A 60948-nucleotide genomic window follows, 5' to 3' on the forward strand; every position below is an offset into this window, starting at 1 on the left:
ACCCTAAGCCAGGCTTTTGGGTACAAATGGAATGATGATAATAAAGAAGTATGTAGTGTGACTTTTCATAAAACTACACTGCATTCTGCATGTTTGCTATACTTATTTTTTTTTTATTAACTACTTTCAGGACAATGGTACCCTTGATCGAGATGATGAGGTGAGTGACTATGATTTCTTTTAATTAATTGAATTCTTTTTTGAGATTTTTGTTAAGGCAATAGGTTCTTTTCCCCCATATTCTTCGAACTCTTCATTTTTATTGAAGTGCTCGTGTACAACACATGGATATGGCGATACGACCTTCAAAGATCCTCCAAATACATGGGAAAACAAGGAAAAATCTAACCATACCCGTGTTGGATGCATACCCATATCCGACACTCAACACTTGTGTCTGAGTAACATAACTTTTCCTAGACATTGATGGTAACATAACCTTGGCCTATGTGTTAAAATGGAGGAACCAAAGACTTCTTATCCCTATTTTTCTAATGTCAAACTTTATAGTAGATATATGTTTCCCGTTTGCAGGATGTATACTTTGATGATGAATCTGCTGAGGTCGTTGTATCATCCTTGAGGCTCGGTGATGACCAAGGAAGGTAAGTTTCTTGTTGTTGCTCATGGTGATGGAGTAATTGGCTGATGGGTTCATGATGGACGCTTGGGATGGGTGAATGTGTTTCAAAAAGTTTATATTTTTTTTGTTAGAGTAGCCATAACCCTATTGTTTTCTAATGCAGCAGCCTGTTCACGAATTCGGACTGGTTTGCATTCCAAGATGACAGAACCGGTAATGCACCTGCAGCCACATCTCAGACGGAGGTGATGGATGAGATTAACTTGAATGGTACTACTAATGGTGGTAACGGTGGTAGTGATGATGAGGTGGTACTTGGAGGGGAGAACGAGTTGAATGAAAGCAAACAGTCCGTGACTGGCACATCTACTTCCTATGCTATGAATGGATTTGACAATTCCATGACCAGTGGAGACCTGAATCCACAAGGGGAGAAATCAAATGCTTCATATGATATGAGATTCTTTGGGTTTGACGCAAGCGAAAACGAAGACTTATTTGGAGATGGGCCTTTGCCTGAGTGGGTGGGGTGGGGAGAATCATCAGATTTGAAACTAGGTGGTTCAAGCAAAAACCCATTTCTAGACGATGACAGCTCAGATGTCAACCAACCGAGTCATATCGAGACGGTGGTCACTGATGTCGTTCCCCTGTCGAATGGAGACCCCATACTTCCAAATGTTTCCCTAGACTCCATGGATCTGAGTGATGGATCAGTGAGCAGTGATACAAGTCAGAAATCTCCACCAGCAGTTCCCTCTTTGTTCGAAGAGGATGTCGAATTCGTAGGGGTGGAATTAGAAGGTACAGAGAAGGCAATGGAACAAGCTTTAAAAGAAGGAATAGTTGGGGAAGCTGGACCGTTAAAGAGGAACATTATTCCAAAGGTACCACTGAAGGAGAATTCGGACGACGGTGGGGCTGGAATGAAGGAGTTCAATGATGCAAACTATTGGAAGGTCGATCAAGAGGTCGCCATTTTGGAGTAATGGTGGTTGAGTCGGAAGTAAGATCGACATCACAGTTTGATCTGAGGGCTGAAGCAGCAAAACTGACATGTATATTATAATTGTTTTTTTCTCTTTCCACTGTTATTTACTGTTTGATGTTTCTTTAATTGTTAGCGTTAACTCCTTTTTATTGTTGTTCTAATGTTTTCATTATTTGAAGGTATTTGGTTCTTCTCGTTGCCCTGATTTAAGGTGAGGGCTTCTCAATATTTCATGTTAGTCTTTATGGAATTTTAATGCAATCATATTTGGTTGTATTTTCAATCTTTATATTAAATTGGTAATAATAATCTCTGACATATATATATATGCAACTGACTTGGGCCTCGAAATTGAAGCCAATGTTATTACAATTTCGCGACTTGGAATTGTGGTTACATTAGGCATATCAGCTGAAGATTTGATACTAAACCTTTTTCCATTTTACTGGTGTATGAGTTGAGTAATTACTAATTAGGTAAAGTAGCCTTTGGTGGGTTTGGTTATTCTGGGGGGTTATTTCAATTAATTGGATTGAGGGGCCATGGGATTAGTGGGTATTTGTAATTGGTTAAATTTGATAATGGTTTATTATAGTTTAGAATAAAATCCAGCATTTTGTCTTTCAACTTAACCATTTTTCCTATTTTAGCTTTTACTTTTGTTTTATGTTAGTCTTGAAATATTTTAACTTTTATGAATTTGGTCTTTAAATTTGGATTTTGTTAAAGATATCATAATGCAATGCGACACTCTGAAATTGTTCTTGAATATCTAGAAATTTTATATAAAATGTAATAATTAGATATTACAAATATATATATATTATATTTCTTTTTAAACAAAAATTTAGGTGATGTGAAAAAAATCTCAGTCTCATAGTCATAGTGCTTCATCATCATATTTTAATGGAATCTAAATTGAGAAAAACTGTCAAATTCCAAAATTGATCTGCATCAAGAGAACTTTAAGGACCAAGGTGGAAAAAGTTACCAAATTCAGAGATTAAATGTTACTTTATTCCTTATATTGTTTAAGTAAAGGAGGGATTTAATTAGGTAATTAGATCATTGAATTGGATTTAGATAAAATTATTATTATTGAACTTCTCATTTGAAATTATTGATTTAATCTACTTAAATAAAATTAAATTTAATCTATTATATAAATTGAATTTCGGAATTTAATATATTGTTAATTAAAAAAATTGATTTATATACACTCCCATCAATGTGACTTGAATATCAAAAGACTTCACACAATCTATAGCTTTTGAGTGTGTACAAGGTTAAAAGGTTGATTTCATTGCATGTTTGAATATAATTTGTTGGTTGGTTGATTGATTGAGAAAAGCCCACATTCTATTTTTCTTTTTCTTCACATCTCATCATCTCCTATTTTGACTATCCCCATCTCCCCTCGAATATTTTAACAATATTCGCATATTTTCTAATATTTAATTTTTTTTATTACACTCTAAATAAAACATGTATCACCTTTTAAATTACTCATTAAATCGATTACAACAAGTTTTTAAGTGCGTTAACTGTGGTTAGACGTGTTTAATGAGAATGTCGAAACTTCAAAGTATAATCGGCGCAATAAGAACACTAAAATACCATATGCTCGTAAGGAATCATATATCGAAATTACAATTGAATCAAAAATCGAAATATACCTAAAAAAGAAATGATATTATATGAGTCTACTAATAAGTATTAGGTATAGTGATAATGTATATTGTATTCGTAAGAAGAGAACTCAACTTCAAATCCTCGAGATGATATTGTTGAGAGAAGTAATCACGAACCTTAAAAAGATTAGTCTTTTTGAATTGTAAAACGGGCATGAAGTATACCTTTATGATACCAAAATTACCAAAATTATTAAATATACTTTTTCATACCCATGTTTGACTTCCATTACAAGAAATTATTTTTTTTGGTTTACTGTATATGTATAGATGGTTTATTTATGATTTTATCTTTATTACGATGAAATTTTAGATTTAATCTCTTCACTTTAATTTAACATAATTTGATCCACTTACTTTTATAACGTTATAAGCAAGTTCAAATTGATAACACCATTAGTTGTTACCATCAAATACTAGTTTGATTTAACACATATCATTTTTAGAACACATGAATCAAATTGTGAGCATGTGTATTCCTATCGCATGGTTGCACCAAGTTTAGTTCAGTTAGATTGAGTCTTTTTTTGAACCATCTATAATAATTTGATTCTCTTATATATATATATATTGGGTTTGGAGGTTTTTGGACTTTATTTTGACAAAATGAATTTTGTTTTATAGTTTTAGAATATTTTTACTAAGTGTCAAAGTTTTTTCATAAATATTTCTAGAAAAATTAATTTCTCAAGTAAATAGAAAATAATCAACAACTCTTATTTTGTATTTTTTTGAAAAAAATAATACTTTTAAGTTATATTCACTATTTTTAAATATATAATATTTAATTTTACACTGCAAAAATTAAAAAAATTATAATTAAATAAAAAATAAAACTCAATTTAGTTTGAGTAATGGTGCTTTTTAACTTGTGAACTAAAAACCATCCAAACACTACAGTTTAGATTGGTTCTTAGTTTCTCGATTTTTTTTTGTTTAATCCTGTCACATGGATATATTGGATTTGACATATTAAAAAAATAATTTGAAAAAAAATTACGAAGGTTATTATATATATTTATGAAATGACTATATATATTTGGTTTACTTTAGGTTTTAATTCTTTTATTATGATGAAATTTGAAATTTAATCCCTTTTATTTTAATTTGGCATAATTTGGTCATTATATTTTTATAATACTATTAGTATGTCCAAATTGATAACAATGTTAGTTACTATTTTTGTAACACTCTATACCCAACCTGTTCGAGTTACAAGGTGTCATATTCGTTGCCGAAACAACTACAATCAATATACAATTCACTTTATAACATAAAAATTCCAATATAAGTTGAACAGGTATATAAAATTATTCATATTCATTTTCGGGTCTTTACAAGCTTACGAAAACTCTAATGCTAACCCGAGGTAAAAAAAGGACTACACTGTAATATTTTTAAAATTTTAGGTTGACGCCGCGACAACAAAGGGTTCCTTGTCGCGATGCAACATACTGTTTAGGTTTCGTCTCAATGACCCATGCTCAACATCACGTCGTGGCATGGTGGCCTAATCTCGTTGTGATGACATGCACCCGACCTTGCGACATGATATCCTATTTTTGTAATTTCCAAACAAAACTTCAACTTGCACTTTTCAAACAAATACATATGGCAAATCAAACCACATTTACAGCCAAAACAGAGGATCTCTATGTCTTAAACATAACAAAACACCTTTAACAATGGTGTACCAATACTATATTACCTATAAGTTAACTAATTAGTATAATTCATTCCAAACCTTCAAAACACATACTGTAACACCCCTAACCCGAATCTTTCGCCGGAATAGGGTTATGGAGCATTACCAAAATTTGCAAATTAATTTTCAGACATTTCATTTCATCTAGCATTCATATTTGAAACCAACCAAAATCAAAACATTAATGAGCCAACGTTGGCCAAATTAACTTATACATGCCATTATAACCAGAATCAAATCATCCAAAATTACCGATAGAACAAATGGATAGTGTGATATATCTCTGACAAGCTTCCAACCCAATCAAGCTTTCGATAATCTATAGGGTAAATAAAAAAAATACGTAAGCAATGGATGCTTAGTAAGCTCGTGTAATCTTTAATCATATTAGTTCATTTAAAATATGAAATCTACACATATCAAGAATAATCCAATATTAATACCATAGTACTCATGAAGCTATATTCATCAACTCACAAGGTGAATAAATTCACAGTATCACTTACATATTATCCCAAGCTTAGTAGGACTTTATATAACTTTAACTCTTCATAATTTCTTTATTTTCATTTGCATTTCTTTACTTTCCACACTTATTCCATATGCGTGACACACAAGTCATAAACATATCATTCAATCACAGTCACAAGCTACTGCATTTAACTAAAGCCTTTACCGAATTGATCACATGATAAGTCATTTCATAAGAAATTGCATAATTTAAATCATACCACTTTTTCATGAACACTTGCATATTTTCCTTCAAATACTTATCAATTCAATTCTTCCATTAAATAATCATATTACTATTCAACCAATAGCTTGGCACTTGCCTAAGCATCACATTACATATAAACTCACTATGCATAATTTTCTTGTATCAACATATTAAAGATAATCATACATTTACATGTCATGATACATATCATTCTCTTATCGTTTCTTCATAGGTATATATCATTCATTTTATTATTTCGATATTTCATGTACCATCATTTTCATGAATTTCGCGTACATACCGGTAATAGTTCATTTCAAACTCATGTTATCTCACTTCAGAACTTTACCCATTATATCATTTAAATATCAATGGTTATATTTATTTTAGATCAATACTAATAATAATCTATAAATCTTTCAATTCAACCACATAAGTCTTTTACCGTTTCTTTCTGTATCGAAGAACGACTTACGGATATGATTACATCATTTTCAGAGGCCCAAAGGCTGAACTTAAGCTCATGAGAGCTAAACAGATAGTAAACACGAAAGTCCGCAACAAATGCTGAACCTCGGTTACTTGGGTAATTTGCCGTCAATTCATCCTTTACATTTGTAATGCAATAACCCAGTTATGGTCTTATCCGTCAATTCATCCTTTGGCACAGAACGATTGTACTCAATCCCGCGTTCAATCCAAACTGGGTATTAAATTCGATAATATATTTCCAATAATAATTCAATTCCATGTTTTCTATTACCCTTATTATTTTCCATATTTATCCCGTTGAATTTTTGGAAATTCAATGGATTTTCAAAGGTACACTTTTAGTGTACAAATCTGGGTCCGTCAATTCATATTCATGTGCGCACATTTCCATTTCAGAGAGCACACTCCCGTGAACCTTATCCTTACAGCGGGATTACCAGTCCAGGCTAAATCCCCTGCAATGACAATTACTCTAATGAGCTTGAATCTGAATTACCAGTCCAAGCTAAATTCAGACCCTAATTCAGATTACCCGTCCAGGCTAAATCCATTTTTCACATATTCTTCGGGAGTGCTATATTAGGATAGGATCACCCGTCTAGGCTAAATCCTTTTTAACGTCAATTCCTTTTCAGAGATCCATCGAATTTTCCTTCCATTCAACCAGGATTTCTCCCCCTTTTATCAAATATGTCAATGTTTCATCAATTTTCATATAATTAACATTCAAATAATATTCACATCAATAACAAACATTTCAAGCATTTAAGAATATAATTCAAGTTACACAAACTTACCGAGCTAAATTGCAGAAATATCAAAATTCAGGGATATTTTGGCAATTTTCCATTTTTCTCGAATTTCCATCCAATCTTGATCTAAATTAATATTTAATTCAATTTATAATAAAACAATTCATTTCATGCAATTTGGTCATTTTTGACATTTTTACAAAATTACCCTTAAAATTTCACTTTTATTCAATTTAGTCCCCGAATCTAAAACATGTAAATTAGCTATTTTAAAACAAACTCATATTAGCTGAATATTCACATATATTTTCCTCCTCCTCCACTCCATTCCACATCCTTGATATATACATAATACCATTATTTACTTGTTTACTCATAACAAGCTCTTCACTTGAGTCATAGTCACTAAATTAATTATATCTTAAGCTACAAAACTCCGAATTGATATCCGCAAGTTTTTTCTGAAACTAGACTCACATATTCTTACCATAAAATTTTTAGAATTTTTGGTTTATCCAATAAGTACATTTTATTCTTTAAAGTTTCCTCTGTTTCACTATTTAACAGTTCCGACCCCTCTTCACTAAAAATTAATTATCTCTTTGTACAGAATTCAGATGATGTTCCCGTTTGTTTCTATTGAAATAGACTCATTAAGGATTTTAAACATATAAATTATAACCTATAATTATTTTTTACAATTTTTAATGATTTTTAAAAGTCAGAACAGGGGAACCCGAATTCATTCTGACCTTGTCTCACAAAATTTATTATATCTCATAATTTACAATTCCATTACTTACACTGTTTCTTCTATGATAAACTAGACTCAATAATATTTAATTCCATATTCTTTTCATCCTCTAATTCATTTCCACGATTTATAGTGATTTTTCAAAGTTAACCTACTGCTGCTGTCCAAAACTGTTTTAGTGCAAGATGTTGATTACTAAGTTTATAACTCCCTTATTCCCTTTCTCTATAATATTTCTCATCACTTTCACTTATTTTCCTTCACTAATATATCAAGAACACAAGACCTTATATAAGAAAACTCTACTATAACATTAATTTCCTACTTTTTCAATAATATCAAACTAAAAAATATATCGAAATCTTGATGTTCTTACCTTGCTCTATTGATTTCAATCTTTAACTTGATTTTCTCTCTCCTACAGCCTTTATTTCTTGAATCTAATTTGATATTCTAGCTCCCCATGGTCTCCTTATCAAATTTCTCTCTTGGTGGCTATGGAAATTTCTTTGATTTCTAAGTGAATTTTTGTGAAAGGACCAAATTGTAAAGAAAGCAAAACTTTCTTTCTTCTCTTCTCTTCTAACGTTGGTTGCATGGAAAGATGATGATTTTTCATCATCTTTCTTCTCTTTTATATTAATCATTTAATAATAAAATAATACTAAAAATCTTAATAAAATATTAATTAAATAACATTTATCTAATTAATTAATTTAAAATATCACAAACATCATCATTACCTTCTAGAATTCTCTCTCTCTCTATTTGATCATTTTGCCCTTCATAATCTTTTGAAATTCCATCCTTGAGTCATCACTTAATTTGGTAAAATTGTAATTTAGTCCCTAAAAATTCTTCACATTTTCAATTTGGTCCTAATTCATCCATTTTCCTTAGTTTCTAGATTATTCCACCCTTAAAATATTTACACTATTGGTCCTTCAAATTTTTCGTATTTACACTTTAACCCCTCAAATTTTGAGTATTTACTCTTAGGCAACAAAACTTTTCTCACTTTTGCAATTTAATCCTTTCTTGAATTAATATGTCATAATATACTTCCCAATGTTGACATAACTCAATATTACCCTTTTTATCACTTTATTTCCTTATTTTACTATATCAGAGATATTATTTTACTTTTCTTACTGTAGAAATTTTCGGGGTATTACACATACATATTTACCAAGGCCATTGACAATTACAACATTCCATTCCATTTCAAACCATATTTGAATCCATTTACAATTTGTGTTCTATTAATCAAGATCATACATTAACATCCTAAACCAAAAGTGTATATAAACATAGTTTTATACCAAATTTGACTCAACCTAGGTACATGCCATATTTGACACAAAAACGAAACATAAACAAAATTTTTTAAGTCGGGGATTGCTTCCGAGATGCTAGATCAATTGCTCTTGCAATTGGGAATCTACTATACTTGTGCACGGAGAAAACAAACCGTATGCCAAGCAAATACGCTCAATGGTAAATCCATGATTCAAGCCAAAAATGCAATCTTATACATATGCACACATACCATTTAAACCTAATCTCATGCTAATCATGTCAAGTTCTTTCATTTCTATATAGCTATGAATTAAGCCAATTTTGCACCTACTCATGTCTTAGCTATCATTACTACTTAACTCGATTAAGTTCATTACATGCTTCAATCACCAATACAATACCAGTTATGCTATTCAACAATAAATGTACCATTTCTTTCTTAATATCATACCAATTAATAGCATAACATCAACACTAAATAGACATATTCAAATTTATACATGATTTTTAACTAGTTTGGAGCCCGTCGGCTCTCTCACTCTCATTCGGGCCCTAGGGCTTGTTTTCAATTTATTACATATATTGTCATATATTGTATCTCAATTTCATTTACCATTCCTAATATTATTTAATCGATTCATATGTTTATAACCCTATTAACTAGATACGGATTCGAAACAGATAGGTGGATCTATCACCCCGGGTTGCTTCGTAACGATGATGCTAACCTGTACATACTACCACCCCAGGTTGCCCTGCAATGATTATTTTCACAATCCGATTATTCTATCACCCGGAGTTGCCTAGAAACAATGGCTCTATATGTACAATCTGCCACCTCGATTTGCCCAGTAATGATGGTTTTCAATCAATAATCTGACCTTATAACATACCAACTATATCCAACTCGGTTCGAATAACTAATAGGGTAACTAAATTTCTGATTCATTATATACATCGTTTAAATCATATTTAATCATATCCAAATAATCCATCAAGTCATCAAATCATCATATAAACAACATATTTAAACTCAATTTTACACCAATTATAACATATCAATCAATTCATACAATTTTCTATTCCATTCAATTTAGTCCCTATCTTGATATTCAATCTAAACCGTACCAATTCAATTCAATAATCCAATAACAACTCACCTCAATAGTATATTATGCAAAATAATATGAATATGCAATAATTAAATTGGTCCTGAATCATAGAAATACAAACCAAAATTTTGAGCTATTCGCCGACAATTTTCAATTTTCCTTTCCTTCTCGACAGTTTCATGTCAACACTAGTTGAATTAAAGACTAAAAGCTTGAAACCCTAAGAAATGGTGTCCTCCTCTCTTCTTCTTTCCTTTGGCGGTTGGAAAAGATGATATTTCCTCTCTCGTTCCACTTACATTTCTATTTATACTTGGATTAATTTGCTAATAACTTAATTAACTATATTTTAATTAAACAAATCTTAATTTACTTAAGTTAATGGCCATATAAACATACCGTCCACTACCACTCACTTTAGCATGGTCTAATTGTTGTTTTGAACCTTTGGTTAATTGAAATTAAGTTCCCAAGTCATTTTCTAATTAAAAATCTATAGCGATTGGATTTTACAATTTAGTCTTTGGACCCTAATTAACCACTATTTCGGCTAAATTGACTATCCAAATTTCAATTCATCTATATAATAACTTTGCAAATATATTTATTTAATATTTACGGAAATGAGATCCCAAAACCTAAATTTTCGAAACCATTAAAACTGGGTCTTTACAATTTTTAAATATTGATTCATATTTGACATGAAGTATATTTAAAACACGTGAATCAAATTGTAATTTCATGTATATCTATCGCATGGACAACAAGGATACAAGTTTATGACGAGTTAAAATAAATATCATTTTAATAAAACAAAGAATGCTATTTTTTTAGTATGTTAAATCCAAGTTGTTCATGCACACATATTTATAATTTAATCAACTTGCTTTAAATGGTAAAATTGTAGGGAAGGTTCCTATGCTATTTATTTTCAATATATTTAGACCCTTGACTTTTTGGAATGTGTAATTTTTAGTCTTGAGTTCAATTTCTTCGGTGAATTTTATTAAATACTTTCACGTAGCTTATCTTTTCTAAACATATGATGATGTGACATATATATGCTACTATTTTTCTTACGAGTATTATAATTTTTTGCTTTCTTTTTTACATGCAAAAAATTTATCCAACTCTACAAAAAATGCAAGGAAATATATTCAAAGGTATTTAATTATCTGGCAAAATTAACGAAAAATAATTGACAATAAGACTAAAAATACAGATTTCGAAAATAAATGAGACTATAAACAACGAAATTATAGTAGAAGGATTAAATCTATTAAAATACATAGTATAAAGACTTTATATAGAACATAACCGTTTTAAATATGCACTCACGTTATATTTGAATTAACATTTAGTGTCCAGGTTAATACGCGATATAAATATTTTGAAAAATAAATAAAAAATTTTAGAGTTTGAAAATCAATTTAAAATTTGAGTTATAATTTGAAGATTAACTCTTTTAATTTTTATAATAGAGCAGGAAAAAAAAAGAGAAATGATAATATGAGTTGAAAATATCACGATAAGTCAAAATCTCGATTTTTTGCGTATTGTACTTTTTCTCATATCGTCCTTCAAAATATAAAGACGACAGCGGTAAAAAGGGTTTAAATCTTGATTGTACATCAGATACAGATGAAATGAATGTCAACTGTTCAGATTGTGGAAATTTTACCAAAGTCGAACCCAAAGTCTTTAGTGTTTCACCTTAAAAACAAAAAGAAAAACATTAAAATTGAATCTGGGTCCACCGCACGAATGGATGCCCTTCACGCCACGTCATCATATCTCTGTCGTTTACAGTGAAGTACAAGACTTTTTTGGTCCAATAATGGTTTTGGTTCTTCTACTGTACTCAAATTTGTGATTTAGTCTCCTATTTTATAATTTGGCATAATTTGATCCTAAAATTTTATAATTAATCCAAATAGTTATCATCTCAGCAGTCTTGGTTAAATGAAGTTTTTTTTTTATTTAAGCTTTTTAGTCCATAAATTGACTTTTTTTTCTTCTTAATTTCAAGTATGACTATAGTAAAAAAAATATTTTTAGTTTGGGTTAACATGAATTTTAACAATTAAACTTGAAAATTAGATCCATTAAAAGTTAAAGATTTTATACTTTGAAATTATACCACGTCGTCAAACTTTTACAGTTTTTAACTTCATAGACCAAAATGACTTGATTATCAAATCCAAGTATCAAAGTGAATATAATTATTAAATTTAGAGATGAAAAATTATATTAACCCATCTATTTTATCAATAACCACGTAGTCAAGGGGTCAACATCTAATAATTAAATTGAAGTTTATGTTTGGAAGTTTGAAATTTTGTCATCAAAATTAATGAAGTGTTATTATTATTAATTGTACAAAGTGGATGAAAGCTCAAACTAAGTCTTTACAACATTTAAGACATTCTCGGATTCAGTGTTCTATGCTTAATTTTGCCTTCAATCCCCAAAATCGAGTTTGGGGTTATTACTACTACTTTCCTCCATCAATTGTTAAAATATAATAAATATATAGTAATTTACTTTCTGAATTCAGAAAAATTAATCCATTCAATAAAAATAAACAGGATAAGGTTTTTTTTTCTTCTATTTTTGGGATTTGCATCAAAAATTAAAATCTCCCCTTTATTTTTTTTATAAGATTTTTAGTGTTGGGATTTAAAAAAAATTAAAATAGTAATTTTGCTTTGGTCTAGTGATTACAAAATTCAGTGAATTTTCAAACCTAAAACAGACCAGACCAGCTTGGCCGTCAAACTGTTGGAACACTCAAAAGTCTTTCATGTTTTGTGTGTTTATAATCCCAACATTTCTCATTTTAATGTTTCATGAAAGATCCCAATGTTTTTGCTCCTTGAATCATAATGGTCATAATTTAATCCGATATTATTAACTCGAATCCAAATAATTTAAAACGATCTCGATCAAGCATCCAAATCCGTGACCAAATTGTCTTAACTCGTCCAATTGACAAGTTCTGATTAGAACATGCAAACTTATTTACAAGTTTGGTTTTAGAAGCTTACAATAAACTTCTCTAAGATTGACAATGTTTGCTTTAAGACAAGTCAGAGCTAGCACTGCACTTTATTATGAAAGCATGCATAAAAACAGAAATTCCTTACAAATGGGAAGTGTTATTGCATCAAACGTAAACTTTAAAACACATTAACATCAATGTTTTTTAGGACACTAACAGACAAGATAATCCCTAAGAGGAGCTTAGCAAATCCCTTTAAATTTTGTTCAGTTAAGTTCTTCAATGACCTATGCTTGCTTTTCCCACAACGGTCCCCCGAATCACGCAACTATGCTTAAGGGACCTCTTTTGCTCGGCCCTCCTAGCCCGTTTTCGGCTGTTCGAATCCCGGTAAGCCAAGACCTGGAAAACCCATAACCATGAGAACCGAGGTTTAGAAATTGGGGAAATGAAGAAAAATTGTGTGTGACTCACCTTGCAACAGTTTCATTGCTTGAATCCATCCTTATTGTCAATCTTTTTGCTGTTTTCATAAATGCACTACAATATAGCATGGGAAGATTGTGTAAATATAAACCCAAAGCTAGATCGAAAGAACGAAAAGGATGAATCGGTTTTTTGAATTGATACCTGAATGGTTCTTCTCCAGTTTGTTTGACAGCACCTGTTGCATCTCGATACAACACATGGCCCAACATCTTGGATCTTTCTATTCCAAACATGTTGGCCAATCTCCTGTACAGCTCTTCATAAGAGCCAAGAACTGAGAGGTCAAGGGTTCGTCCGACATCCTCCGAGTCCAAGAATACCTTGCAATGGCCAATATCGTGGCCAGTTTCCGCGCTTCTATAATCCTGGTGCCACAAAAATCCAGCAGTAGATGACTTCTCAAGAGAAGATCGAGAACCATCAGAAGTATCTTTTGTTTTTTCGGCACTGCCATCTAACGAACTATTTCCGTTAATAACTTGTGAGACAACTTCACTTGAACAGCTACGAGAGAGCTGCTGCTCAGTAAGTATCGGCTGACCAAAGAGTAAAAACTGGTGTCTTTTTGTGTTGCCAGATTTCTCATTCACATTAGAATTCCCGATTGTTAACAAGCAAGAAAGATTATCAGTACCATTAGGGCGCCTTGCCATCATGATGCCATCGGAAATTCTAGAGTGGGGATCGAACCGCTGGAAACTGGGCAGAAAAAGTCCGGATTGCAGTTTATTATTAAGATGGAGATCGGATAAAGATAACCCAAATTGAGCATGCCTGGCTCCCTGTATGCCTGCAGGAGCATTATCAGATAAAACTAACGGACAGCCGGTCCCATGGGGATTGCCATTGCTTGAAAATGCCGACATAGGAAATTGTCCGTCGAGAGGAAAATCGAGATGTTGGGGAAACCTAGACTTCTTTCTCGGTGGGGAGAACGGCGACAAGTGGACGGCAGGCACATTCGATACCAATTCAACCAACCAGGGACTAACACGTTTAACGTTTTGAAGCAAATCCGGTTCATCCCATGTTACCTACAACATTAGTTATCAAAGTCAGGCGCCCAAAAGAACCAACAATCTGGCATAACTTTTGAAGTCGAAAGCAGCACTAAACAGATAAAATTGCATTGGCTCCAAAAAGTTTATAATTCAATTATGACCTCCGAAAAAAAGTTTCTGGCTTAGCCCCGGTTAAATGTTAACTGGAGCAGCCAAAATGTTTTACCGGTTTAGCATTACTTCTGCCATGAAAACCTTACTGTGCCAACAACAATGCTAAACAAACCTGAAAACATATATAGTTTTAAAGCTAAATAATTCACCTAAAAGAACCGCCACATGTTGTAACCATTTCTTAATGTATCAAACAATAATCCGCAAACCTGAAGAAGTCGCCATGGGGAATTAGGCCACCGAATGGGATCGACAACTTGAACAGAAGACACAGTCCCCATGAACCAACTAATCCTTGAAGAATCTTCTGTCTCGAAAGCCATCTTAAACCTCATCCCACAACACCAAGGAACCCTCATTGCCGCCTTCACCGACGACGCCTTAACGCAAAACTCCGGTGTTGTCGCTCTTGGGTAATAAACAACCTCGAACGGCTGACCGCTGGCCGCCAACGTAGCCGCCTGTAAAACAGCTTCCGCCTTCAGTTTCCCCTTTCCTCTCCAATCCCCATTTCGGTTCATCATCATCATCTTACTCTCGTCCTCCCTTAAGAAAGACAAAAATGGAGACCCAGCTTCGGGTCCGTTTCCAGTCCCGCGCTTGGCTCGTCGGATCCCGACGCACAGGCCGCCGTTTTCGGACCTTAAGAACACGATGGAATCGCCGGCAACGAGCTTCTTATGGTTCACGAAAGTGCTCCATCCCGTAGTCAATAAATGCCTCCTCGGGGTCCCTCTATAAATATGCCTGAACTTCCACGTTTCGCCGTGGACATCCACGGCGACGACGGTTTGAACCGGAGGGTCCTCCGTGTAATCCAACGGCGGGAAAATGGTTTCGGCGCAGTACCTCGGGACCGAAAACCCACCGCCGTTGTTGGCGTCGGATTGGGTCAATGTCTTAGCGAAAGAAGCAGGCTTCTCCGCGTTATCGGAGCCGAAAACGGCGACGTTTTCTAGGTCGAGCTCTGTGTTGGGTAACGGCATGAGGAGGATCTTGGCGTATACCTCGTCGGTTTCGGTATCCGCCATGAATTTGAGCGAAGCCACTCGGCAAAGAACTAGAGCCGGGACCGGCGGAGACGAGGGGAAATCGACGGCTGCGAGTGAGTGCTCGGCGTGGCCTTGAGGGAAGTAAAAGACCTTGGAGTTTAATGGTGGGATTTGAACCATGGGGCCAGCACATGCATGCCATAACTGTGGATCTAAGCTCTTCTCTGATTCCTTCATCGATTTTCCGATTCAGCCTTTGAAAACAAAGAAGAAAAAAGAAAACCCAGAAATTAGTTATGAATTTAAGCTTGAAAAAACCTGAAACCAGTTCATTAAAATTTCCTCACCTTTTCAGACTCTCTGCTGTACCTTTATTTTCTTTCACTTTCTCGCGTGAGGATTAAACAGTTTGAAGAAACAGACTAATATAATAAATGAACACAGAAAATAGCTTCAAATTAAGAAGGAAAAAAGAAAAAAACAGGACCCCACTGATTTAACTCTAAAAAACAAAAATGATACTGTAAAAGATGGGTTTTTGCAGGTTAATGAGGACTGGGTTTGGTTTAAATTAGAGAGAAATAAAATGGAAGAACATTTAATCTCTCACTACACAAACAGGAACAGAACAAACGAAGAGATCCCAAATCAAACAAAAGAGTTCACTTTTTTTAATAAAAAAAGTATAATAATTTATTAGCACATGATTATGACGTTAAAATCTCATGTGACGATATGGAAGGGGAAAGTAAAACTCATATCGCCACTCAAAAGATGAACTCTTAATTTTCATACCAATCCACAACTTTTTACTTTATTCAATTCAATCTAATATGATAATTCACATCATTAAAACTTGAGTGCCAAGAGTAAGGTTACAATTTTCTTTCAAGGACTAAAATTAAAATTTTAGAATTCAGAATACCAAAATAAAAATTATGACAAACTTGAATGTCACCTGTGCCCAGTATAAAACTAAAATAATCCAATTTGAAAAACACGAATGATGAACTTGAATAATTCGAATCCAAAAGGACCTAAAAACAAAATAACCCAAATTTTACACGGAGGAAACTTTTATTAATCTAATCCAAAACACAATTTATTTGTTTTTATCGAATTATATAAAAACTTAAATATTTTTTATGAATAGATAAAATGAGAGCATTGTCTAAATTTGACTAAGATGTTAAGAAAGACTTCATTTAAGGTTCAATAACTAATTATTTTAATCGAAATTAATAATTTCCTATTTTAATATTTTCTCATTTAATATCATTATCCGCTTAAACTATTCATATTTTCTCCCAGCAGGATAACTGCGCTTTAGTAAGCTCGAACTAACATCCTCCTATATCGACAACAATGCCAATGCTAATACCAATACCAAGAGGCTTGACTGAGACCTCAATCTTCCCTAAAATGAAAATTTTTACCTTTAGAAATTATACTTTTAACTTTCTTTTATATTAGTCATGAATTAGATAATTTATAATTATATAAAAATGGTGATTTTTAAAATATTAATTGGTCTAAATAATTGAAAATGATTGTTTCTTTTGTTTTTTTGTGCATAATATTTGAGGATGGTGAGTGAGCAACAGATGGGTTGATTAAGTTTACTTATTTTAGAGCCTCTTCTTTAAATCATTTCGACTTAGTCCCATGATTTTATTTTGGGATTCACTAATTATATGATTATAATAAGTGAAATATCCATTAGTTACAACCTACGACAACAACAAATTTGTATATATATTTATTTAAGAAAATATGAAAATAAATTGGTAAGATAACCGTCTTTCGAATTTCGAGAATAAAAAAATGAGTTCTATTTTATGTAAATCATCTCGTTTAAATACATTTTAGTTGATAATTTTAATTGTTAAAAGTGAATAAAACTTGATTCGACATGAAAAAGATTATTTTTATTTATATTTTTTAGTTAATCGAATTGAGTTATTCAAATTTTCAAATGTAGTTTGGTTTTTAGAGTTCGAATTGAGTTAAACTTTACAATTTAAATAATAAATTTGTGTAAATATCTATTGAGTCCTTGTTAGTTTTGAAAATAAACAAATTAATCATTCTAAAAAATACTAAAATCTCAAAATAAGCTTCAAATTACAAACTATTTATAAAAAAGATATTTAAATTCTAAAAAATGGAAATATTAAATTTAAAAGAGTTCTAAAAAAACCCATATCAGTTTGAAGCTTTGAAAAAGTTTTCAAATATATATGGTTTCAATTTATGCGCTCTAGCTTGAAATTTAGTCATATTACCAATAACGTTTTAATTTGTCAAGTTTAATTTTTTTTAAATTTAACTCGAACAAATTTATTTGACTTGGACTCAAATTTCATTTTACTTAACTTGATTAAAAAAATCAAATGAAATTATAATGATAAAATAAGAATTATTGACTAACTTGAAATCTTTTCATTCACTCTACCAATTTTTATCAATCTAATTTTGCTTCGTAATGCTTTAGAAGAATTGAATTAATAATAATTAAAATAAATTTGAAGAAAAATCTACACATTTATCATCGAACTAACTGTTAAGGCAAGACTCAAATTTAAGACCTAAAAATTTCCAAAACCTCAACCTTACTATTCAACTAAACTTCATTAACTTTCTCAATGTTTCTTATTTAGGCAAATAAATGAACCATTTTGATGGAAATGCAAATGGGAGGGCACCATTAACACAAATTCCTTTGGCAAAACAAATTTAATTGGAAGATTAGAAAAGTGATTTATTTAGGCAAATAAATGAACCATTTTTGCATGTCACCATTAACATGAACTTTCTTTTGGCAAACAAAATATTTATTTTTAGCATACATAATTAATTTCTAATAATTAGTTGGATCTTTCATTCAACAAACTTAAATCCACCAACATTTCAAGTAGCTAGCTTGCAAATTCAATTTCTTTTAATGTTCTTTCTTTTATTACTACCTTTTCAATGTGCCACTTCTTTCTATTTATTTATAAATATGCCACCGATATTTTCATATAAGTTAATTCAATCATTAACATTATTCGTAATTTTTCAAGAATTATATTTAGGGACTCAAGAAAGGTAAAAAAAATTCAGATATAGAAATCTTTGAAATGCAAAGTTGATAGGTAGTCTTTGATTTCCTTGTCATATTATGGTATTTGTCATTGCTTTAAGGTAACTACTTTCAATTCTATAAGGCTTCAATTGAAAGCTATGAAGTTTTGGTTACAATCCTTGGAAATCAAACAAAATAAAAATTGGGAAAATAATGTTTGCATGGGTCGGGTTTGAGTTTTAAAAAATTTGATTTCGAATTTATTTGGTCCAAATCAATTTTAAATTAAATAAGTTTAAAGTTATTTATAAATATTAATATAATTTTTTTAAAAAAATTAAACTTCGACTTATTGTTATTTTTTTGTCATCATTTTTCTAGAATAACTCTAAAGAGTAGGAAGAATCTTTAACCTAAGTCAGACAAAAGATTGAAAGAAAATAAAGAAAATGGAAGAAAATGCCCTAAAAGCAATGCATTTTAGACAAATGGGAAACCCCCATGAAAAAAAACAACAAATTGAAAGCTGTTGGTTATGAAACAACATCAAAACCGACAATGGAACATGAATATATCTTTTAAGTACAGACAAATCCCAATTAATAACATGGAATTGTTAGAAAGCAAGAAGAAGACATGGTCTGAGTAATTGGTGAACAATCAAACTACACTTGTCAAGATGAATATGGAGGGAGTCTATTTGAGTTTTTTTTTGTCTTTTTGATTTGGATTGTGTTTCACATTGTGTTTCTTTTTTAGGATCGAGTCATTCATATTGAGGTTGCATTTTTTAGATCGGTAATTATAGATCCAAATCAATCCGAATTATAATCAATTTAAATTATTGGTTCAAGACATTTTTAGTTCGGTCATATTAGAGTCCAGAATAATTAAAATACGATTTGTTGATTTTCTATCATCAAATCAAGTTATATTCCGATTAATTCGTCTATTTTCAAATTCTTATAGAAAGTGACAAATATAAAAAATCATTATTGCTATAACAACATATTTCTTAACTCATCTTTCTGATCACATTTTTTTAACAACTTTCTATGTTTATTATCTGATAGGTAAATAAACCCCCTGATTAAATTTAGAATCAAACTGAGTCGAACCCTAAACAAAAAGATGCAGGTTTTTTACTCACAAGACTCGAGTCTAATATTTAAAATATACCCAAATTTTTACCACTTAACCCAACTAAGATAAGTACAAAAATAAATAGAGAATTTGATTGCAGAAAGCTTAATGCCCAATTGTCTTGTATGTAAAAAAAGGCAAAATTGGTGGCCAATAAGCATGGTTAGGCCAACCATTATTTTATGACCTAACCCTAAAAACAGAGTGACATGAAAAACAGTCCAACGAGCAAAGCAAGGTTCGCAAATTAGCTAAAAATACCATTTTTGTTCTTATACTTAAACCCTTTTAACTCCCTTTTTAGGATGTCCCTTCACTCTTTTCTTTTTCCTTCTATTTCTCTTTTGTTTTCTCGAGAAGAAAATTTCAAAATCTCACTATCTAATTTAAAAGACTCTTTAATGATCATGTAAGTAAAATTGTTAAATCTACTAATCAAATCACTTAATTGTTGAATTTTGTCGATTGAAAAACTCATTTTAGCATAAAAGCCGGATCACCGGTTAAATAAATTGGATTAAGAATCTAAAAATATATTAGTTTAGATATAATGGTTAAATTAATTTTCGAATGAACAATAATTGAGCCGATTTTCTAAATAAATTTTTATTATTTATTTAATTATCGTGAGACCATTGTGAAATCGAAAATCAATGATGTAACCGGGGTTTTTTGCTAGATTACGCAGTGTGCGCATTTTAGCGTTAAACCACATTCTTCCGAGTTCTGACAGCTAAAAACCAACCAGAAGTTGTACAAAGTTGGCCCACGGGTGACGTAGGGGAGCTTGTTGGTATACACGTGTCATGATCAGAATGGTTTGGGCCCATCAATGATGGAAAACATTGGGCTTATCGAGGACTGACAAGATGATGATGTTGATGATAATAGGGGACACAACACTAGGAAGGGAAAGTGGGATCAGTGGGGGCTGAGATGAGACAGATAGCACAGGAATCTTTGCCCTTATGTTTGATTTTTCAACTCAATCGAACAACAACAGGCAGTAAAAAACTAAAAAAAAATTTATGACACGTGTACAGATAGAAAAAGAGTTAATTTTGTTATATTTATATTTTGCTAAATTACTTTTTAGTCACTCAACTATTGTGAAATTTATGATTCAATCCCTCAATTTAATTTGATCTCCCCTATTTCTTTTTGATGTTATTTGTGGATCTAAATTAATAATACCGTTTTGTTGTTTTTCTTGAAGTGGCGTTGATTTTTTTATTGTTATTTGTTTACACAATTAAATAAGACAGAAAATTAGTTAAATACGTTAAGTAAATAATAAATTTACATGTTAGTAGAGTGTTTAAGATTATTATTATTATTATTAATTTCGATCGTGTTTATATATATAATAAATATTTAAAATAAAAAATGTAAGTCATTTACTAAACATAATGCTGAAGTTTTTAATCCTACTTATGTAATTTATTAGTTTTGAAAATTGATTTTTGTATTTTTATTTCATGGATTAAATTGTAATTTTCAACTATTTTGAAAATAAAAATGCATATGGCATGTTTCATTAGGTAATTCATGTATGTGTAGGATCATTGAATATTGATGAACACAATTTTATAAGTGGGTTTAAAGTGGATTGATAGCAGGTCGAATATTTGTAATGTTTGAATTATTTGAATTTAAATTTATAAATTTGTTTAAAATTTTAAATCCGCAAATTACTTGGGTGTTTCTATCTAAAATTTAATCTGAGTTAAATATTATTATATGCTAGATATCCAAATTCGTAAAAAAATGGAATCCAAACCACAAAATAATATAAAATCAAACAAAAAAATTAAATTTATTTATAATTAACAATAAATAAAAGCAAATTAGAAAAAAAAAGTTAAATAAAAATTCAAACAAATTAAATATAATAATTTCGCATCAATTTAAATATACCTAATAACTTAAACATAAGACTTTCAAACAAATTAAAAGTTTCATAGCAAGCTGGATAAAATTCTGAGCTTAATATTTTCAATCATATTTCAAATATTTGAATCCGCAATAATTTGAATTTGAATCCATGAAATAATATAAAATCAAACAAAAAAATATTTATAATTAAAAATAAATAAAAATATATTAAAAAAGTAGTTAAATAACAATTCAAACAAATTAAACATAATAATTTCGCAACAATTTAAATATACATAATAACTTAAACATAAGAATTTCAAACAAATTAAATGTTACATTACAATTGCAAAAAAAATAAAAATAAAAAATCCAAACTCAATATTTTTAATCATATGCCAAATATTTGAATCCACAATAATTGAATCCGTGAAATAATATAAAATCAAACAAAATTTTAGTTTTAAATATTTTTTTATTCATAATTAATAATAAATAAATGCAAATTAACTAAAGTAAATAACAAATTAAACACAACAATTTAAAGTTAAGAATTCCAAACAATTTAAAATTCCATAACAATCTGAAATAACTTAATTACTTAACTCATTTAATTTGTACATATTATAATTTACCATAAAGTCAGTTACACATTTAAGGTTTAAGGTTATGTATCATTAATATAAAAAAATGTACATTATAATGTCATAATTGTAGATAAGGTGACATATAATTAATAATCTATCTTAACTATATAATGGTAACTGTATGTATTATAATTTGACATAAAGTTAATTGCATGTTTAGGGTTTAAGCTTACATATCATTAATATAAAAATATACATTATAATAACATAGTTGTATAGAGTGATACATATCATTAATTATCTACCTAAATTATATAATGTCAATTGTATATATATTTTATAAACATAACAAGCATATGAATATACACATTAGTTATTGATCTGCCATAAAGTGATATGGCAAATTAAGCCATTTTTTACACTTAATGAGCTTATACTTAAGCATTTTATGACTTTATTTCATGTTTTTTTTAGCATTTATTAGATTTTACTTTTGAATTTAGTTTTATGTGTTTTTAGCGTGTTTCGGGACCAAAATGGCAACATCTTGTCTTTAGGAGTTTAACAATTAATTTGAGCTTATGCAGGAGGTGACCAAGACGAGAACTTGAAGAAGTCTCGATATTGTGCCCAAGGTCGCGACACCAGATCTTCAATGTCACGACATTAAAGCATTCCATCACCGTAAGGACTTGAATTTCAACAACAAAACACTGTAGATGAATTGGCGATGGAGTTGCGACATCGAGTTTTATGGTCATGACATGGAGCTTCATGATATTGAGGGTAATCACCAAGGTTGAGAAATCCTAGCCACCCAAGGGGCTAGAGTTGCAACACGATGGACTAGGGTTGCGACACGGAGGTTGCCAAATGTCCATGGGAGTAAGCTATTAGGGATGTCAAGATACCAAGGTTTAGGTGTCGCGACAACGAGGTTTGACGAGACAAATTCTGTAAGGGCATTTCTTAGTCAAAACAAGCTAAATCAAATGTTAAGTAGGGACTTTTTGTCCATCTTAGGTTAAACTTGTCAAAACTATATAAATTACTTTTAGAACATTTTTTGGGACAACTTTTTCATTAGGTTAATGGTTAGATTAGTGGCTGATAGCAGGGACGAAGCCAAAAATCTTTTTTAGGGGAATCGAAATTAAATTTTATATTTTTACGATAGTAAAAATACAATTTTACCATTTTAATATCTATATTTTTATAATTTTTAAAAGATTAAATCAAATTTTTATCATTTTTAGGGGCCAAATTGCAAATTTACCTTTACTAATTTAAATTTTATAAACTTTAAAGGGGCCTAAATGTAAATTTTTCCATTTTAGGGGGGTCGGGGCCCCTGCTAGCCCCCTCTGGCTACGCCCTAGCGAGTATATATTTGATTATCCTCATTTAGTCTAAGTGAGATCGAGAGATTAATTAGAGTAAATCGAATTGGGTAAATTTTTGACTGAGAGGTATAAATTAAGCCAATTAGAAAATTATTTAATTTATTTTCCTAATCCGAGAATTAATTACTAACACGATATTAATTAACTACTGCATTTGTCGTTGATTATTTCTATAATAATTTGGATTTTTTACAATTCAATCCTTTAGATATTATAGTAGTTTAATTCTTTAATTTTATGAATTGTCGTGCTATACCTTTTAAACATTAGCTAACTAGACTCACTATTTTGTATGCTTATTACTGTTAATTCATTTTATTAACCAATCTCCTTTGGGTTTGATCCTTAAAATACTCTAGAAGCGTTTCATTGTACACTTAGAAATATTATAACGAGACCTGTGACACTTGTAGAACACCGCACATTATATTATTTGTTTGCAATTTCTTTACTTAGTATATGTATGTACACCAAGATACGATCAAGTTATTGACGTCATTGCCGAGGATATTTTGTGTTTGGTAGTTGAAGTATTTTGTGATAATCTGCATGCCTGTTAGAGAGATAATTAATGATATCTGAAATTATAGATACGACATTTTACTTTTTATACATTGCCCTTTATTTTCTGTTGTTAAATTTCAATTTACTTAATCGTTTAATTTTGTTTAGTTTCTTATGGTTTTATCATCCATTGTATGACTTGGAGCAGTAATGAGTTCATTTCGTTTGATTCCGAGCCAAAAAGAATGCTACACAACATGAGAAGGGGGTTATTGTTGGATCTAGTGCCCTAAGTGTAGTAAATTTGTCTTGTATACTTGTATTTTTTTGAACAAATTGGTTTAATAACAACACTCATTAATTACATTAATACTCTTGTATATTGCCCTCAATGGTTTATGTATGCAAAGCAAAATGAAAGCAAATATTGATTCACTAATTATCTAACATTTAACTAATACTAAGTGGTATTACGTGGTCAGATTGTAATACGAGAAGACAACTTATATTAGTAAATGAACCTAAATATGTCCTTAGTCTAATCATAAATGAGCAAATCGATTGAAAGACTAATATATTGTCTACCAAATTCAATTGGGGAGATGTTTTGTCTTGAGCATCGGAGCAGATGACTCCTTAAAGATAGATACATAGATGTGATCGACTAGATTGACAGTACACCGAATAGGATCCAAATAGAATAGATATTAAATCTGCTTATATATTTATTCACTTGTAACATTCATAGTGTGACATATATTAATCTTGAGTAGATGATGGACTATGTATGTATGACTTGTATACTTTGATGTAAGTAAAAGCCTAAGTTCAAATAGATAAGGAATCGGATGTTGGTGCATTGGGCATATGACTTCAGCAGTATGTAGCATCATTCACAATAGTGGAATTCATAGCCCAACTAATGGGTAAATGATATTTTCTCATCGACATTACATGATAGATGAAATGTAAACGTGGTCAGGGTCATTTTTCTTTGTGATAAATGACTTGATTAATATTTGATAGTTGTTGACTTTTCATGAAGGAAGATGTAATGGTAAAATAGGACCACATTGGAAGAACGAATTTATCCCAAAGAGATTAAGGATATCCTTCGAAGGTAACACACTTGTGACACGGTCATTGGACTAGCACTAGTTGAGTAGCTTTCGTAATGGTATGTAATTAAGGAGAATTGTTGATATTAATGTATCAAATATCATTAGAATTCCTGAAAAATTTCCAAGAGCAATAATTATTCAGTAGATACATTCATAATGAAAGTATATCTAAAAATGAAATTTTGTCTCGACCTAAAGATCGAGTGTTCAATAAGGACAAATGGCCATGCAATAACATTATAAAGAATTATCCAATAGTGTTTATATAATCAAAATCAACCAGGATCATTTTTCATGTAGATTGGAGATATTAAAAAAGAATACAAATGGTCATACAATTATGCTATAAAATGATGGTCCTGAAGTGTCGTTTCTTTATGTGCCCAATACATTCACTGTGTTAATAATAGTGAATGATACAAAACATCATACTTTATAAAGTTATTGGTGACATCTAAAGCATGAGAATGCAATTAAATTTTATTTTTATATTGATACGCATCAACAAAATTTATTATATATGTTGATGATTTACTATTGATGAATAATATTGAACATCTCACTATTGAGTTATAGAATGATCAAATAAGAGGAGTAAAATACACATTGTACTCTTTTTTCCTTGACGAAGTTTTATCCTATTGGGTTTTACTCACAAGGTTTTTAATGAGGCAAGTTTGTCAATGCATATAAACACGAGTATTGTACTCTCTCTTTTTTTCACTAGGATTTTTTCCAGAAATTTTTTCCTAGTAAAGTTTTAACAAAGTATATTCACTCTATGTTAATGGACATCCAATGACGAGTATTATAAATAATTTTTATTATGGATGTCCATAACTTTCAAAGTAGTAACCTCCAATGGAATTACGATGTTTTATATTATTATTAAGTCTATTTATTCTTTGTAACTTAAGGAATTCTATTATGTTAAAAGCCCTATAAATAGAGACATGTACAAGACTTGTACAGACACATGAGAAAAGAAATAAAAAGTTTTTTCATTTATCTTTATATTGTATTGTCCCTTCCTATTGATTTTTTTCTTTAATTTATTCTTTCATTTCATTATTTTATAATAAAGTGGATAAGTCTAAAGATATATATACCCTCACATTTTTTTATATTTTATTTTTGTCAACTCAATGATTGAAATGATGTCACAAGTTAAATACTTAAAATTAATGTGTTTCAATTTTGACTCAAATTAAAAAATTAAACATAATTCACCTGAATATGAACTCGATCAAATTCAATACAATCTAGATTTGAAAATAATTTGGACAATAAATAACTCAAAACTAAAATAATTCAAATTTAAAATGGCCTAAATCCAGAACCCGTAATGTCCGAACTCAATTGTTCAAACATAAATGATAAAAACTCGATATGATTTCATCTAAAAACTCAACTAGCAAATTTAAATGACTTGAACTCAAAATTAACTCAAATTCAAAATGATTCAAAGTTAAAATGACCCAACATTTTTTAAACTTGAAATAATCCGACCCATTTGATTCAAAACCAACCTGACATGTATAAGCCAACTATAAATACATACATTCCACAATAGGAAAATATGAGGATGGATAAAAAGATACAAAAAATCTGTTGAATGATTTTTTTTAAGGTTAGTATGAGAAATATTTTAATTCCCTAAGTAGGTTACATGTCCTTTTTTAATATATTTTTTCATTATACATTAAATGGGACATATGTCACTTTTTGAACTCTACTTAATAGAGTTTAATTCCCCGTTTGTTGGCATGATAATTAAAGTGTTTACCTTTTCAGGTGTGACTTAAGTTTGAGTCGTGCTAGTCGCATTAGTGTTAATGGCTTTGCCCTTCTCTTATAATTCACCAAAAAGAAAAATTCAGTATCAAATAATTATTCAATTTTTTAAAATATGATTACTTGTATTCTCTCAAAGTTGCGAATTTGAATAAAAATAGAAAGAGATAAAACAACATTTAATGCATGAACTCAGCAATTTTTTTCAACTTGGCCCTTAAAATTTTTTCGTCCACATTGGTCTCAGTAAACATCTTTATATTTTTCGTATAAAATCAATAAATAAAAAACTCACCTATAATAAGATTTGAACCTAAGACACCATGATTTTTAAACCTTTAATTTTACCATTTGTCATAATGACAAATTCAACCATTTACAGCGCCATCTTTTGTCAATTTTACACTTATTCTTTTTTTTAGTTAAATTTAGCCATTGACCCTTTAAAAAGAGTCAACACCGACTATTAACCTTTAGAAAAGTTGAATTGCTATTTTCTAATGGAAATATTAACTAAAACATTACAATTTTAAACATAGCAGTACGCATGGCAATTCACATGTAATTATGTTTTTTATTTTATTTTTATGAACTTTTAATATTTTTGTGAAAATTTTTTATAATTTTTAAATTATTTGTTAATGTGACATATAAGAAAAATAGTGTCATGTTAACATAAAATGCATATGGACTATGGGTTATCACGTCAACATCATTAAAAAGTTAAAATACATATGGGTTTTCAGTCACCATTTTTATTAAAAAAAATTATTTAACTTTTTTTTTTACAAAGTTAATGAGTAAATTTAGCTAAAAAAATAAAAAATAAATTGAAAAAAGATGTAAACATTCCAAACTGAATTAACATTATTTTTTACCACTTCAACCAAAATTTCAATTATTGTTTAAATAAATTTTTAATAAATATATTTTTACATAATTTTTTCCCCAAGTGTCACATAATATTGTTGTGAATAGGTATGGTGGTAAGTTGAATTTTACTTGCATTTCAAGTATAAATCATTTGTAATGATGAGTTGGGTTAAATGAAATTCTTTCCTTTCCCTCTATATATACCTCATTTATACTATATTTAATTGTCTTATCATAAATTAATTATATATCAATTTTGTTAAAAAATAATTAAAATTATATTTTTTATAAAATAAAAAGAAATTATTATGAGGATATTTTTATTTTAAATATCTATATAAAAATATATTTGAAACTATAATAAATTTTAAAAAATAGTTGGAGACTTGAATTTCAAACAGAGTAATTTTTTTTTGAATAATTCAATTATAGGTTCTCCTCTTTTTGACACAATGCCTAGAACTACCTATAGCTCCTCCCAACCCTTAAATAGGAAGATAATACGCTTCAGCGCACTTGAGCTCACGTCCTCCTGCATTGACAATAATACACATACTAATCGAGTTAAAACTCAATCGAACTAATTTTTAAAACTTCATTCAAAATATTATTTATAACTATAAAAGATTAAAAGGGTTTATTGTTGTTTTGCGTTGCTAGGAAATAGGGTTAAAACGTGACATTCAATTTCAATCAAATAAAAAGCTTAAAAAAGAAGAAAATAGATAACTTGCTTAGACTTTGATGAATAGCTCTGTTTTACCTCCACTCTATGAATGATGTTCCACTGCTTTGAAGTGAAGCAATTTTAGTTTGGTCTCTTTTTTAAGTATATATAATTGCTGTGGTTTGATTTTTTGGGTTTTGGATGATTTAGGTTTGGATTTATTTTGGGCTCAAGTAATTCTAATTTATAAGTTGAATTTTTTAGTCGATTATATTGAATTTAGGTCCTTTTTGATTTTGGGCTAATCGAGTCAATGAATTTTAAAATATATGGATCATTTCGAATTTGAATAATTTTATATCCGAGTTAAGGTCATTTTGGGTTTGAATTGTTTTGAGTTAGTATCATTTCAAGCTTGTTCCACTTTGAGTTTAAATCATTTGAGTAGTTGAGTCTTGCAAGTCAAATGATCTTGGATTTAGATCTTTTGAGGTTATTTTGAATTCCTATAATTTAAATGACACCCAAATTGATTTTTTATTGAAATCGAGTCATTTTGGGTTCAAAAGTCGTTTAAGTTTGCAAGTCAAATGAGATATAAGATTTAGGTTTTTATGATTTTAGACAAACCGAGTTGGTTGAGTGGGTTAATTTAGATTTGTATCATTGTGGAGTTTTTATAATCAAATTAGAGGTTGAATTAAAGAAGAATAAATGAATAGGGTGACAGAACTGATACATAAATGTCTTTAACAAGAGCTATAAGCATCACTAAAATTAACCCTAATTTGAAAATTCACCCTCCAAACATCTCATCTAAAGTTCCTACTTATTCCATCAATGTACACACTGAACCAAAAACAAAAATGTAAGACACAATGACAATGAAGCTCCCTATGTGAAGCTTTCTCTCAACTACATACTAATTGGTGCCTGTGGGATTGACAGCATGGGTGGTGTTCCGGTCATCGGCAAGTTGGCCTGTTTTCTCATCTCAACCACCTTCTTATGAGAGTTGGAGTGCAATGCTGGAACAAATGTAGGACTTGCAGCAGGGCGATACTCAGGGAGGAGACGGCCGGACCTGAAACGAACGCCGCATGCGTTACAAAGGGTTTTTGGGCCCATTGGTCCTTCTCGCCATTGTGGGGTTTTCGTAACTTCGCAGTGCAAGCATTTCCTAACTTCAATAGGTTGTCGGGAGGGGGATTTCTTCATCTCGCTGAAATCCGAAAGCCATGTCAGGTTCATTTTCTTCTTCAATCTCTTTTTGGCAGGTTCCTCGGTGAGATGGCTTTCTGATTCAGATTCAGAACCAACTGATGAATTAGATCCTCGGGAGGTAGAGGAGGTGGAGGACGTGAAAGGCAATTTGAAGTGCACATTAAAGGCAGATGCTCGTCTGCGCTTGCTTCGACCTCGTTTCACCAGGAAACCGAGTTTAGGGTTAATAGGTACCGGGTTTGCAGCAGAGCAAGTACTACTGCTTTCAAGCACAGATACAGGACTGGAGGTCTGGAACCGGATTGAACCTTTGACACCGGTGGACTCACTGTGTAGGGTAACACTTCTGCCGGAGGATGCTTCTGTAACGCTCGACCACTGGTTTAGCTGAGAAGATCCATCACACTAGACACGAAATGGAAGACAAATTCAGCATAAAGTCAGAATTCAATTGAAAATGATAACAGAGAAGAAACCATTCAATTTAGAATGATTTATCAGCTATAGAGAAGATTCAATATGAACCATGATCTTATTGTATCTGCATCATAAAATACAATGCAGTCTGGTGGATTTCGCAAAGTACATCGGACATCCTAAATAACCCATTTTCACCGGTGGTCAAGAGCACCCTTCATAGAAGAATTCAGACAATAAAGAACCGATTATGCAAATATTCTAGGGATAGAGAAAAACTGCATATCTTAGACACAAAGTCACTTCGATAAACATTGCTTCTTAACAAAGTAAAGAATGAAGGATCACCATATTGATGTAATGGTTGCTTTCCACAAATCACACTGTGAATGTGCAAATGCAGTCATTTATTCAACAAAGCACTCAGGCATGACAACATGCAAATGCAATCATTTAGTAGACACCCTCGGAGAACTAATCCGATAGACACTAAATTTTAAGGCTGAAAGCATTGTTAGGCAACACATAGTTTTAGTTCGATGTCGTGAATGCCAAGTCATATGTCTCCTACCAAGTTAGCCCTACAACAAGAGCTTGAATATCCGGTTTTCGATTGATATTTCATACTAAAGTTCGATAAACGAATCGATGCTCTATTACTTACATTGACTCTTTAACTATTTAAAAAACGAGTTCAGGACAAATATTTCCATCGATAACACACGGCAATCGCTCATTCCAAGTAATACTAAATTCATAAATACATATATCAGTCATCACTAGAGGGAGGGAAACAAGGTTAACTCACAGAACCCGTAAGGCATTTCGGCGAACTATCATTGAAAAAATCACCAGAAAATCCGGAAGACATGCCGGCGAGAACATTAGCAGGCGGCGGTTCCAAGTTCTGAAAGTTACAATCCCACTCTTCGCCGCCACCGGAGTTGTTTTGTTCTACGTCATCATCAAGAGGCAAATGAAAATCTATGACACCTTCTCCACTACTACCATCACCACCATCAGTGCCTTCAACATCTTCCAATGGGAAATCCAAATACTTTATTACATCATCAAAGAAATCATCATTCACCCCATCAAACCCTTTGTCAAACCAAGAATTATTCATAATTTTATTTTCTTCTGTTCACAAAAAAAAAACTAATTAGTAAGCATTTGATTTAAGTACTTATAACATTAAACCCAAGTGAAAAATTAATTAAAAAACGCCTACGGGTTTGCAAAGACTTAAAAATCCCATTTGGAAATTACCTTCTGTAGCTAAAATTACCTTTTTAAAAAATATATATTTGAGCAATAACTTTTTTATCATAAAAAAAATTAAGCAATTAATCATGAAGTTTCCTATTAAGTTGAATTTTATAAATGGAAAAAATTGTCTCTTTCTAGGTTTGGAGAATTAGTTAACTTGTCATTTCAGCATGTAAATTAACCAAACAAAGTACTAAAAATTTTAAAAATATATATATAAAAACAAATTGTAATACTAATACCAGCTAAAAAACACTGTAAAGAAAAAAAAGAGCGAAAATTTCAAGAACTTGATTTTTTTTTCAAAGAGCTTGTTTGGGTACATTGAAAATTAAAAAATACTGATAAATTACAAAGAAAAGAGTTGGTACTAGGTACCCTTTTTCTTCATTTTCTGAGAACCAAACAGCAAAACCCAGAATGCAGAAAGAGAAATGGAAAACCCCGCTCAAAATAAAATAAAATAAAAACCCAAAAAGAAAAGCAAAATGCAAAGAGAGAAAGAGGGAAATGGGACCTGGGTTTCAAGCAGAAGAGTGAAGGAGAGGCATTGTTTGGATGAAAGGAAAATGAGAGAAAAGGGAATCCCTTTTGGTCGTGATTTTTAGGGATATTTTTGTTTTCTCTTCTCGAGTGAAAGAGAAAATTAAGTTTTAATGTAAAAGAAGGAAGGTTAGCACATGGAAGGTGGGTTGTGTGTTTTCCTTTCAATCACCGCTCATCTGTCATCAATTTTTAAATTCCTTTTTTTTTTTTTTTGAAATTGAAACATTTTATACCCAAAAAAATTGAAAAAAAAAATCTGGGGAGATGGATTTTGAAAAGGAAAGCCAAAAGGAAAGAGGAGTAAACGTAGATCTAAAAAAGGTTTTCTTAGGTCAAATTTGATTGAAGATCCTTGTATTATGTATTTGTTTCTGATTTAGTCCTTCTATTGCAATATTTTCAATCCTGAAACATAATTTTTCTCGTTAATAGTTTTTCGTGATTTATTTTCAATTTTAAGTAATGTTGTACAAACCAAACTAGCAGTGGAGTGAGTCCGATCATGAATTTTTCAATTCAAACATTTCTAATAAACTTTATACCCAATTTGATCAGTTTTTTTTGGTGATACCAGCCAATCCAACCACGGTTTAAGATCAATTTTTTCCATTCGTTTTGTTAAATTATTTGATAGGATTAACAAAAGATTAACCTCGCAACTGAAAATATACATTATTTATTATAAAGTAACGGGACTCAATTCATCTAAAACCTATAATATAAGGACCATTTATAGAATTATACAAGGAGAAACAAAAAAAGAGATCACCGACGAAAGATTGAAGAAATGGGAAAAATCACCGACGAGATTGGAATGGAGAAAAAAGAAATATGAAAGTGTTGTCCAAATTGGGTCCCAATTTTTTAGTTGCAGCTTACCACTCACATGCTGTGGTCCCTTTCTTCTCTTATTTTCCTTTCCATTTTTTATGGTTTTTAATTGATTTTCATTTTCAACTTTACATTTCTCTCCTCTTTTTTTTCCTAAAATAAATTTTTTTTTTTTGGATTTTTCAAGTTTTCGATTTAATCTCTAGATTCTTAATTAAAATTTAAGTTTTCATCACTATCCACGAGCGAGCTCAGTTGATATTATTATTATTATTATTTATAACCACAATACAAATGAGTAGGCTTTAGAATTTTAGATTTTGATTTTCTTTTCCTTTCATAATGCTGTTGAATATAAATATAATGGAGTTGGGCACAATTTTAGGTGCATTCTCTTTTTCTTGTGTGCTTCTTTTGACTATTAAGACAAAAGAAAAAAAAAAAAAGGAAAAATGATTTCAGCAAATGGCCAATGCTTGTTTGTTTGTACATATATAAAGAAAAGCATGTGCCTTTCGTAAATTATATATATTATTATTTATGCAGGCAAGGGATTCAGTTATACATTTTGGTAATTTTTATATAATTAATATTTTAATAATATAAATACATTTTTCATGCATGTAAATTTTAGAATCAATCTAATATTTATTTAAAATATTATTTATATTAACATATATGAAAGGGTTACATAAAACAAATTTATACAAAATTTAACATACATATAATATAAAATATATACGGAAGAGTATAACATCACTTGTATTTTACACTAACACGAGTGACTACCATTTATATAATAGATATCCAAAGGAGGGAAAAAAAGTTTGATACAATGCTTCTTCCTATTTGAACCCACAATCATTTCCCATTTAAATTAATTTCAGGTTATTTGTGGGATTTTTATGATTAAATAAAATGAAACCATGTGTTGATGGAATTTGGAGTCTGGGTCTGAAACTTTTTGCATGGTGACCAACATCCATCGTGAGAAAAAGAAAAAAGAAATGAAGTGGCGTATACATTAAGTGATCAATTATAAGTTTGAAGCACCAAAAAAAAAATACCCAAGTTGTATAGTCTTGGATCTATTTATATAAATATATATGATCCCATGTATCTGAAACCAACCACATTCCAAATTCTGAATCAAGTTTGGTGGTGATGTGGGTCTCTCCATATGCTTTAAAGTCAATAGTTTACATAATAGCATAGGCCACCCTCTCCATTTATATATATATGTGTGTGTAGTTATATTAACCCCACACCCATCGTAAAGATGAAGATTTTAAATCACAAAGACACAAAATTTCTAACCAACTAGCAAGAGGAGCCTTGGAAATGAGCTTTACCTCAGATTCATCTGCCAATTTGGTGCAATGTTTGTTTTCAAAGAAACATCCTGCACCAATCATAAGCACCTGAAAGCAACTTCACAACTGTATCAGAATTGAGAATGTCATCATGTAAAACAAATCATAAAGCATTTTTTCCATAGATAATATCGTAACAAAGCCAGCCATCTCTACCGAAAAATTTTGTACCCAAAACTTTGTACCCAACGGTTGTGCTTCACATGTAAGCACTCCAGCATGATGAAATAATAAGCTAATTCCCTATTCTTTTTATACAACTTTTGTTTTTCGTTTCTTCTTTGGGTGTGATCCATAAAACCGAATAGCCAGTAACATTCATATCTTCAGTTTCAATGTTCTTCGCTTTGCATTTACAAACAAGAAGATGAACAGCAAGACAAATGGCATGGTCCACAAACAGGCATCCCAAAGCTTGATGCCACCCGAATAAATGAAGATGCTTCCTAGTGTTCTCTGCAAAATTACACAGCATAATAAGGATAAATTATTGTTGCTTGGACCTAGATCTCACCATGTAACAATCTAAAATACACCGAGATATCAAGCAAGCGTATCGATGATATGCACAAACTTTGATTAATATCCAGTATTCCTTATCAGTCTTGGATGTATACCAAACTAGGGGTGTAAATGAGACACCGGTGCTGCAAACTACTTGAGTTTGACTCTAAAAAAATTCGAACTTGATTTGGTAATTATTGAGCCAAGCCCGAGCTCAAGCCATGGATTGAGCCGAATTTGAGCTTAGTAATACTTGACTCGAACGGCTCACAAGCCTTATCGAGCTTTTCATATTTTTATATTATTAAATTACATTATTACCCTTAATATATATTATTAGCCCTAGGCTTAATTATTGAGTCAAGCTCGAGTTCAAGCTTGAGAACAAAAATTGGTAAACGAGCTTAATCAAGCTCGAGTTTGAGCCAAGTATCGAGCTTCGAATTTCGAGTCGAGCTCGAGCTTGGCAGTATTCGAACTCAGCTTCGCTCCATTACACCCCTATACCAAACTCACCGCATCAAACAACTTCTCGGCTGCTTGCTTGTGCTGCTTTGCAAAGATGCCTTGAGCATACTCATAGAGCTCCACATCAAGCTTGTTAAGTGATTGTATCCGCTGGAGGACCATTTGAGGAACCCTATTACGTGCCTGTAAATCCAGATGTTAATAATAAACAGAAGAAGATTTCAACTTTGACAAAGCTACGGTTGAACTTCCTCTCCGAGATTGAAGCAACCACTTGATCTTGTGCTTCTTTTCTATTTTTCTTTTACTTCTCCCTCATTTTTCCACACAACTCTCTTTAATATTGGTTATGAATACTTTTTCCAGTTAATTTTGAAACCTTGAATTTTCCCTACTTACTGTACACATAATAGATTTACAAATGAAATCCCCAAATATGTAACCCACAATCAAGGCACTGGAAATCTAATTCCCTTGACAAAAAGATTGACTAACATAAATAATCATATATGAAGATACAGCACAACTACTAAGGCATGGTTTTGTTCTGGCCAAAGTGCTCAACTAAATAGTCATATAGCGAAGCCAACCATGCTCTAGAAATAGATTACACACATTATTTAATAATGGTGGGGCATTTTAATGTTCTGTATTTTAGCTTACCTCCTTAGTGAAGTTTGCAGGTGAGATTCTCTTCAAGGAAGCTATACGTCGACGTGTTTGGGTCTTTCGCAAGCCAGAAATGCAAACCTCATAAGTGTCCATAAGTTTTTCCACAGTCATCTGTTATGGTAGAAAGAAAATAAAGTTATACCGTTTAATGCAAAAAGAAATCACATTAAGTCCATAAAAAAAGTCAGATATCACACTAAAAAAATGGCTTACATTATCTTGGTTTACTTCATTGTCATCTGATGATGTGGTTTCATTCCCCTTTTCGTCTGAGTTGGTATTCTGTCATACCGTTTTTAAAAAAAAGAAATGGTTAAGAGTCCTACATTAGTAGGTATCCAGATATTAAGCATTTGTTCGCTAAAATGCAGCACCTGATCCAGCTCTGAATCTGAAAATGAAGTGCCCTGTTCTGCTGCACAGATGATTTAAGTAAGCTAAAATATCTTGGTATCAATCAGTTTAGAGAAAGACAAGAAATCACAGAGTGGCAAAATCAGCACTTCGAAGTAATACAATCAAATACAAGAAATTAAACAATGTTTTACAAGGCTTTCTTCATTGGATAGGTTTCAGGGGGATATTTCAATAAAACCCCACACTAACCTGAATTATTAACATTGGCTCCCTTCCCAATAGCATTAGAGTTTACCAGCTGAGAAATCACTTGTTGCCCAACCACATTGGCAAACATTGTTGCAGATTCCCTATGGTCCTCAGTTAGACCAACATATAACATATTGTCCAACCTCTTCTGCAAGATTTACAAGTGTTTACCATAATTCCAACAATATACCATAGAAAGGGGGAATCAGAAAAGCTATATGAAAGTTCTTAAAAAATTCCAAACTATGTTAATTACCTTTGCAACTTGAAGCACGTAGTCACCAAGATTGTTGTACTTGTCTACGCAATGGCGCACCTCATGTGATTCAGGTAAATAAGAGTTGTTTGTCAACCCTGCAATCTGTAAATTAAATTAGTAAACCAGCATTTTGGACAAGAACATAGATAAAAATGGTGCAAAATATGGATTGGTACCTGAAAGGTTGCACCATTATGGACAATTTCATGAGATATAGGATTGTTAATGTAATTGAGCAATGGCATTACAATGTCTTCCATGTTGTATGGATCACCGCTTGTAAAATCGCTGGTGCCCCTAGTTTTCCTAGCATCTCTCTGCTCATAAAGAGTAAAAGCAAATATAAATGTCTTGTAATAATTATATCATCGCATGAGAAGTCAAAAGACAACTTCCCCCTCTAGATCACTTCAGATCACACAAAATAAGTGCAGATATGATAGGTTTCGATCATGGCAACTGAGAAACAGAAGTGGAGATGTTCTCAAATTGGTCAAAATAATGCTATCTTAAAAGACAAATCAACACACAAACAAGACTACCAATTACCGACTGCACTAAAATGCATAAAAGGTTCTCTAGGAAAGCCCTTCACCCAAAATGCGGAAAGGTATCATTGACATTGGGAAATGCAATGACCTTCACAGAGAGTAGACAAAACTCTAATCCCTAATACAGTGAAAAATGAGTAGCACAAATAGCAGAAAACATACCCGAGCAAACAGGTCTTCCCGCATCCACGGAACCAGATACTTCCAAGGCCATATATCCAGAGTACTTACTCCTTTATTTTTAGATCGCAAACGTCCTGCCATTTGTGTGGCAGATGTTAAGTTGGGATGCACTAGGAATCTAGCTGCCACCTCCACTGAAAACTCATATGTGCTAAAGACACGGTCAATCGGATTCCTAAGTATCGTCACCACTGATGTCCTGCCCCTGGGAAGTTTAGAACTTATGCTATAGTCATCATGAGTAACCAACAACCTGCATTTTTCCTTGCTGTATTCAAGTGGAAAAAAAATCAATCAAACATCCTCGAAAGGAAAAGGAATCACAAAAAAGGAGAACTCCTCCTTCAACTTTAAATACAAATAAAATTCCAACCGTACCTAGGATCGAACCGTAGCTTGTCATAAGATCGGGGGCACTCTAGAGAACTCGAATATAACTTCTTTAAGAAACTGCAAGCATAAACAAAAGAAGTAAATCCCAGAATGGCGGACATCTTATCGTTCATTCATATGCATACATAATATATCATATATATACATATATTAACTAAGTTAAAAATTGCACAGTCAATGTACCAGATGATAATTACCAGTCAATGTACCAGATGATATTAACTAAGTTAAAATTTGCACAATCAATGTACCAGAAGATGATTACCAGTGGAAATAGGTTCGACCTCCGGTCCGAGGAACATGAAGGAAGAAAAGTAAATCCTTGAGCGCGTGTTTATCCTCTTTGCTTTCATGTTTAAGCGAATTAGTAGCCCATTTTTTTACCACATTTTCGCAATGCTCGTAATCAGTTACAGAAAAGGCATTCACCACTACACATAATATAAAGGGGAAAAAATTCAAAAGATTTAGCACTTCAAAACATATCAAAATCAATGGATCAAAAACACTAAAAAAGGAAAGAAATTGATTCAGTGAATACCTAATCCAAGAAGAATTAACAGAATTGTGCATTTTACAGTAGAATCCATTCATTCAATTCCTATTCAAATCACTGCCGAGAAAAATAATAATTACAATAAATAACAAAATAAAAAGGCGAAAGGGGGAGGGTCACAACTCACAGATCACAATAATAATAAAAAACCCCTAAATCACAATAAAACGCTATATTACAGAAGGTGAGGAAAAGGGAATTTTAATTTTTTAAAAAAACTAAAAAAATAATAAAAAAAGAAGAAATATATTCAGAAATAGTGGGCTGCTACCTGTATCGAATAAGGGGATCTCGTGCTCATAAATTAAATCCCTTCGAAGCTGTGTCGGGACTTTAGGTACACACAATTTAACTCTTTGATCAATTTTGGTCCCACAAAATAAAAAATTACGTTGTGAATTTCCGGGGTTTATTTTAAATAATAATTTTCTCGGCAGCCAAACAGGGTTTGGGAAATTTTTTCAAGGGAAGAGAAAAAAAAAAGAAAAGAAGAAGAAGAAAACTTTAAGGTTGTGATCTGTGTCCGAAGAAGAACACAGAACCAGCCTGAGAACAACGAAAACTGACGAACAATGAAAATGATTTAGGATGTGGAAATTTGAAATGGTAGAAAACTATTTTATATATATACGTGGCTTAAATCACAAATAGGTAGCTGATCTATTTTATTTTTACAAGTATTTCTAAATTATACTCCCTTTTCTAAAATGATATGAAAATTATATTCGATATCTTAAAATTAGGTAGAAGCCCAAATTACTCCGCCAATAAAATAAAATTTTTAACCAATTATTTTAGGCAAATTTTAACTAAAATTTTTTAAATTTTATCTCTTTTATTCTTCGTCAAAGAACTTTAGTGACGGAAAATTTAAAAATTCGTCAATAAACTCATTTAAATCCAGTTTTTGGCAACAAAATTTAGATTTCAACAATTTTTTTTTTAAAATTTTTAATATATCCTATAGAACCCATGTAATACTTTTTACTTATTTGTGGAATCTAAAAATTTAAATGAGATAATTTTTTTAATTAAATTAAAATTTTCAATTTTTTTACACTTTCTTACGGGTAAATTACTAAAAAAAGCCCATTTTTTAAAAATTTACCGAAATGGGCCCGGTATTTTATTATTTATCGAAATGGGCCATTTTCCCCGAAATCGCGTCCACGTCAGCGCGATGTCAGGGGACGTGTCAGAACATCACGTCCACGTCAGCGCGCTTTGCTTACGTGGACACAAATCACGCCTACGAGGACGCGATTTACTGATGTGGATGAACAGTTTATGTTTTTTAGCTTGGAAAACTTTGAAATGCTATAACTTTTGGCTCGGTTGTCCAATTGAGACGATTTTTTTTATTTCGAATAACTTTTCGAGATCTACGCGCTGACAAACAGTCGAAGGCGGTTTGCCGCAGTTTTCGTCGAAAAAGATCCTTTTTTACCCCTAAATTTTGATTTTTTAGTTTAAAATTGAATTTTGAAACATTCAAATCATTATTTTCCTTATTTATTTGAAGTAAACACCGGATTTTTTTTACAGAATTGTTGTATTATTTTTTCTGATTTGACACGTGTATGGAATAGGTCCGATAAATCGTTAGAACGTAAGTAATATAATTAAGATAATAACAGTATTTCTATAATATGTCAATTAATTAGTTTAGCTTAGTTGGTTAAGATGCTTGCTCTTTTCACTTAGTATCTTGGTTCAAATCTTGTCGGTAACAATTTTGAATCTTTTTTGTACTTGTTGCTATTGATGTAATATTGAAGAGTTAATTGATTAAAAAAATAAATACAAGTACAAAAAGATTCAAAATTTATTTTTTCAAAATACCAAAAAAGCCCTATATTTTTAAAATTTATCGAAATGGGCCCGGTATAATATTTTTTTGACCGTTGAGTACTGTTCACGTGCGGGCCGAAATCGCGTCCACGTCAGACCATTTCAGTAAATAATTAAAAAATGGGCCCATTTCGATAATTTTTGAAAAAAAAAAGACTTTTATTGGTAAATTGCCCCTCTCTTACTCCCTACTATTTTTCTTCTTACCTTTAATGCAATATTTTAATTGTTAGATTTTTTTTTCCAATCCTCTTGCCATTATTTTTTCTATTCAGCCTCTTCTCTCTATTTGAATTTCATGCTTTATTGAGGTTTCTTTTTTAATAGAAGTTTCTCACCTTTAATTATTTTATGCAAAGTACATAAAAAATAAAAAATAATGAAAAAAAGTTATTTTTAAAAAATTAATACATAGATTTTGAATTGGGATGAGAAAGGAATCGAAATCGAGATTTTAAAATTAAAAAAAAAGTTTGTGGGAATCTGAGTTTTTCATCGAAAACTGGGTTTGTATAAGTTTTTCGATAGATTCTTGAATTTTTTGTCATAAGAGTCATTAGGTGAAGAACAAAAGAGATAATAATTTTTATAAGTACTTAAGGAAATAATATTTAACTTTTTAAGATTTTTTAGTTAAAATTTACCAAATGTCACAAAATAATTGACTAAGAGATTTATTTTAACGACCAAGTAACATTTAATTTTAAACAATATATATATGTTTATAGATTTATAAAAAAAACACTTTAGGAAATAACATTTATTTTATTTGGATTTTTTTAGTTAAAAATTGTCATCTGCCAAAAAATGTTTGGGTAATAGTTTTTTTAACGTATGGGGTAATAATGTTTTAATATTTGTAATTAAATATGTTTTTTTTTAAATTATTTGATTTAAATTGAATCGAGTTAAATGAACCCATAATTGAAAAATATTTACTAAAATAAATCCGAAATTAAAATTTTAATTATTTTTAACTTGAATTAACGCAACCTTTCTATCACTACAATAGTAACTTTATTGATAAGAAAAATTCTTATGTTGGCTAATTAGTACAACTCAAGTCACAAATATTCTTTTAATTGATGCATGATAATTTTTTTTAATTTAATAAATTTATTTAATATCGGATTATTCATTTGGTTCGAATTAAGTTTGAACAAAATAAGTTTCGCTTTAAGTAGCCTAATCATATTAAAGCATTGCTTATTAATTATTATTTTTAATTTATATTAATTCTAAAATATATAAATAATAATAAAAATATTTTTAAAAATAAATAAATAGTGATATATATTTTTTACTGAGTCTATTAAAGTGCTGTGTTGATAACACATCCTCAATATCGTTCACAGTTTCTAACGAGAGCCTAAAAACACCTTTCAATGTCTAAACAAAATAAACTATGGTTATTGAAAAGCTTTACACAAAGTAGGATTTGAACGCATGACTTGTAGAATATAAGTCACGCAAGTATGTATGATATTGTATAAATTAATGGCTCTTTAACATTTCATGTTAACCACTTCCAATAAATTTAAATTAAAAAGATATCAGAAAGAAAACTTTAAAAGAAAATCGAGACATACGTAAAAATAACTTCATTATATATTTTTTCTTTAATTAAAAGTATTTGAGTATAGCTATTAGGATATGAAATAAAAAGTGGGTTAATACTATATTACTTTTATGTTTAAATAATGAAATAGACTATTAATTTCTTTTCCTTAGTGGAATAAATTAATTGGGTTGATAAGAAAAAAATATTTTATTTTTAAAATTAAATGTGATTTCACTACCAATAATTCCTTTTAATAATTTTAAAGTCAACGAGGGATAGCATTAAAAGGTAACATTGAGTGAAATGATGAAATTCTAATATTACATAAATTTCGAGTTAAATTCTTAAATCCGTTTTCTCTATTAAATATGTTTTATGGTTTGGATTGGGGGAATAGAAAATAGGGAAGTAGGGGCATAGCTTAGTGGGTATGGAGTTGGACTGTTTTATTATTTTAATCCGTAGTTGCATAATATCAAGTTGTCGCCTTGGGAAATGGGATACGTGGTGCAATAATAGAAAATGCCAACATTTTGGCTGGTTTTTTAACCTCCAAAGTGCCTAAATGGTGCCCAAACCACCCACTTTGGTGGTGCTTGGGGACCCCACCCCACCCCACCCACAGACCATGGAGCTTTGTAGATTTATCAATTGGTCACATCAGATTGTTTTAAATTTTTTATTTATTTTAATTCCTTTCAATTTTGAATTTAATTGCATGAGTATTAATTCTAATTTCAGTCATTTAATATTTATATTATTTTCGATTTAAATAGCTTAAAATTTATAGAAATGTTGTGAGTTTTGATTATTTTGATTATTAATAATTTTAGATTGTTTATTAGGACCATAAAAATATTTTTAATAATTTTGAATTCAATTGAAAAGTCAAAATTCCTAGGTTTATGCACGGTATTCCAAACTCATGCATAATGTCCGATAGAGGTAAATTATAAAAAAATGGTAACTTTGATTTCACTAATTAACCCGTGTTATCTGTACAAATGAGTTGGGTTTTTTTTCAATGACACGATATCTACCGCACCAAATGTAGCTGGCATTAGGTAAATATATGCTCATTTTGACTGAATAAAAGAATGTTGCAGCAATGCAATATATGCAATGGTATGAACTGTTGATGTTCTTCCTCAATCCAAGCAAGTAAACCATCAGATTGAGAATTAATCATACTTTTACCGGAATCGATTTCGCAGCATCCAGATGGTTCAAGCGGCACGTTCCGAGAAGGTACTCCGGCAGCTCATCTTCCGTATTTGCCTGCATATAAGAAAATCGAATGAAAACTCTTGTAGACCACAGGGACAAGTGTAAGATAATAGATAAAAGAAGAAAGGATTCGTTTGTTTCTAAGTGCTTTAGAGCTAAGGATCTGCTTGGCATAAAGGATAAAAAAAAGTTGTTAATCCAATGGTTAAGCTATAAAATAGGAAAATGCTTATTAATTTTAACAGTTTGATTAACAAAAACTCCTCCCCATTCTCGGTTCCAACCAAAGCTTAAGACATCTTATTAATTGAAAATCGTTTAATTGTAGTTTTAGTCTCTCTATAATGCTGAAATTTGAAATCTAATCCCTCTACTTTAATTTTACATATGTGGTCCTTTATTTTTATAATATTATTAGTAGGCCCAAAGTGATAACACCATTAGTTATTATTCGATCAAAAAGTTAAGGTCACGGAGAAATCTAGTCAAACTTTTTTTTTTGTCATACAGTCAAACACGTTTCAACCAAGACTGTTTTTTATAAAGAAAAATTCATATCATCACTTAAACAATAACAACTAATGGTGTCATCAATTTAGATCTATGAGCCAAATTATATCAAATTAAAAGACTGTTGAGGTAACCAAATTATACCAACACTTACCTGTATCAAAAATGCCATTTCGATAACCAGATTGTTGAGGTAACCAAGCACAAGATTGACCACCCCTCTTGCCACTGTCGATGACCCAATGTCAATCCCAAGCTGAAATGATGGTTGGTTGCAAAATTTTAGTATGCCATGTTGTACATAATTTTTTGTCATGCTTTTGTACAAATTAGTAACTGATACGCCTCTCCCACTTGCATCAGAAGAAAAATTTTCTAACCTAATTGTCCTTTTGGTTTGAAGAGAGAGAGATGACACTATATGATTTATTTTCATTGCATTCTCCAACTTATTTGTTATTATCATGAAATTATTATGTTCTCTTTCTTATCTCTTATTTACAATGCAAATAACTATAGGTAAGTAAAATTGTACTGCACAAAACTTAATTCTTCTCTATCCAAATACACTCATCTTGTGAAATGGGAAATTCTTATGTGCGTGTATACAATAAACAACTATAGCAACTTTGTTATATAGTCGATTTTTTTTATGTTTTATTTGTACACTATAGCAACTTTTCATCTATAACAAATATAGCTATAAACTATGAAGTTAACTCTTTACTAAATTAGTTCTCTATAATAACTTCTTATCTCAAATTTTAGTAAAATTAGTTATATTCCTTAGTGAAATAAAAATAATAACTTTTAGTTAAGATATTATTTCAATAAAATGTTACAATTCTACATTAAAAAATCTATTAATTATATTTTATTAAATGAAAATAATTTTTAATAATAAATTACATTTGTAAATTTTATCTAAATATGAAATACTATCAAAGGTGTATAACAATCAACACTTTGGAACAAATGAGATTGTTAATAGAGAGTTGAATATATATATAACACTATGCATGAAATATAGGGTTTAGGGTAGTTACCTCCAAGTAGTTTTTGCCATGGAAATAATTCATTTCCAGAGCATGGCCAATTAGACAAGCTTTCTTTCCAACACTCTGCTTGACTATCCAGGACCCCTAACAAAACAAACTCGAGTATCAGAAACATTGCTTTATGCAATGTGAAATTGAGTTTGCATACAGCACAAAACCAGCTAGTCCTCATGGTAAAGAATTCATGCAATTTTTCATTTTCTTCATAGGCCACTTGACATGGGTAAACTCAGCTCAAAGCTTTATGTAAGAATTTCCTACAAAAGCAAATCCTCAGAAAAATAAAAAAATTCATAATCTAAGTGATGCAACTGAAGAAAAAAAAGGGTGTCAAACCCGACGGAGAAAAGTTCACTTTTCCAGATAAAGAAGGCATGCACAAAGATATCAAAAACGTAATTTCGTCTTAAGACCTTAGTTCTTTAAAATCACTGGAGCTGAAATATAAATTGTTTATCCCGTTAATGGTTGAATGGAGTTAAACACAAGCTTGCTCTTTTTTTCCCTGAGTTCCTTAACCCCTAGTGAGTTCACTACCATACAAGAATACCCATAGATCCTCAATCGGAACTGCAAAGTGCTGCATGCACCAACCTTAGATATGTATGGAATGAGCTTGAACCTTGAATTTCTATATGCATCATCTCCGTTGACAAAGTTGTGTAGCAAGGGTGAATCTTCCACAGGAGTATTCATCATATAGTATAGTGCTAGGCTATATGTTGTTGAACCTGGCACCTGTTTCGTGTTAAATGATTCAATTGTTTTGATTGCTCAAGAACCAAAAAGAATGGAGATAGAAATACATATTACTTCGCAGAATGAAGAATAAGTGAAAGACCAAAGTACCTGTATGTTTACAATGAAGAAAAACTCTGGCCCTCCCCGAGCAGCATATTTCTGCAAATAAACAACTCGTAAAAGTTCTCCAATTTTCAATTTACAATCAACATATTGCACAATGCAACAAGTACAGCTTGAGTTTACAGGTAACTCATGGGAAAATAACAAAGGAAAACCTGAACAATGCCCCCAGGACGCCCTCCTAGATCATCTTCTCGTTTGTCAGATCTTAACCAATCTGCAGCGACCATTTGCATCAATGTGCCCTTTGCCTTAAACTGGCAGAAAACAAGAGCAAAGATATAATGTTAAACTGGAAGTTGAAATTTAATGCGGGAAAACTAAAAACGGCGGTATCCATAAAGGAGAGCTTATCAACATATGGTAATGTAGTAAGGCAAAACCCTGAAATTGATTGCATCTAAGACATTCTAAGAGCTAAAGCCAAAAATGGAAGGAGGAGATAACTTAGAGAATATCTGAGACAAAACCCAATTCACCGGAAGATAATGTAGTAAGGCATACAATGAACCATCATGGAACACTCCAGCTTAACTTTTATTATTCACTTCAGCTTTGACGTTAAACCTTATGAAACATCATTCTTCATACCTTCTTTCGATCTTCAAGGTAATTCTTCCCACGAATCAAAAATGTGGAGGGTTCCGCTGCTGTCCAACTGCAAGGCAATGTATAAGTTGGATCCTTAGAAAGAGTGTTTCCATAGGAGCAACATACGCCATCTTCCCTTGTCATGTCTTGTAAGTCCATGTAGCCCCTCTTCTGGACTGCAACATATAAGAATTGTACGCAATTATCAATAGATCTTTCTATAACTACCTTTGAAAAAGAAAATTCTTTATTGGTGAAATTCAGAAGTTAAATTGAATATTGATCATCAAAATAGGATTCACCTGCAAGATCATGTATCTTTTTCACAAAAACAGCAGCCGTTGATAACTTTGGTTGGCGTGTATCCTGAAAGTTCCCAATCATATAGAAGTGAAAATTGGAGCTAAACAACAGAACTTGTTATAGCTCATTTAATGCAAGAGCAACTGTAATGCAGCCATTATAAATGAAATAGAAAAAGTGGAGAAACACTGCAGTATATCACATCCTCTATGAGATATGAAGCAAATTTACCCAAAAATCCATTTGAATGTAAAATCAATAATTACAACTTCAACTTGTACCTGAGAATATACTTCAGGACCAAAGTCAGAAGCCCATCCATCTTCTGCTCGATCGTGGTCTGTTGGTTCTGGAACATCAAAGAATTCATCAGCAGCATCATTGAGACCTACCAGACTTGAGTGCTCTGAAGATGCCCTTTCCATTGCTTCATTCATATTTTCCTTAGTTTTTCCAGCCTCTATCTCCGTACACATATCAACTATGCCATCCTCTTCACTTTGATGCAACCTAACATTCCGCATCAACTCTCCAGATGAAAGATCAGCAGTAGGATAGTTTCCTTGTTTTGCTTTGAATAATTCTCTTAATGCTGCAAGTAGATGATATAGATTCCTAGAAACTTAATACCTCAATGATCACACAAATTTGTAACACAGACACATAGACACAATAAATGAATTGATAAATAAGATTATATCTGCACTTGGATTTTAGGGTAATAGATGACACAATGTCATAACAGAATATATGATTACCAGCAACTCTCTCAAGCATCCGGATGGTAATAGATCTGACTGCAGATGTTCGAAGATAAGATTTCCAGAATTTCCAATCAATTGCAAGCATGTGCTTCACAACAGAGTGTTTTCCTTCAGTCACTGGAGATATGACATATCCACCACCTGCAAGAAATGCCAAACATTAACCTTGTAGATTAACTTTTTATTTATTTGTTTTTAATATCAATATCATTCCCTTTCCTTAAAAAGGATATTAAGTGTGCATCATATGCCACATCTCACAAATGTGTTGGTGCATATATCAGGACAATGATAAAACCGATCAAATCAAAATAACAGCAATGCAATAAGCAGTTATCAGCAGTGTTCAAGCTGAGAGGCCGAAGGATGCTTCCACATTCAAACACACACACAAGTACCAGTCTATATGCATGTGTTCGTGCACACAAGGGATACCAAGGAAAAAAAACTCTTGCATGATAAATTAAACTGAAAACAGCTCATGCATCTTGTAATATGTACATCAGATTTAGAGAACTCAGAAAGATCTCTTATTATGCATAAATTTCAGGCATACATTACTTTTAAGGCTGGCACGGACATAGCTTTTCTGTGGGGAACACTTCTTGTGAACCACTGAGTGGTAGAGAATAACTGTGATAATATCAACCAAAAGAAGTGAGTTTACAATTCAACCAGGTTCTGACTTCTGAATAGAACTTTAAGAATTTCCTAAGAGTAATTACTACCATATGTTCCATCATCTTCTCTTCTCCAATAGCGCCGCAACAAGAGATCCCTTCTTTTCATTCCCCTGCAAGTATAATTAATTAGTGAAAATATATAAACAGAAACATTTGTCTTGCAAAGCATCATGTCTAAATCAGAAGTTTGGATCTGACCAAGGTAACCAATCACTATATAGCTGCTTGTGAACAATATCAGTATGACCATCAAGATGTTCGACCACACTACCCTTGTAGAAACAGAAGTCCCATCTGCAAGACAATTTGCAAAGTTACACTTTGTTTTAGAAAAATGAGGAATTTCATAAAATGCAAAATGCACTTCTAGTTGAACAGAATTATAATTTTGCACGACTTTACAATGCACAAGAGAACACCAAAGCAGTAATCATAATTCAAATAGATGAATCGGATTAGGCACCAAATACAGATGCCACATCTGTGCATGATATCATCTTCGGAATTTAGACTGCTGGTTTTTTGTGTACTATTAAACTTAGTATACTCAGTTTCTACATAGACTGGAAGTTCACATTAAAATGGCAAAGATTACATGGTTTCAGTTTCTATCATGCATCAAACTGAAGTTCACATTTTCACTCCATTACAACTTCAATAAGACCAGCTTTAATGGCACATAAAAAGTTGCCAACTGCGAAAATAACAATTACAATCCAATCTGTTCCATTGAATCACAATGCTAGATTTACTATGATTACAAATATGCATAGAACTGAAGTACCATTAAATCAAGCCATGGCTCTGGAAAAGGGTACAAGAGCTAACAAAAATACAAAGTACTTAGCAGCTTACTCTGATCTTGAGGGTCCAAGAGACATTAGTGTCTGGAAAATGGCTTCTGAAGTTCCATCTACAACACCCACAGCCATGATTGCAGGATGGTCGTCCCACTGCCAATTAGAGAGGCGTAAAACACAAAGCCAAATTGCTATTTCTTGAAAAAATAATTGACCAGTGAATCAAAAGCTACTGACCTTTCCATGAGAATCCCTATCTTTAGCTTCTTTAAACAGTCTAAGACCTGCATTGAACTCACGGGCTTAGACAAACAACTATTACTATATCAAAAATCCAAAATATTCCTTTTGTACTTACCGTTCTGACAGCCAAAGATTGTCCAAGGTGATGGTGCTACAACGTCAGATGTTACTCTGTCCATCTTTGTAGTTGGATAAAGAGTCCAGTCAATAGAATCATTGTGATTTGACTCACTGGAACTACTCAATCTGCATGCACGGAGTCCTTTTAAGAAATTGACATATAGTAATGGGATATAAATACGAGAGAATACAAAATTAAGAACAAGCATCATGTTCTCTCACACTCATCACTAAAAATCATTTCAAACATATCCAACTCAAGTTATTCAAGCAATCTGCGAAGAAACCAAATTGTATGCAAGCACGAATGAACAGAGAGAAAAAATCCAGAAGTAAAATATATGTTGAGTAGTAATGCAGGAATGATAACTCATTATTATACCTGAAGGACTGCCATCTACTCTTTGAACAAGCAACATCATTTCCAGGGCGTGGACCACCCTGCATACATAAGTCTCAGTCTCATCCCATCCTATATCAGAAACTTATGATGTGCAATAACAAGAGGAAGCGATTTGGCACCTTTAGGGCTGCTTCCTGAAAGGAATGAATCCATCTTGCTGCTTCTTCAGGACTACTAGCTCCTAGCTATAAATTTAGATTCCATATCTCAACCATGAAGGTAAAAGTATGATAGATATTGACTAACAATATTTTTCTGAAATATTTGCCTCACCTTAAGTTGATCATTGTGATTAGAACTATTATAAAGGGTGAATATGAAGAATACCTACAACATCAAACAAAGAACTGTCATTACAAAGGATCCAATGGCGTAAACTGATATATAAACCAAAAAATTTACCACCTTCCGAGGAAAATAACAAATTATACACATACTTTTCTGTGAATGCTCTCCCTCCCATTATCTGTAACTCGAATGCTGGAATCAATGATTGCACTTCTTCCTGATTCCTGAAAGGCAAATAAATGTTTAGCTCTTTCACACAATAAAATTGTCAAACCATATTTATAAAGAAAATATTATTATTCAAAATGAATGAGCCTAAAAGACTATCTTGACATCCCCGAGTATTCATTCATCAAACTATATACACAATACTTTCACGAAGCTAAGAAAAACTGCTACAGCTAGAAACAGAGGACTGAATAACTTTAGGATTGGTTATTTCTTTGAGGAAGATGAGCCAATTCCCCCTAGAGCAAAAGACGTGACCACATTACAAATTATGCTCAAGTTAATGCTAACAATGAACGCAAAACTTAGCCAAGTTGGTTCACGCAGCCATCTTTAAAAGGTGGCATCTGCAACTCTCTTCTGTATCTCCTAACTAAAGCCTCTTTTATAATAATAAAAAATAAAAGCTAATATTTGCTTCGCTTATGAATATCGTCAAATCAACTCCAATTTTCAATAATAAGAGAAAAAATGACTTCAAATACTGTGACATACGAATGTGTAGAGTAAAAATATTCCTGACACAAAGTTGACCGTAGTCAGTAGATTTTTTCCGGATTCAGTTGACCTATAAACAGTTTAATTCTAACACAAAAGCAACAAAAAAGAGTAGCAGCACAATTTGAACTGCTAGATTGAAAGAAACTACTAAAAAGAGTATAATGAGCAAAAAAGCCTTATCAAAGTACTCTCATACTTTACCAGAACACGTGTTTGCAATAAATTCATTAAACTATATTCAACTAATCCAAAAATTAGCAACTAAAATGGTTATTAAATAAACAAATAGTGAAATAGGAAATATAATCAACTTAATGCCATTATTTCTTTATAAACATTAGTTAACCGAGTAATGGAAGTTGCAAGATAAGCTTCTTAAATCTCAACAAACAAACAAAAAGAAGAAAGAAATAAACTGTTATTGAAAAAGAAAAAAAGAAAAAAGAAAGAAGGAATGGACCTGGAGACTGGAAATAGGCATGGATTTGAAGCAATTAAGAAGATGCGCTTCAAGAACAAAGTAACGTTTCCTTGAATACTGTAATCCAATCCGATTTGAACGTATTATATACAGCCATCCTTCCATTTTTAACTCTCCGCCGCTCTGCGAACAACCTGCCATTTTTTTTAAAGAAAAAAAATTCTTTTGCCAAACAGAGAATCAAAAAACTGCCATAGATGATGATTTGATCCTTGATTTTTCACATTAATGGAGTACAAAGAGAATCAATGTTTTTTTTTTCATTTTTTTCTTAATTTTGAAGTGATGAAAATTAGCAAAAAGAAATTCTTTAGGATTTAAAAATGAACTATCGATTTCATTGGGCACTTTTTTTTTACTTTCTCTGTTTGATTATGAAAACTGAAATGGAGGAAAGAGTTTATATAAGACAAAAGATTGACAGGCGAATCTTTCACGAATGAAATTACTTTATTACCCCTTTGGTTCTTTGCTTCGATGTTTGAAAAGTCTGTTAAAACCTATCCATCCAATCATGTACTTTCACCTTTTTGTTTTTGTTTTTTTTTTAATTTATCTATTTAATTATTAAACAATTTTTACCAAATGTCAACAAAAAAAAATAGCTGTGTTAAAAATTAGACTTAAATTTTTGAAATTTAGATGGTAAAATAACTAAATTCCTGAAAAAAAATACAAATACTAAATTTTAAATTTTTTTAAAATAATATTTTTTTAGAATTAATATCTACTCATACAAGAAAAATAACAATGGTAAATACATTTTCAATTGATGATTACTATTCACTAATAAATAAAAAATACACATTTTAACCTCGAAAGACAACATTATTAAAAAGAATAATCAAGAATCTCAAACCTTAAATATAAACAGAAAAACAATATTATACTCCCAAAATGTTGATCTATTTAGGTATGATATTTTCTAAATTTTTTATATATCATCAATATTGAAAATAAATGGAAAAAGATGGTTGATTCCAAAAAGAAATGACGAACTAATTTGGTTGATATCATGAAATTGACATTAAAGATAAGCAAGCTTTAGTCATTTTTAAAAAGAGTTGCTCCACTCAAAATAAAACTATGTAATTATCACATTTATGGAAAATGGAATCAAAATAAGAGGACCACTCTGGAAGCTTTTATATTCCTTAATTAATAATTTATACCCATATTAAATTTCGATTAAATTAGTGTTATACGTTTATATTATTTATTAAATCCTTGATTAAGATATTGTCACCTTCAACCGGGTTACCATCTTGATCAAAAAATTATGAAAATGTCTTTTCTTAGTTAAAAAAATAATTATTATTCGAGCATATTTTATTCTTTTTATTTTAACCAATTAAAACATGCATATGATATAATTTGAATTTGCGCCAATTGAAATACTAAAACTTTAAATTTATCATTAAACTAAAGTTTCATTTTGATATATTCTATATATTTTTATTTTAATATGAACAACTTATTATCTTAAAACTAACTCATAATTGATGACAAAACCATAATAAAAAAACTGTAGTGCATTTAGTATTGTTTATCTGATGCATTTATATGTTTAAATTCTGTTTTACTCACAATTTAATCTAATTTTTTTATTTTAATACTGTACATGTTTTATATGTTATCATGATTAATTAGTCTCGAATAAATTATGAATGAAAATGCTAGAATTTATTGTATAATCATAAAATAGTAATTTATTTTTCTAAGATATATATTTTAAATTATTTTATGTATCAATATTGAAAGAGAGGGCTTGATTCCAAAAAATATGACAAACTAATGTGGTTGACATCTTGAAATTGACATTAAATATAGACAAGCTTTTATTCAAAAGGAAGGAAAAAAGGGAAAAATATATACAAGCTCTGTTCATTGTATATATTATCTTGCTATTTGCTCCACTCAAATTAAAACTCTGTAATTATCATATTTGTGGAAAATGAAATAAAAAGAAAAGGATCATTGAAGCTTTTATATCAATAAATTAATAATTTTATATTAAAAACAGAAATAACATTTTTTTTATATATGTACATCTTGACTTCGTTCAAATTGATTTGAATCCGAAATTATTTGAAAAAAAAAATTATTCAAACTTGAAATGGTATAAATTCGAAATAACTTAATCCCAAATATGTGCATGTAGGAGTAAATAATAAGGCGGTAGGCAAGGGCATTGGCCCCTTGAGCCCCAAAATATTTAAATAATGAATTTAATTTTTTTTAAATGAAAATTTTATATCTTTAGCCTCTTTAAAAAATTAAGGTCAAGTTCGAGTTCAATAAATTTTAGAGTTAAAAATGTCAAAAAATTTGAAATTAATCTAAAATTTGATCATTATCTTATAATGTAAAGAAAAACAACAACAACAAAGTAAATCGAAAAGAAATGAAAAACAATGTCAACCAAATTATATAACCATTTAATTTTTTTTATCTAAAGGTAATGATATTAATTATTTGGACTAACTAATAATATTATAAAAAATATAAAGATCAAATCTCAAATCTAAGTATAAAAGAAAGATCGAAATTCAAATTTAACCATTTTTCTATAATTAAAAGTAAAAAAAGCCCATACTCATGACTCAATTTTAACCCTTGCAACCTTCCTTTTATATATAATTACTAAAATATAAAGATTAAATTTAAAATATGAGTATAATAAAAAATTTAAAATTATAATTTTACCATTATCTTAGAATAATTAAAATAAAGGAGTTGTTGGTCCAATTAATTAGCCACTTTAAAATTTGATAGTCCACATGAATTTTTTAAAAAGCATTTGTTCTGCCAAAATGTTATTTTTGTTAAAATAATATTTTTAAAATCATTAACAAAAATTGATTAAAATAATCAGCCATATTAATTATTTGAATTAACTAATAATATTATAAAATGTAACGGCCAAATTATATTATATATTAGAGTATAACAATTAAATCTTAAATGTAATCATAATAATAGGATTAAATATGAGATTTGGTCATTTTTATATATAATGCCAGTAAAAAAAAGACATGTGTATACACAACAAAGTTTACTGCATTTCTATAGATATAAAAATGTAATTTTAGGTTGATTAAATTTTAGTTCGATTGGCATAGACATTATTGTTAATATAAGAGGACATGACGTGAGTTCGAGAGTGTTGAAGCGTATTATCCTCTCATTTATGAGTTGGTGGAAGACTACGAATGGTTCTAAATTTATGTTTATAATTATAATTTCAAAATTTATGTTTATAAGAATGAATTTTTAAAAAACTCAATTGTTATATTTATAAAATGGTTTTTGTTTTCCTTGGGAGAAGGAAAATGAGGCGAATTAGAGTAGTTCTTAGCCTATTTTTAGGCGAGAATCTCTAGCTTAACCTCACCTATAACTCGTACTCCAAAATGCTGTGATTTAGGGTGAATTAGACCCAGATTGGGTCAGATTAAAAAAAATTGAGATTCGAACATAATATTTCAAAGTTTTTATAGCATTTTTTTAATGAATTACAATAATAAGATAAAATTTGAACAATCAATATGACTAGTGCAATTTAAATTTAAGTCACACTTGAACGGTGAATACTCTTAACTATCATGCCATCATATAGAATTCAAAGTCTCTATGTTTTAATTTTAACATACAACTAATGTTTCATTTGGAATTTAAATTTACAATCCAGTCATTGAATAGTTATTAATATTTTCATAAAAAAAATTAATTAGGCCTCGTCTGGTATTGCATTTAGAGGTGGAAAAGTAATTTTTCACTTAAACGTAAAAGTTGAGGTTTAAGTGTTTTTTACTTTTGCATTTACTGATGTAAATTATCAAAATATTTTTATTTATATCAATTATTTAAAATGCATTTAAAATTTTAGATTAATTTATATTTCATGTATCATTAAATTAAATTAAATTATTTAAATATTATTTATTATTATATTTAAAATTTTAAAATATTTCATGTGTAATTAAATTTACAAATAATTTATTAAACATTAAAAAATATTTCAAGTGTATATTTTATGTATAATTATATTAAATTATTTAAATATTATCTAAAATATTTATTTAATTTTTAATATTATGTCTAAAATGAACATTTTAACTTTTCACTATAATTTTTATAACAATGTCAAACACCTTAAATTAACAAACCACACATTTCCATAATATATATGTACAACATTTTCTAAAAACACTTTTTTCCAAATTGAATTTTTCAAAAGCATTTATCAACAGCAAAACAATGCCAAACTAACTCTTATGATGCTTATTTGGTTTTATAACTATTTGCTTCTTAGTTGTTGAAATTAGACTTGACTAATTGATTAAATCATGAATTGGTGGTCCAAATAGTACAAAAAAATTGGATGAAGATTGAACCGACGCAAAACTGGTTGTACGGATAAAAAAGCCAGTTAAAAATCTATTCAACTGGATTTAAATTTATTTGTGATAACCAAGCAGTGAACTATCAAGCTGTTAAGCTAAGGAAACAAGAAGAATACATTGAAATATTATTGAAGAAAAAAACCCCATTCTACAACGTTTACAGAGACAATTATTTATAATACTGTAGGAGAGGTGGTAAAACAAACGGTAAATGGTAATAACAATGTACTATGGATGCTAACAACCTGGGAATATTTTAGCCACGTAGTGTAACTGAATTTGGATTTGAAAATCATTTGTTTGTTTCTAATTCTTCCTCTATCATTCACCCTGCTTCTTTTCCTTCCTTCTTTGCGAAAGTGGCAGCTGTAGTTGAAGGAAGCACACGTAGTTTCGAGCGTTGACTGCAGAAGGCAGATAGCAGCAGAGGTTTTGTAAGTGCATCTGCTATTTGACGATTTGCTGGAACATAGTTGACTTGGAATTTGCCTGCCATAACTTTTTCTCTTACAAAATGAAGGTCCAGATCCACGTGTTTTGTTTTGGAATGAAGAACCGGATTTGCAGCCATAGCAACAGTGCTAGTGTTGTCACACCAGATTTTTGACACATTGGCTGTATGCACATCAAGATCAGCCAGAATTGCTTGGACCCACATGAGTTCAGAAGCAGCATCAGCGAGGGATCTATATTCTGCTTCTGCAGTTGACTTGGAGACTGCCCTTTGCTTCTTGGAACTCCAGGAGATGATATTTGCGCCTAAAAAGAGGCAATAGCCTGAGGTAGATCGTCTGTCATCTGCATCGCTTCCCCAGCCTGCATCTGAATACATGGTGAGATTCATGGATTTGTCTACTGTAAACCACAGTCCATAGTCAAGAGTACCTCGCAAGTATCTTAAGATTCTTTTAACTGCGGTCCAGTGGGTGTCTCTGGGTTGTTGCATGTACTGAGCGGCCTTGTTGACACTGAAATTAATATCAGGACGAGTGTGACATATATACTGTAGTGCACCAATCACACTCCTGTAGAGAGTTGGATCAGAAAAAAGATTTCCTTCAGCTTTGGAGAGTTTGGGATATGCTGCCATTGGAGTACTTGCAGTGTTAGCTTCATGCATACCAGCCCTGCCAAGAACATCCAGAATGTATTTCTTCTGATTAAGAAGAAGACCTGTGGTGGACCTGTGAACTTCTATACCAAGGAAGAGTTTTAACTCTCCGAGATCCTTAAGAGAGAACTTTGCATGAAGTTGAGAGACCACAAAGTCTATGAAGGCAGGTGAACCTCCTGTAATGAGAATATCATCCACATAGACAATGAGTAAGGTTGTAACACCAGCATGTTTGTGCAAAAATAAGGATGAGTCTGCCTTTGACGAGGTGAACTGAATAGAGGTCAGAAATTGTTTGAGTTTATAGAACCAGTTTCTTGGTGCCTGCCTTAACCCATACAAGGCCTTGTTAAGTTTGCATACTAAGGTTGTTCTATTTGCTGCCAGTTTTTCGAAGCCAGGTGGCTGAGACATATACACATCTTCATGAAGTTCCCCCTTTAAAAAAGTATTATTTATGTCTACTTGTCGGAGAGGCCACGAATTGGAGACAGCAAGAGATATGAAGATGTTAATGGTAGGGGTCTTGACAACTGGACTATAAGTTTTCAGAAAATCAAATCCTGGAACTTGAGAGTAGCCTTTAGCTACAAGGCGAGCTTTGTATCTGGAAATTGAGCCATCAGGGTGTCTCTTGGTTTTGAATAGCCATTTGCATCCAATAGCTTTCCTATTGCTTGGTAGATGAACAAGAGACCATGTGTCATTGTGAAGTAGAGCATTATATTCAGCTAAAACTGCTTCTTTCCAATGAGGAGTATTCATGGCAGCATAAATATCAGATGGTTCTTGATCACAACTAGCAACTGTAAGGATTCTAGGTTTGAAGATACCTGACTTGCTTCGGGTGGTCATGCCGTGAGTATTAAGGTTAGTTGGTGCAGGATGAGCAGTAGTAGTAATGGTAGGCTGCTCAGAGGGATAAATAGTAGGCGGAGTGGGAGAGGGCAGAGGGACAGTTGCGGGTTGAGTGGGCTGCCTGTGATCGAGTGATGTAGGAGGTACAGGTGGCTTAAAGGACCCAAAAACAGGTAATGCAGGAGATAGATATGTGTCAGTTGTGGGTTGAGTAGTAGATGCTGGGGCAGCAGAGAAAGGAAAGACATGTTCATTGAACTTGACATGTCTGCTGATGTAGATTCTGCCAGATGGAGAGAGGCATCTATAACCAAGATGGTTTGGGCTGTAGCCAATGAAGGTACATGGCTCAGTTCTGAAACTCAGCTTATGATTGTGATAAGGCTGCAAACATGGAAAGCATTGGCAGCCAAAGACTTTGAGGAAATCATAGTCCGGAGATGTAGAGTAAAGTGTAGAGTGTGGAGTATCCCCTTGAAGAACTTTGGTGGGAAGTCTGTTAATCAGATATACGGCAGTCTGGAAGGCTTCTGGCCAAAACTTTATAGGCATGGAGGCTTGAGCAAGTAAGGTAAGTCCAAGGTCTACTATGTGCCTGTGTTTCCTTTCAACTATTCCATTCTGCTGAGAAGTATGTGGACAGGTGATTCGATGTTGTATGCCATGTTGAGCAAGGAGTTGGAGGAAGGGTCTGAACTCCCCACCCCAATCAGTTTGTACAGTAAGAAGGTTGGTGTTAAGTTGTTTTTCAGCAAGTGTCTTAAACAACTGGAATGCAGTAAGAGCTTCATCTTTAGATTTCAACAAGTATAGCCAACAATTTCTGCTGTATGCATCTATACAGGACATATAATAAAGAAAGCCATTAGACTGAACAGGTGTTGGGCCCCACAGATCAATTTCAACAAGTTCTAATGGTTTGGTATAAACAGTGGTAGATGGTTGAAATGGAAGCCTATGATTTTTACCCAGCTGACAAGCAACACAGAGTAAGTTTTTCTTTAGTCTAGGTACTGGTTTATTACAAACTCGCATAGCAGTAGCAAGTGATTCAGGTGCAGGGTGTCCTAGTCTACGGTGCCATAGCCAGTAAGTGGTATCGTGATCAGCAACTTCGGACTGAAAGGTCGCAGCAGAGACTGGGAACACCTTTGAAGTTGGTTCAAGAAATCTGTACAGGCCATCTTGCTCAATGCCATGGAGTAAAGTGGCTCCTATGTGCTCATCCTTAACAACACAGTGAACAGAATGAAATTCAAAGAAAATATCATTATCACGGCAGAGCTTAGACACAGAGACTAGGTTCTTAGTAATATGAGGAACATGCAGTAATTGATCAAGTAATAATACTTTGGAGGCAGTGTGCACTGAGTTCTTTCCCACACAAGTAATAGGTAATGTATTCCCATTGGCAACAGAAACCTTACCCGAGCCAGGAGAGGAATTCCCAAGGGAAAGATTGGAGAGGTCATTTGTTATGTGATGCGTTGCGCCTGAATCGGGATACCAAGCCTGAGAGGAGAGATTCAAGGTGGGGGCTGTAATAGTGTTGGCTTGAGCAGGTAAAGAAGTCTGCGACATACCGGAGGGCTGAACAGCAGCCGTAACAGACGACCCAGAGTGAGCATAAGGAGTGTACCCTTCGGAGGAGTACATATTGCCGTCGCTATCATAGAGAATGGTGTAGTTGGCAGATGGGATTCGAAGGAGAGGACGATTCGGTCGAGGTTGGTACGAGGGTGAGTCATTATATCGATCCCAGCAACGATCGGCCAAGTGACCTCTTTTCCCACACAATTGACACTGTGGCCGATTGTTAGGGTTGGAATAACCACCGCGACGGCCGCGAGTTGAAGAGGACGGGTTAGATGGGCGAGGAGGAGCCGGGGAGAAAGTAGTCGAGGGATAGGATTGTTGATTGGGAAAGGTTGGGTTTGGTGAATAATGGGCTGAGTGTGAGGAGACAGGTGATGTAATATGGGCTGTAGTGGATTGAAGGTAGATTTGAGCTTGGGAATTGAAAAGTGAGGCTAGGATAACTGGGTCGGTGTGGGTGATAGGGTTTGGGGAAGAAAAAGGGTGATACTGAGTTGTGTTGATGGAGATAGAGAATCGAATGGGATCTCTAAGGCGAGTATCAGCGTCGGTGAGAACGGAAACAACACTATCAAGAGTGTACGGTTGCTGGCTGGCGGTGATGACGGCAATAAAAGAATCAAATTCTGTGGGTAGGCCGTTCAAGATGGTGGCGATGTGCTCAAGTTCGGAGACTGGGTTGCCACACGCCGCAAGAGTGTCGGTAATATCTTTTATCTGGGCAAGGTATTGGGCCATTGAAAGGTGATTCTTTTTCATAGCACGGAGTTTGCAGTGCAAGTGCATCATCTTGGTGGTGGAGAGCTTGGAGAATAACCGGAGGATACAGTCCCAGATGGCGCAGGCTGTGTCTGCCCCGACAAGACGAGGGAGAACATCAGGGCGGACGTTGGACAGAAGCCAAGAAGCGAGGCCAGAGTCCTGCTGAAGGTAGTGTTTATATGCGGGGTTACGAGTTTGTTCACCAGAAGCAAGGGTTAAAAACTTTGGTGGAGGAGGAATGGTACTGTCAAGAAAATCCTCCAAGTCATGACTGCGAAGGGTTAAAAGAACTTGTTGCTTCCATAAAAGGAAGTCGGAGTCATCGAGGCAGATGTTAATCCGTTTGTTGGAGAAGGGTTGAGGTGGGTTGGCTGGGCGAGGGGTGGGAGCGAGGATAGAGTCCTCATTGTCGGAGTCAGACATAGTGCGAAGGGTAAAAGAGGACCGGAGGTGCTGCTAGGCAGTGGCTACTGATACCATGATAACCAAGCAGTGAACTATCAAGCTGTTAAGCTAAGGAAACAAGAAGAATGCATTGAAATATTATTGAAGAAAAAAACCCCATTCTACAACGTTTACAGAGACAATTATTTATAATACTGTAGGAGAGGTGGTAAAACAGACGGTAAATGGTAATAACAGTGTACTATGGATGCTAACAACCTGGGAATATTTTAGCCACGTAGTGTAACTGAATTTGGATTTGAAAATCATTTGTTTGTTTCTAATTCTTCCTCTATCAATTTGAATATGTAATTTTATTTTTATTATTTATAAAATGAATCTTTATATTTCTATTATACTTTATTTGTATTTATTAAATTTTCCTTGCTTAATCCTAACTTTTTTATATTTATGAAAATTTACAATTTTTAATTTTGATGTGATTAAACCAATAACGAATGGTCTCGTCGGTTTAATCACTAGTCATTGGTATTTATGACAAATTTTAAAGAACAGTGCTAATAGTACCAATGATAGGACTAGGTTTTTCAAATCGAAAAAGAAAAAATGAGAGTTATCTAAACTTTTTTAAGTACAATGGTTGAATCTCAAACATCATTCAAGTACTAACATATTTTGACCTTTTTAATTT

The 60948-nt window shown here is 31.8% G+C and overlaps 5 protein-coding genes across 11 annotated transcripts in view; 1 reads left to right on the forward strand and 4 right to left on the reverse strand.

Annotated features, from left to right (window-relative positions):
• The window catches only part of LOC107962019 (serine/threonine-protein phosphatase 6 regulatory subunit 3), a 6864-nt gene extending 5014 nt beyond the window's left edge, over positions 1–1850 (forward strand). For 2 of the 5 annotated variants that reach the window (XM_041090367.1, XM_016898242.2), the window contains exons 17-20: positions 1–48; positions 131–160; positions 535–605; positions 747–1850. The exon at positions 1–48 is cut by the window's left edge and continues 82 nt beyond it. In XM_041090367.1, coding sequence (XP_040946301.1) covers positions 1–48; positions 131–160; positions 535–605; positions 747–1572 — 975 coding nt within the window. In that variant the 3' untranslated portion in view covers positions 1573–1850. Of the gene's footprint in view, positions 49–130; positions 161–268; positions 430–534; positions 606–746 lie in introns of all 5 variants that reach the window. The other 3 variants (XR_005911492.1, XR_005911493.1, XM_016898250.2) reach the window with 3 other exon arrangements.
• An 11385-nt stretch (positions 1851–13235) lies between these two features.
• On the reverse strand, positions 13236–16404 carry LOC107962039 (auxin response factor 10). The gene is made up of 5 exons (XM_041090368.1): positions 16102–16404; positions 14972–16008; positions 13729–14621; positions 13573–13638; positions 13236–13500 (listed from the first exon to the last, which is right to left on the reverse strand). Exons 2-5 carry the CDS (start codon positions 15989–15991, stop codon positions 13419–13421), a joined length of 2061 nt encoding a protein of 686 aa, XP_040946302.1. The 5' UTR covers positions 15992–16008; positions 16102–16404; the 3' UTR covers positions 13236–13418.
• A 13084-nt stretch (positions 16405–29488) lies between these two features.
• Positions 29489–32523, reverse strand: LOC107962048 (GATA transcription factor 11). The gene is made up of 3 exons (XM_016898271.2): positions 32077–32523; positions 31238–31569; positions 29489–30417 (listed from the first exon to the last, which is right to left on the reverse strand). The coding sequence occupies exons 1-3, from the start codon at positions 32087–32089 to the stop codon at positions 29704–29706; spliced, it is 1059 nt and encodes a 352-aa protein (XP_016753760.2). The 5' UTR covers positions 32090–32523; the 3' UTR covers positions 29489–29703.
• A 2019-nt stretch (positions 32524–34542) lies between these two features.
• On the reverse strand, positions 34543–38703 carry LOC107962061 (protein-tyrosine sulfotransferase). Of its 2 annotated transcripts, none has more exons than XM_016898306.2 (12): positions 38626–38703; positions 38350–38515; positions 38070–38141; positions 37671–37959; positions 37134–37274; positions 36955–37059; positions 36699–36846; positions 36467–36504; positions 36306–36374; positions 36084–36203; positions 35469–35603; positions 34543–34904 (listed from the first exon to the last, which is right to left on the reverse strand). In XM_016898306.2, the coding sequence occupies exons 1-12, from the start codon at positions 38672–38674 to the stop codon at positions 34767–34769; spliced, it is 1470 nt and encodes a 489-aa protein (XP_016753795.2). In that variant the 5' UTR covers positions 38675–38703; the 3' UTR covers positions 34543–34766. The 2 variants fall into 2 exon arrangements, with proteins under 2 accessions (XP_016753795.2, XP_016753785.2); XM_016898296.2 differs by having other exon boundaries at positions 36467–36507.
• A 4299-nt stretch (positions 38704–43002) lies between these two features.
• Positions 43003–51492, reverse strand: LOC107954492 (protein ENHANCED DISEASE RESISTANCE 2). 2 transcript variants are annotated; one of them, XM_041090369.1, is made up of 21 exons: positions 51096–51492; positions 50056–50130; positions 49892–49945; positions 49738–49803; positions 49598–49656; positions 49211–49341; positions 49090–49136; positions 48908–49005; positions 48251–48346; positions 48098–48162; positions 47931–48002; positions 47364–47510; positions 46887–47197; positions 46605–46668; positions 46303–46478; positions 45867–45968; positions 45697–45747; positions 45442–45585; positions 44836–44931; positions 43944–44045; positions 43003–43330 (listed from the first exon to the last, which is right to left on the reverse strand). In XM_041090369.1, exons 1-21 carry the CDS (start codon positions 51255–51257, stop codon positions 43238–43240), a joined length of 2211 nt encoding a protein of 736 aa, XP_040946303.1. In that variant the 5' UTR covers positions 51258–51492; the 3' UTR covers positions 43003–43237. The 2 variants fall into 2 exon arrangements, with proteins under 2 accessions (XP_040946303.1, XP_040946304.1); XM_041090370.1 differs by lacking the exon at positions 47931–48002 and having other exon boundaries at positions 51096–51486.
• Positions 51493–60948: the final 9456 nt, after the last annotated feature.

Source organism: Gossypium hirsutum, chromosome D03 (assembly GCF_007990345.1).
Source record: "Gossypium hirsutum isolate 1008001.06 chromosome D03, Gossypium_hirsutum_v2.1, whole genome shotgun sequence".
Lineage (NCBI taxonomy): Eukaryota > Viridiplantae > Streptophyta > Magnoliopsida > Malvales > Malvaceae > Gossypium > Gossypium hirsutum.

What these genes read in the sequence shown, in the direction of transcription:
- LOC107962039 (XM_041090368.1), bottom strand. Translation starts at nt 15,991, where the DNA reads ATGAAGGAATCAGAGAAGAGCTTAGATCCACAGTTATGGCATGCATGT. An exon ending in CCCCATGGCGACTTCTTCAG is followed by an intron (nt 14,622 to 14,971) that starts GTTTGCGGATTA and finishes CTAATGTTGTAG; the next exon opens with GTAACATGGGATGAACCGGA. An exon ending in ACTGGAGAAGAACCATTCAG is followed by an intron (nt 13,639 to 13,728) that starts GTATCAATTCAA and finishes GCTATATTGTAG; the next exon opens with TGCATTTATGAAAACAGCAA.
- LOC107962048 (XM_016898271.2), bottom strand. An exon ending in CGAAATGCCTTACGGGTTCT is followed by an intron (nt 30,418 to 31,237) that starts GTGAGTTAACCT and finishes TTTCGTGTCTAG; the next exon opens with TGTGATGGATCTTCTCAGCT.
- LOC107962061 (XM_016898296.2), bottom strand. Translation starts at nt 38,674, where the DNA reads ATGGATTCTACTGTAAAATGCACAATTCTGTTAATTCTTCTTGGATTA. An exon ending in GGGAAGACCTGTTTGCTCGG is followed by an intron (nt 37,275 to 37,670) that starts GTATGTTTTCTG and finishes CTTTATGAGCAG; the next exon opens with AGAGATGCTAGGAAAACTAG. An exon ending in CAGATTCAGAGCTGGATCAG is followed by an intron (nt 36,375 to 36,466) that starts GTGCTGCATTTT and finishes ACGGTATGACAG; the next exon opens with AATACCAACTCAGACGAAAA.
- LOC107954492 (XM_041090369.1), bottom strand. Translation starts at nt 51,257, where the DNA reads ATGGCAGGTTGTTCGCAGAGCGGCGGAGAGTTAAAAATGGAAGGATGG. An exon ending in CTTGGACCCTCAAGATCAGA is followed by an intron (nt 48,347 to 48,907) that starts GTAAGCTGCTAA and finishes ATTGTCTTGCAG; the next exon opens with ATGGGACTTCTGTTTCTACA. An exon ending in ATGGCAAAAACTACTTGGAG is followed by an intron (nt 44,046 to 44,835) that starts GTAACTACCCTA and finishes CCATCATTTCAG; the next exon opens with CTTGGGATTGACATTGGGTC.